The sequence below is a fragment of the Pseudoliparis swirei genome, chromosome 4, assembly GCF_029220125.1.
Source record: "Pseudoliparis swirei isolate HS2019 ecotype Mariana Trench chromosome 4, NWPU_hadal_v1, whole genome shotgun sequence".
In the NCBI taxonomy this organism is placed as follows: Eukaryota; Metazoa; Chordata; class Actinopteri; order Perciformes; family Liparidae; genus Pseudoliparis; species Pseudoliparis swirei.
This window is the reverse complement of record NC_079391.1, coordinates 26,365,987-26,432,516: the sequence shown is the minus strand read 5'-3', so window position 1 is coordinate 26,432,516 and position 66,530 is coordinate 26,365,987. Positions and strand designations below refer to the sequence as shown.

Sequence of the window (66,530 nt, the reverse complement as noted above, 5' to 3'; positions counted from 1 at the left end):
TAAACTTGGAAAACAATATTAATTCTAATAATTTTCTGGAGGTTTTAATTGCTGGCGTCAAATTGAACCCAAAGGGTAAAATATGTTAGTAAATATAAAGGTAACAGGAGGGTGAAACATTGAATCGGGTCAAAATGACCCAAAGGCGGGGGGAGGGTGTAATATTGATTCGGGTCAAAATGACCCTAAGGCAACACAAGGGTTAAGAAGAACATCCTCTGCTGAGCCTTCTTAGTGATGGAGCGGATGTTCAGCTCCCATTTGAGATCCTGGGTTATGGTGGAACCCAGGAAGAGGAAGGACTCCACAGCGTTGACGGTGAGTCACACAAGGTGATAGTTGCGGGTGGGGCTGCATTCTTCCAGAAATCCACAACCATCTCCACTGTTTTAAAAGCATTGAGAGGCATAAGAGGCATTCAGAGGTTTAATAGATTATTGAAAGTATTTCTAAGTTATGGCAAGGGTTATAAGATCTGCGTTTGTCGGTCATGATCAATTGTTCTTGTGAACGGCTGTAGGGTGAAACACTTGAGAATTGTTGGGTGGATTCACCTTTTCGTAGAATAAGGTCCAGTGTTTCCTATGCTAAATTAGCTAATTTAGGGATTGAAGCTCCTTTACTTTGCATTTAAAGATTTCGAACAGCTCTTATCAGGGTGGCCACTTAGATTTCCGTCCAGTTCAATAAATTAAAAAATCCATAAGCAAAAAGAACTACTATAGGACAACCTCAGCCCAGGTGTTGGTGTCAACCTCTGACAGACGGCTTTCCTGACCAATGAGAATGTAGGGATTTCTCGGTAGTACCAGTGTCCTGTAAAGAGAGTCACATTAACGGTAGTTCAAAATGCTGGATTATCATGATTCATGTAGACTTCAGAAAGTTCCTGGAAGTACTTGGTGGCCAATTTGCACATGTAGAAATCAGCACAATTGGTGAGACAGAACTGGGATTTTTGGAAATTAGTTGTGAATAAATCTGTCATGGTTGGTCAGGGCTGGACCCAAGAGTAAGAAAAACCAAGCAGGAGTAGTTTAGTTCACAGCGATCTTTATTTTAACCAAACCAGAGGTGGTAAGGGATCGGGGATAGACATTCTATGCAGGCAGGACAGGAAGAATCTGTGATGGGGTCGGCAAGGCCTGGTCTCAACCAGGGAGTTCCGAGGGGAGTACTGAAACTAAGGCTGGGGAAAGCACATGTTAACTAAGTCGCAAACAAGGTATTGCTGGGAATCAAAGTAGGCCGTAACAGTAGTTCCATGTGTGTGAACTGACGATCTGACAAGAGGTGGAGGGAGAACCGGGGTAGATAAATTGTGGGACTTGATGAGTGAATAGGTTGCATATGTGCAGGTTAATTGGAAGCAGGAAGAGAAGGGAAGGCCACGGTCAGGCACACACACACACACACACACACACACACACACACACACACACACACACACACACACACACACACACACACACACAGGGCAAACGGGGGACCAATGGAAACACAATATAGGGAAAACCGGCAGGATAGGAGGGGGCAGAGGCCATGACAGAATCGATTAACAATATTAATTTAGCATTATGTCATATGTTTATATTTACATCAATGTGTTGTTCTTTTTCAGTAAAATGTGCTTATATTTGAATAAGTGAGCAGCAACATATTACATAATTTAGTTCAACGTTGCCTTCTTTCAAGAGCTGCTGTTAATCACTTTTAATTATTTTAAAATGATTAAACGTGTGTGGTATTCAAGAGCATTCACCTTCTAAATACTATATTTCAAAGGATGGAAAAAAACATGAGACAAATTCGGTCCCATTTATTCATGGTGGTTTCAGCAAACCCTTGGTAACTGAAGACCAAAGTAATCTTGATGACTAATATCATTTTTATAACTTTCATAGGACAGAAGGAGATCGACAAGTCAGGGATTGTCAACTCACAGCACAATGGCTCAATGAACTGAATCAATCAAGTTTGGTTTTAAATGTTTATGGAACCCTTCACCTATTAATATGGATATTGATATTCCATTATCCATATCGCTTATCCTCATTAGGGTTGCTGGGCGCTGGAGCCGATCCCAGCTGACACTGGGCGAAGGCAGGGATGCCAGTCAATCTGGGATTTACAGCACCTGATATTCCCAGGCGGCCTCCCATCCAAGTGCTAACCAGGCCCGACTCTGCTTAGCTTCCGAGATCTGATGAGATTGGGCGTCACCAGACTGGTGTGGCCGATATTGATATATAATTTTTAAATTCAAAACAACTACACAGCCCACTTTTTGTTTTTTAAAGGCAGAAATGTCTCTTGGACTTGTCTGTGCAGTATTTCTGCTATTACAAGAGGTAAATTAAAACGCATCACATACAGACAGAACACATTCAAACATGTGTTTGTACATGTTTATGTCACCCTAACCCATGGTGTTGGAGTTCATTTCTATTTAATGTCTTTTTACTTTGCACTTATTTACCTCAATAGATTCATGAAATAAATCTCTGACTAATAAAGTCAGAACAATAAAGCCTTTCCTCCGTTTGTGACACACACTGCTGGTCAAAAGTTTGGGGTCACCTATGGTATGTTGATGTTTTTTCTTTCCTTCAATGATTCAATTTTGGAGACAAAAAGATTATAATTAAGACACTACATTTATTATTTAGATTTGTAATAGTTTTTGCCCCAGAAGAAGAAGACAAATTACTTGAATACAACTTGTTTCATCAAAGGTCCAAGAGTGCTACAGTGGTACAGACCCTTCAGTTTTGAACTGGCATAAATGACCAACGCTCATTCTAGAAACATAACGGTACATTTGGGCTCTAAATATTTTGGGCAGTCGACTTTGAATAGTTTTACATTGATTTGTTTGTCCATCTGATATTCATCGATCCAATTCCAGACGGAGGGACATTTTCAGAAATGTTACTGCTGCAATGGATGGCCAATTACATGTTCTGTGACATTTGTTTTCTTACCAATTTGGTAAATGTACATCTATTTACAAATGTCCTCTAAGTACATATTGGTCCCTTCAGCAGAGATATTCTGTGGAACTCAAGACGGGTGATTGTTTTGTTTTACATACAAATTATACTGCATTTTATTATGATCTTTTCAACTAGTCTTTTCTCAAAAGTATTTGTTTCTATTCCCTCACTATTCTATTTGTATTGTAATATGTTTTAAGAATGTCTGTTAATATACACACTTGTCAATATTCCATCTCTTTACAGGCATTGTTCGGTACTTGACACAGAAACAGGAACATTTTTCTTTTTATATGTTTAATGCTAAGCTTCCAATTCCTTTCCATTCAACTGTTGCAGAGAGGGATCTATTTCTCCTTCCAGTTGTCAGTCTGATCTGACCCTAGCGTTTTGTTCTCCATGTACAAAACACAAACTTTATTCTTGTTGTGCACCGACAGATATGCTAGAGAGGTTCATGTCATTTATGTTAGCTTTCTCTCATTCCAGGCTTCCTGATTCTCTCATTCCTGTCTTCCTGATTGTTTTCACCTGTCTCCTGGTGCTCATCAGCCCTGTCTCCTATGCTCATCCCGATTGTCAGCCCGCCACCTGATGTGTCTTTGTCCGTACCTGTGTCTTGTTACCATGTTAAATTCCCTGTCTCCCAGTGTTCCTTGTCAGTTCGTCTGGTCTTTGCCATGATCTGGTCTTCGGGTTATATTGGCGTTGACACTCTTGAAAAGTTTTTGATCCTCCTACGTTGAAGCGCGCTTTCATTTTGTTCACTGCAGAACCGAAAATAAAAGTACTTACAAATACTTTATCTCTGCCTCCCAGATTGTGCAATTGGGTCCTACTTCTAAGTGTCTGAGATCATAACAGAACAGACAGCCATTATGGACCCAGCCGACCCAAACATTCACCTTCGCTCTCTCGGCTGGGAAACGTGTGATTTTCATCACGAGGAAAAACTGGACAAAGTCAGCCGGAAATACAAGAGCTGAGAGCCAGGGCCGGTTTGGAAATTATCTACACAGATGCAGTAACTGGTTGCCCAAATGAATAATTTTTCACTCATCAATGAACTCCTCCGGTGATGTCATCCACAGCTGAGGTACTGTCAATACTCCAGCTAACCTGACCCAGGTCAGGCTGTTTCCTCCCGTTACGACTGGCTCTTCCGGAGAGATTTGCGAGACTCTTCGGTGCAGAGCCTTTCTGGTGCAGTGTGATCTGCATTTTCAACACAACCCAGCAGCTTTTTTTATCTGAGCATGGTCTGCAGGCGGCAGCATGTATGAATGGTCTAGAGACAGGAAACCCATTAGAATTTTGGCAGATTTCATAGAGACTATGAGGCGATTTTTTGTAACCATACCGAACACCAGAGACTATTTCTTTAGAGACACCACTGAGCGCTACCGAGATGAGGCACATTGTTTTTTACTCATCGCACAGCACCCAGCAGCAGCCCGCCAGCGCTGAACGTTCGCCACGGAGCAGACAGCCCAGCGGATCAGCAGTTGCGGACAGTTCCAGCGCGACACGACTTCGTGATTCGACCTCTGATCTGAACCGATCGCGGACGGATAACACACCTGGGATCTGAATCCCACAATCGCACCGATGTCCCGGATCGATAACAGAGAATCCAGCGAGGAGAGAGCGATCGCGAGGAGACCGTCGATTGGAGCTTTGGAGGGGAAAGAGGCGGGGGAGGCCGCCCCGCCAGGATTTCCAGCCCATCTCGGGAAACCATTTCACCAGGAGAGGACTTCCAGAGGGGGAACGATGCAGCAGCTGGAACCTACTGCTTGCTCTGGAGGCAGCTTGGCATCCGAAGACTTCATGCTGTTTGGAGGGAAAGTCCCGCTACGGAGGGTTGCCGCCCGGACAAGGTCTCCCTCCAGCAGTGCTCGAGGCGCTCAGACAGCAAGTGTCCTAACAGGACCCTCCTCGACCTGTTACTCAGGTTCCTTGTTTGTATTAACAATCAGACCTTTTTAACCAGTAGAACTTGACCAGGCCAGAAACTTTATAAGCAGGGGCCGATCAAAAGCTCAAAACCAAAAACCCATTGCGCTATCTCATCTGTTTCCATCCCACATTGCCCAGCCTTGCTTTGCCATCTACTGTTGTTCGACAGCACCCCCATTATTATTTACTATACATCATAACTGAATAATATATAACAGTTTCATATTTCATAGAGCACATTCGAGGATTTTAGTTTGGCTTGCAGGAATTGTTTTGGGGACAGGATGAAGATCCACAATCCTTAGGAAATTCAAGGAATGGTTAAGGATTGTGTAGATTTGTGTAAATCAAGGAATGTTAACACACACCTGATAGTAGGATCATTTAGTAGGATCATTATATCATACAAGCATACACAAATCCTGTTACCTTATACCCACCTCACCCTGACTTTTAAAAAGAAGTTGATCCCTCCCTACTCTAGCCTTTGAGCCCATTTGACCCGAGGAGCCCTCTATCCTCCCAGAGACCTCCTACATCTCCTCTGAGAAAGGGGAGACTTTAATAGATGAATATCCCCCTCAACATCATTGGATCTCGACATTCTCTTCTTCGAGGGGGACGATCATGGGTCTATCTGTGCTTCCCTCAAATGAGGATTATACTAACTATTAAAGTCTAAATGATCCTACGGTGAAGAGAACCGCTTATCCTCTGCCACTCATGTCATCTGCTTTTGAACTGCTTCAAACGTTGTAAGATATTCACTGCTGATCAGAAATGCACATCACTTGTTAGAATAAAACAAGGACAGAGTGGAAAATCGATTCAACATCAGAATGGTCACTATGAGTACTTGTAATGTTTTGGACTGTGCAATGCACCGGCTGTTTTTCAAGCTTTTTGTGAATGAGGTTTTATGTGGAATTTTGAATATTTCAGTGTTTGTGTATCTGATGACATACTGATTTTCTCCCCAGACGCTAAATCTCATGTTAACCATGTCCGCCAAGTTTTGCAGAAACTACTGATAATCAGCTATATGTCAAGGCAGAGAAGTAGTTCCATTACAGAAGAGGTGTCTTTCTTAGGATGATATAGTCTCACCTAATCATATCCAAATGGATCTCAAGTGTCAGTGCAGTATCCCAGTGGCCCACTCAGACTCCAGGAAAAAGGTTCAGCAGTTCCTAGGATTCGCTAACTTCTATAGGAAGTTTATTAGAATTTCAGTTCTGTTGCTGCTCTTCTGCATGTTCTGACTTCTCCTAAGGTTCCTCCTCAAGTGGACCCCAGGCGGATCTTGCTTTCAAACTTCTCAGAGATGATTCACCTCAGCTCCCATACTCACCATTCAGATCCCCAGCGCCAGTTTGTAATCGCCATTGGATGCTTCCAATGGAGGGAATTGGAGGAGTACTGTCTCAGCGTTCTGCAGAAGACAACAAGATGCATCCATGTGCTACTGTGGCGCGAAGTTGACAACGGCGGAATTATAGCGTGATCGAAACAAGGAATTGTTAGCTGTAAAAGCTGCCCTCGAGGAATGGAGACACTGGCTGGGGTGCAGAGCAACCGTTTTAGTCTGTTTTTAGTCTGGACAGATCACAAGAATCTAGAATATATAAGAAGAAGGCTAAAGCGTCTCAACTCCCGTCAGGCCAGGTGACTTTCTTTAAACAGATTCAACTTCACACTCTTTTTCGTCTCCGGGTCTGCCAGAATCAAAACCCGATGCTTTGTCTCAAATGCCTTTACGATCCCGAAGACTTATGGGTAGAGCCCAGACCATCCTTCCACTTAACTGGGTGATCGGACTTTCCTGTGAGCGGCGGAGGTGATTAAAGGCAAATGTCTTCATGAATCCAGCGCCTCAGCAGTGTCCCAATGTCCCAACAACTGCTGTTTGTTCCTGAGGCTCTTCCTCCAAGGTCATCCACTGGCTCACTCATCTGTGCTTTCGTTTCCATCCGGAGTACTTAAAAGAACAATATTCAGCATTCAACAACGTTTCTGGCGCCCATCCATGAAGAAACATGTGGCCGAGCATGGAGCCGCTTGGCCCGCGTGTGCGCGCAATATGACCTCATCTCAAGTTAAGATGGAAGCACTCATGGGCTGCCGGTCCGATTCATCGCCGACGTCCTTGGTCACACATTTCTGGATGGATTTTGTGACAGGATTTCCCTCATCCAGAACCAGAGGCAAGACTACGGTTCTAACAGTGGTTGATCGATTTTCAAAGATGGCTCACTTCATCCATTGAATTCAAGCTGCCTGCTGTAAAGTCACATGAGAGTGTGATGAATCACGTATTTAGGATCCATGGATTCCCTAATGACATTGTTTCCGACAGGTCTCACAATTCATTTTTCCTTCCTGAAAGAGTTTTGTATGCGACTCGACTCTAGGTGCCACCGCCAGCCTGTCATCAGCTCATATCACAGTCACCCCTCGTCAAATGGACAGTCGAGACGCCTGAACCAAGAACTAGAGACTACGCCACGTTGTCTCTCGCCCGAACCAGACCACCGGAGTGACCACACCTCCACATGGGTCGAGTTTGCCACAATACCCTTCCTACGGGCGTTACAGGTCTCTCTCCATTCCATTGTGTCCAATGGTTTTTCAGCCTCCACTTTTCCCTAACAATGAGGAAGAGGTGATGGTTCCATCGGCATACCATGATCAGACGTTGTCGAGAGTTTGGGCTGGTGCCAGTCTCTTCTCCAGTTCAGCTCGGATGAAGGCTGTTACGGACGCATCTGACTCGCCCTCCAGGGGTCCCTCCACAGTCATTCTCAGGCCAAAGACTTACCACTCCAAAGCATGGCCTCAAAGAAACTGGCTTTTTGGGTCCGCCCAGTGTCCAGAGTCATCAACCCCAGGCGTCAGTGTCGCCGGTATCGCATCCCCAGGACCTTGAGAGGACCAACGCTTCGTTAGTAGAATCAAGCCGGTGTGAGAGAGCACACTTGTCCCTGCTTTCCTCCAGCCCCTCCACCCAGTTCTTGAAGGGTGACGTTTGTAAGTCCGTAAGCTACTGGAGGTCGTAATAGGGAGGCCCTGGTAGATGAAGGGAAGGGTCCTGAGGCAGAAGCTGGATAGCTGCTTCATTTACCGTAGACAAGACTCATATCGACGTCTTTTACAATCAGCGTGGGCTAACAGGAGTTGGCCCTAGAGGGGGGGGGACTGTTGTGCAGGGACAGATATGCAGAGAGGTTCATGTCATTTATGTTAGCTTTCTCTCATTCCAGGCTTCCTGATTGTTTTCATGTCATCACACCTGTCTCTATGCTCATGCTCATCAGTGTCAAGCACGCCCCTGATTGGGCCCACCTGTGTCTTGTTACCATGTGCTTAAATTCCCCTGTCTCCCAGTGTTCCTTGTCAGTTCGTCTGGTCTTTTGCCATGATCAGGTCGGGTTATGTTGTGCTCTTGAAAGTTTTGATCCTCCTGAGCGCTTTCATTTTGTTCACTGCAGAACCGAAAAATAAAGTACTTACAAATACTTTATCTCTGCCTCCCGGGTCGTGCAATTGGGTCCTACTTCCTAAGTGTCTGAGATCGTAACAATTCTTTTACAAACCTTTCATGAAAAATAACATATATTTGTGAAGAAGACTTCTACAACCTATACAGAGCAGTCCTCTCAGCCATTCTGTAGTGTATATATGTGTGTGTGTGTCTATATATCATCATATTCAGACACTGCATTTGATCTTTTTCACCATGAGAGAAAATGCATTAATACACAATGTAATAGTCCAGTGTTTCTTGTGCTGACAAAGAGAGGGAGAAAAAGAGGAGAAATAATTGGACACACCCTAGAGGCTTTGACAGGAAATTGTCTTGGGAAATGAATTGAGGTCTTTGTTCCCAAATGTAAATTATGCCTTCATTAGTTGTGATCAACAATAGTTGTTGCTGTTGATGTTGAACACAGTAGATAGATGCTTTATTTATCCCCCAGGGAGAAATGTGGTTGTAGCAGCAGCAAGAAAGGTTACAGAGTAAACATAACATGATAAGTGGCATCAGTCACTGATAATATATGTGTCCACAGACTATGGGATATGTATGTTGGGTGAAAAAACTGACTTGTGTGTGGGAAGTTTGTCAAGAACTAACAGAGCAAGACAAGGGTGAGAGCAGATGCTATTCTTATTAGTATAGTTGCAACTTTTTCATCCTGCTACTCCTCTCATCACATGAATCATTTCTGTCAAATTCATCGTGTTGTAACTGTATAACACTGTTCATGTGCACAAATGACTTATATTGCTTTTGTCCATGTGGAGAGAGGGATCCTCCTGTTGTATTTCTGGAGTTGCACCCCATTTCTGGCAAACTGCATGGTGATATGACTTTACCAGGTCACACAGGACGTGTAGCTTCACACACACAAACACACGCACACACATGCACGCACACACACATGCACACACGCACACACACACACACACACACACACACACACACGCACACACACTTCACATTCCTTCCTCCAGGACTTTGTTCATCTGTTCCGAGGGATCCGAGGGCTCCGTGAGCCGCCACTGCTGGAAAACTAAAAAAAGCTCATTTGGAGTGAACGGAGATCCCGTGACTCTCTCTTTAAAGGGCTCTGGGTCGGAGGCGTGTCCTACTCTAGAAAGTTAGCCCAATCTGAATGCCGGATAGTTGTCGAACAGCAGAACAACTGCTCCGTCCTCCGGGGGCTTTGCGCGTCAGTCTCCTGTCCTTCACAGCAGCCCTTCCAGGCTTTCTACCTTGCTCTCAGTCATCATGCTCTGCAGCCACGTTGCTCACGTGCTCCTCTCTCTTCTTTGCATCAGACTGAGTGGTAAGTCGTGACTTCGAAAAGTGTAGTGTGTGTGTGTGTGTTTTTGTGTGTGTGTGTGTGTGTGTAGGCTCCGCCTGTCACTCCCAGACACAGGCCAGCGATCAGTTAGTTTCCTCAGCTACGCTCTGAAGGTGTTGGCCTGCTGAAGGTCCGCTCGGCGTCCTCCGGTAAGCTGCTACGGTCCCCGAGCCCCCCATCCAGTATGTGCGACCCGGTGCAGCTAGCTTACCGCAGACCGAGGTGTCGGCACACGGGTCAGTCTGTTCAAAGAGTTAGGACAGGAGGCTTTTTTTCTGACCATTGTGGCGGCTGTTTGATGGAAAGTGTTGTCCCCCCCCCCCTCTCCCCCCCACCCCCCCACAGCCCAATCTGAGCTGGAGATGGATGAAGTGGTTCCCAGGCTGCTGTCGGGTCAAGAAGCGCACTTGTCCTCTGGTCGCCATGTCCGCGGGCAGCGCTCCCTGAACGCCGCGGGGGGAGGACGCTCCGACACGGAAAGCATCCTTTTGTCACTGCCAGCGTTCGGAAGGAGCCTGTATTTAAATCTGACGTGGGACAGCAGGTTCGTCTCGGAGGACTTCGTGGTCGAAGAGAGGCTTGGGGACCAGCGCTTAGGGGTGAGCCGCTTATCCAACAAGCAGCTGTGCTTCTACTCCGGCTCGGTCATCAACCACACGGGCTCCGTGGCATCGCTGAGCACGTGCGGCGGCCTGGTAAGTCCATCTTGTTTGACTTGTTGATAGCTTTCATGTCCACCTTGAACCAAAAGGCCAAGTTGGCCTGGAAGATGCTTCATGTTAACAACACTATATTTCTTGTACAAACAAATGAAATGAGGGGGCATCAGCAGGGCCATGGCAGGAGGCAACTATTGTGGTGGCTATTGGTTAGTGACTTGGCTTTTTAAAAATGTCTCTGTGAGTCATGTGTGTCTGTTCCTAGAAATGTTAATAAGTGTATCAGATATAGCTAAACACATCTAAGTTTCCAAGTCAGAAAAAGTAAAGCTGGTAGCCACGCAAGCATGCTTACTGTGTTTTGATCTTCAGTCTGACTAGGAGTGTGATACGGCTGTCAATATTATATTATGATAATATAAAAACACAGAGTGTTCCAGATGTCTTTTATCTCAGTATGAATCTTTGATTGTCTCTTTAACCCCCATCGTTAACCTTCGGGCCTTTTTCTCATTTTACATACTTTCCTAAATTTTCTTTTTAAAAGGCACTTGCTTTTGTGTTGTACATAACAAATTGCAGAACAATCTCAGCTATCTATATTATGAAGCACCGAGTCTTTAGGCACTATGTAAAGAGGTAATTTAAATTCTTCAAATCTCTTATGAAAAGATTAATTTATTCATGTGGATGAACTGTTTTGGTGCTGGTAATTGGTTTACCAAAACCTTAGGTTAACAAAAGTGGTGGAATATATAAATACAATAGTAGATACATGTAATAAATGTCTAAAACTAAATTTTGTAATATCATTTTTTGAGTAAAAGTGTTGTCCGTCACTCTACTTTCACTAAATGTGAGAGAGACTGAGATAACATGGGACTGAGAAATGACTTCATGCTACAAATCAAGCACCATGGGATGTATGCAAATGAAAAATGTACATTTCAACCGTATCTGGTTTAACAAAAACCTAACAACCACCATGCCCCTAAGCGTTCATACAAAGCTGTTTATCAACTAGGTAAATCAACCACGGTTTCTCAATCTAGCTGTGAGACATTTACATAAACGAGGAGGGTTTACAACATATTGATAATATAACCTGAGCAACATAACGCAAGGCAATACATCCAGTCTGTGACTGTAAGACACAACATGTCACAATTCAACTCACTGCTCAGGAAGCTGACACACAGAAGGGGATATAGGATGAAGCAAAGTGTAGTTTTTATTTTTTAAAGCAATCCCAAATCTGTTTCTTAGCGCTTGGTCTACAGCTGAAAGAATGAAACATATTGTTATGTCTGGCATCTGCAACACATTTATTTACAGTAATAGAATACACACATGTATAGTCAGATCAAGGTCAGACAAGGAAGGAAGGAAGGATGGAATCCAGGCGGGCAAGAAAGGCAGGCAAGGAAGGAAGGCAGGCAGGTAGGGAAAGAACGCAGGCTGGCTGGCAGGCAGAGAAGGGAGGAAGGCAGGCAGACAGGCCAGGAAGGAAGGAAAGATTGAATCCAGGCAGGCAGAAAGGCCGGCAGGAAGGAAGGAAGGCAGGCTGGTAGGTAGGCAGGCAAGGAAGGCAAGGAATGAAGGAAGGTAGTGTGTGACTCTGTATTTTCTAGTAAACGATGCTGTCCTGCTAAGAAGGATCAGAGATAGCCAATATAGGTTGATGTAAATTCATTGAGAAACTCTAATGTAAAAGCCAGATGTGGTAATTACATTTAGTTTATATACACTACCGTTCAAAAGTTTGGGGTCACTTAGAAATGTCTTTATTTTTCAAAGAAAAGCACTGTTTTTTCAATAAAGATAACATTAAATTAATCAAAAATACACTCTATACATTTTTTATGTGGTAAATTAATATTCAAGGTGGAAGTGTCTGGTTTCTAATGAAATATCTCCATAGGTGTATAGAGGCCCATTTACAGCAACGATCACTCCAGTGTTCTAATGGTACATTGTGTTTGCTAATCACCTTAGATGACTAATGTCTGATTAGAAACCCTTGTGCAATTATGCTAGCACAGCTGAAAACAGTTATGCTGGTGATATAAGCTATAACTGGCCTTCCTTTGAGCTTGAAGTTTGTAGAACAAAATTAATACTTCAAATATTAATCATTATTTCTAACCTTGTCAATGTCTTGACTATATGTTCTATGAAATGTTCAATTCATTTGATAAATAAAAGTGTGAGTTTTCATGGAAGACACGAAATTGTCTGGGTGACTCCAAACTTTTGAACGGTAGTGTATATGTACACTGGGTAGCGCTGTTCTGGGGTCCTGTGCTCACCTCTATAGTCAATTAGATAATTATTGACATCAGGTGTTGGACCCCGGAAAGGGAAGGGGCGTTGACCGTTTTCGCTGAAAGATTGTTACCTGCTTCCATTGCTATGTTGAACCAAGGACCAAGATTATGTATACCACGGCACAAATGAATAAACCCGTATTCATACAACATTGAATTTGTCAGTGGATCATGTCTGCAATCGAGGTGAACGCGGAGAAAATTGAGGTTGAAAGAAGATCGTCAACCGGATTAATCCGGAGAAAACTACACCTCAGTAACCCAAGTAGTAGACTGGGTCCCTTTTAACACCTTCAATCATGCAAATGTTAAATGAGACCAATTACAATACCCAGCAACATATTTGTCACATTTAGGAGTTGCATTTTCCAGAGCTAAGCTGCTCCAAACTAGGTCAAATTTCATCTCTGTTGGTCGCTGCTGTGCAAACCTCACAAACATGTGCCAGGAGTGCAGAATGGTTGTTTGCACTTCGCTGTACTTTAACAACACAGTTGATCAGATTTGGTGAACAGAATTTTTTCATTCCGCTTTTGCTAATGAAATGCCTTTTAAATAACCTCTAGTCTAGATCTTGCTGCATGGTTCCATTACAAATCAACAAGAGTTGACTATCAATGACTGATAGAGCAGGATTGCCATGTCTGACACTCCAACAAACTTGTCTTAAACAAGAGGTTATTGATTGACCTTTAAGTTCAGTTAAATCCCCATATGCATGCAACTGTTTAATTAATTAGATGGTGACAGAGCAGGTTGATGAACAATTAGCATAACATAAAAGACCTCTGAATAGTCTTAGGAATGGTCCTAAGACAGGTAACACAAACGGAAAACTTTAAAGTGACAAAATACAGATAGAAAATTACAATACACAAGTAGAAAAGACAAAATACAATGTGCAACATAATATGTCATCCTATCCCTTATTGTAAGTGGTGAGCCATTACAATAATCACAATGTGGTCTCTGATGTGACCCCTCGAGTGGTGGCCCTGTAAATGGTTTACACACTGCACTACTATGTTCAAAACTGTAACAATACTGCTGACTTCATCATCACCGTCGTCACACACCCGGTCTGAGCTCCACCTCCAAGTGTTTTTTCAGTGATGCGCCTGGTGTACGCTTGCGTGGGCATGACCAGCTTTGAATTCAGGTGTGGCTGTCACGGTGAGGCTGCGTCCTGTGTGTTATGCGCCTGATGTTTCCTCGCCACATATGAGTCGTCTAATTCAGTGGTTCTCAAATGGGGTTACGTGAAGGCACTTCAGGGGGTACGTGAGATATGTAAAAAAAATATATAAAAAATGTCATCCATTCAAAGAATCCTTTAAAAATTGTTACTTAGTAAATATTCAATAAAATAAAAGTGTAAGTTAATAAATTGAATTGTATACATACTATATCACAGTAGTACATCTTTTTTTCAACCCAAAATGCTTTCCGCTGATTACGGGGTACTTTGCTGAAAACCATATTTCACCAAAAAGGTTGAGAACCACTCATCTAATGAACGAGGATCAGCAGGGAGTGGGAGGAGCCTCGCTTTTTGCAGTATACTTTTAACTATGTAACAGCTAATTAAACACTTTATATTCACCTAGTTATTAAAATTGTATTTTTTTAATTTATTTTTACTGTAAACCAGTCTCCTCATGGGAATAATCACAGTTTGATCTTCTACTTCTCTCTGTGTTGTGCTCAGACTGGGCTCATCCAGATCGGGGAGGACAGTCTATTCATTCAGCCAGTGGGTGAAAATGGCCCCTCCCAGTCGTTCTCGGGACTAAAACACCGCCTACTGCGACGCCGACGCTGTGCCCAGACTAGCTCTGCTCCAGATGCCAACTGCCGGGCTGTACAAGGTGAGTGACACGGCCGGTTAGACTGAATGGAACAGCATATTGGAATATGGTCACATCGACTGAAAGGTTTGCTGATATTAGGGGTGATGAGGAGCCTGTTTTGACAGCTGAAACGTCACAGTGGTAGAAAACTGGTAATGAATCAAAGGCTTCTGCCTACATCTGGCTGTTGAATGTCTGTTTGATTTTAGAACTGCTCAGTTTCTTCCAATAAATCATGAAATATAGTCTATTGTGGCTTTCAATATCGGAATTTTAATACTTTTTAAAATTATTTTAAAATTACTCATTCATACTTACATAAGCACTTTCAATTAATCTTCTTATTGTGTGTGAATAAATCCCCATGTAGATCTAGTTGCTCTTTCTAAATGTAAATGTGAGTAATTGCTACAACTCCTCAAGATCCGTGAAAAGACCCTTACTAAGTTGCCAGCTGATGTGCGTTGTTGGTACCACATTTTGTGAATATGGGAGCAACAATGTCTTAACTAACACCATCCACACATATGGGTGTGTGAGGCAAATCATTGAGCCTCTGCAAACGGCGCGTCAGCTCCAAGCATAAACGGACTCGTTTACACTCGCCGCACTGCATTATCTTTCGAAACACCAGAGGGCGTACAAACAAAATGAACTGTGAAGAATCAAAAAGACAACAAGTGTAAAGGTGCGTTCACACCAAAAGCGAAACTATTTTTCGCGTCGCCCAAAACGCGTGAGTCTACTCGCTCGATCATTCACCGTGTTCTCACTATAAGCGGCGAGACGATGCGCGAGGGGCGGGGCTTTTCTCCGTGTCTCGTCTTCGTAAAGACCATTATCATCTCCTTCATCCACCAGAATAACTAACAACTAGTTCTGCTTTATATTTGTTGTGGACATCCCACACACTAACGCCCTCGTGTTTGGGTTCATGACATCACCCGTAGGCTCACACAGCTCGGTCACCTTCACCGATGAAGTTACTGTTACGTCTGAAAGACTTCCGCTTCCAGCGCTACAAGAGCAGAACTCAAGAGCTGATTGGCCCGAGTTGCGAGATGACCGCCTCAAAGTTGAAATATTTCAACTCGGGGCGAAAATTGCGCCGCTGAAAACGCGCCGCTGTAAACACGCCGCTGTAAACACGTCGCCCACATCGCGTCGCCCCAAACGCCCCAAACGCGCCGCCCGGAAAAAAATCGCGTCTATCGCAGCCACACGCGTTTGCACGTTGACTTTTCATGGGATTTGGTCGCGCGAAAAAATAGTTTCGCTTTTGGTGTGAACGCACCTTTACACATAGATATGAACATAGACTGTAGGTGTAGATGGTATAAAACCATAAACCAACATCCACAAAGCTGAGGAGGGATTCTTGTTATCTGTAAACTCATATCTCATATTCATGGACTCCTTTTATTGGCTTTGTACAAGCCCTGTGAAGAACTATTATTTGCATTATAACGAAACAAAGGTTGAATATGATGTATTTGGCTGCAAATAATTTTCTTAACATTTTTAAAAGCTTGTTTCTAACACATCTCAAATTGAACAGTCCCTCTTTTTATAATCCCTAGTCACGTAAATACTGTTTTTATCAGGGAATATTTGCGAAAGTCACATTATCAAGCGTGCTAAATTACAAATGTTCAGAGGTGCACAACCAAGCATCACGATGGTATCAGATGTGATTATGTCATCTTTTGGCGCGCCTGCTTCACTATGGCGAGTATGAACTCAGCTTTCAGCACAGACACATTTTTAATTACTGAGATACAGTTACACACCCATATTCTCAGGTCTGGTCAATTCATTTTGCAGCGGGGCAGCTTGCTTGGCTCTACAACCCCAGTACCCCTCCATGCAAGGCTCTAATCTTGTCAGCTAACAGTTCGTGATCTGTTAATGATGGTCGACTATCGTTGAGAAAAGAAGAAAAAAAATACTCAAAATGAAGATCAGAAGTATGCACACTGTTTTCCCCTTTGCAGGGATGATTACAGAAATGTCAGTAATGGCACTGATCTTAATTTTGACCTCCAAATGAATTGGTTTCGATCATGTGGATGCACTGGTTTGTTCCCAACCAACTCGTAGTTCCCCAAATGTTGTAGTATCCAGATAGATCAGCATTTCCTAACTAGGGAGCGACTGTGGGCCAGTGGTAGAGCTGGTTGTCATTCAATCAAAGGATCGTCAGTTCGATTCCACGGTTTTGTTTGTCCATGTCGATGTGTCTTTGGGCAAAATTGCTCCCGGAGGTAGAGGTCTTTCAATGAGAACATTGGTGGTTGGACGACTAGAAAAGTGCTATAGAAGTCCATTTACCATTTACTTATGTTGGGATCGAAAATCGTATCCTACTGATCTGCTGCCCACTGTGTAATGCTCATGTATGAAAATACTGAGCTGCAGTGTTAATGTGCTTTTTTCTTCGTTAGTTTCCAACTGATCAGCCAGCTAAAGCTCCCCTGTACCTCTTTACAGCTGCAATGCTCTCCAAATAGTACTTTGTAGATACAAATGGGAATCTTTTTTGGCAGAGAATTTTCTTTATAGATACAGGTGAAATGACAGTGGATAGGATTGACATAATCCATCAGAATCTGGCGAATGTTCTTTCCACTTACCTCAAAAACTCTGACACATCTTCCAAATCCCTGTAGCGATGTGCTCACAGGGAGCTCCCAACCCCCCGAGCTGAAATGGGGCAGTTGAACATCACAGCGAAGCAGTGCTAATAAATGATCTGTTTCAGAGCAGCATTTACTGCTCTCTTGTATGCTTTGATGTTCATTCAGCTCCAGTGTGGAATACAGATGTTTTTAATTTGTGTACTTTCCGAACAGTTATTATAGGAACCTACAAGCTTTGCGAAGATTATAGATTTGTGTAGTAGAGGGAATCACCGGTGTGGATTTTCTTTTAAAGCAGAGCAAAGCTGGTCTCCACTCTTTCTGAACCATGGCAGCTGTTGTGGTGTGGAACCTGCCTGAACATGAGATCCAATCAAAATCACTAATGACCATCTCACTCCTCAAAAGCATTTAAGATGTCGCACTTCGTTATATATATATATGAAAATTAATGAGAATTTTCATGAGAAAGGAGCTTTATGCTAGTACTTATTACTTTCTTACCTCCACACACCTGGCCAATGTTTCAAAGTGTCTGAATGTTGGGTAGTTGTGCTTTTCAACAGTCAGCCAACTCTATGATCTCATCATATTTTAATATTGCCCGAGCTGTTTTCTAAAAAAATGCAAAAAGTTTGCATACCCATATTTTAATTATTTCAAAGTTATAATACACTTAATGTGTATATAGCACTATATGTGTTACTGGTTTATTTGTTGATGATAGAACACAGAAGAAAATCTTTTTTTATTGTTTAAAAGAAAGATTATGTGAATGTATATAAAATACACCCACGGGGGGAGGGACGGGCGGGCGCGCCCCTCTGTGCCCGTTCGTGCGGGCGCGGCTGCCGGTGGACTCGACCGTCTCCTGTGCTGCCCGCGTCCGAGTTCATGGGAGCGTCAGTGGGGGCCCTAGGTTGGTGATCGGGGGAGATCAGGGTGGGATTCGGCCGGGACCTTCCTCCGCCGCGGCCGGGTACCCGACGAACCAGATGCCGTGAGCCTATGTCCTCGGTGTCGCTCGGGGGCTTGAGTCCTTCTGATCGAGGCTCATCCTATGGACGGTGTGAGGCCACTTTTAATTAAACCAGATTACTCCATCAGACAACAATGTAAATATAGTTGTGCAAAAAATAACAAATATTTGGCAAATAGCTTGTTGTGGCTCCAATTATCATGTTTTGCACTGGATATATTTTCAAGATAATAGAAATAAGTGCAACCTGTGAAAAATTTAACAAAGTTAAAATATTAGGCAATAAAGAGTTTTACTGAGTTTTACACTGCATATCTTTTCAAAACAATAACGTGCAAAACAAAATTAGTGCAGATATGTGTGAGCCATCAAGTTGTATCGGTATTTGTTCAAATTCACTCAGATTCTCAAAGGAATCAATATTCCCTTCATCGAGTCGCCTGTCCCACATCTCCAGCCTCTGAGAAACCTGATCTGGTCTGCAGCTGAGGAAGGTGCTGCTCTCTGCCTTGAAGATGAAGATTGAATTCATTCAGCTTTCCAAATATGTCACTGAGATAGGCCCATTTCATCAGAAATTATTCATCAGAAAACTTAATAATTAAAATTGAATTAATAAATCTGACTCCAAAAAGTATTTCCTGGACATGTGTAACGTTACAAAGATAAAATAAATGATACACTGAGTCCACCTCCTCTTTTCAGAATAATATGTGCATGGATAATATGTGTACAATTTCAATTGTATTGTACAGTCCAGTCTAATATATGTCATGCATATGACCGATGTTTAATGTCGCTGAGCTCAATGAGGTGACAACGCGTTTCCTCCTGAGAGCCACCGAGCTTCATGTGAAACAGCTGAAGGCTCCGTCTCCACACAGAGTGAAAACAGTGGTGCTTTCAGGGACTTTGTTTTTATGAAATTTACCCGGCTGATAGCATCAAAACCTTGTGTAGTTCACGGTACATCTCGCGCTTCTCTCTGTATGACAGTGTGTCCACCGCACATTGGAGAGACACTCTTGATCAGCGCGTGCAAGCTCTTCCTTTTCCCCGCCATGGTCTGCGCACCATCTGTGACGTTGCGATCGTGCATGCGCAAGCGTAACCTGTTAACGCCGTGACCGCAACGTAAATATTTACACGTACTTTTGTAATATGCAAAGTTCTCCGCACTGCCCCCTGCGCCCCACCTGTAATACCTCGGCGCCCCACTTGAGGGTCGTGCCCCACAGTTTGAGAACCACTGCTTTAACCTCTGCCATAATGCTTATAATCTTGGACGTCTTGTATTTTTCTCTGCCTGTTTTTGGTAGGGAAGAAAAAGGAGATGATGCCAAAAATGGGGAAGGAGGGTCGCGGGAAGAGAAACCTCATTCGCCTGCACGAAGCATACTTTGTGGAGACAGTGGTGGTGGCAGACTCCGACATGGTGAAGTACCACGGTGCTGAGGCGGCACAGCGGTTCTTGCTGACAGTCATGAACATGGTAATACTATAAATTAATCCAGTCTTATTCTTCAAACACAAACATGATATGTTTTATTTGTATACAGTCAGTTCTCTGCAAAGCATCAAGAATAATGTTGTCTGTGCTCATTCCTGATGGGCTTTATGAATTGACACATGTAAACCAAATATATATATATATATGTATATATATATAATATACTGTATATATATATAATATATACTGTATATATAATATATACTGTATATATACACTACCGTTCAAAAGTTTGGGGTCACCCAGACAATTTCGTGTCTTCCATGAAAACTCACACTTTTATTTATCAAATGAATTGAACATTTCATAGAACATATAGTCAAGACATTGACAAGGTTAGAAATAATGATTAATATTTGAAGTATTAATTTTGTTCTACAAACTTCAAGCTCAAAGGAAGGCCAGTTATAGTTTATATCACCAGCATAACTGTTTTCAGCTGTGCTAGCATAATTGCACAAGGGTTTTCTAATCAGACATTAGTCTTCTAAGGTGATTAGCAAACACAATGTACCATTAGCACACTGGAGTAATAGTTGCTGGAAATGGGCCTCTATACACCTATGGAGATATTTCATTAGAAACCAGACACTTCCACCTTGAATATTAATTTACCACATAAAAAATGTATAGTGTATTTTTGATTAATTTAATGTTATCTTTATTGAAAAAACAGTGATTTTCTTTGAAAAATAAAGACATTTCTAAGTGACCCCCAAACTTTTGAACGGTAGTGTATATATATATATATACATATATAAATGTGTGTGTGTGTGTGTTGGTGTGTATATGTATGTGTGTGTTCCAACTTTGCTTCCCTGTTGGTGAAATCTGCAGTAGTGTTGCTCCTTCTCTTGCAGGTCTACAACATGTTCCACCACCAGAGTCTGGGAGTCAGGATAAACATTCGTGTCACCAAGCTGGTCTTGCTTCACAGTCGCCCAGTAAGACTTTTAATACCTTTTTGAGCCCTCTTCAACTCTATGTAGACCCTAAAAACACAACAGTGTTAACTTTGTATTAATACTTAGATCAGCAAGCATGTGAAAGTTTATGAGTTCCTCATAAGGTTTAAGAATAGTTCCGTCAGATGTGGGGGCTCGGCGAATTTCGATCCTTCGCCATAAACAAATTAACTGATATAATTTCACATATCTGATGAGACTCCAAGCCTGAAGACATCTACAGGACAATTTATAATAAAAGTCATACCGCCATCTACTGGTAAAAATATGTTCAATTCAATTCAGTTTATTTGTATAGCCCATTTTCACAAATTACAAATTTGTCTCGAGAGTGCTTTACAATCTGCATATAGACATCCCTGTCCCAAAACTTCACATCGGAGTTTAGTGTAAGTTACTGACATTATACTTTGGCTTTTTACTCTTTGTAAGGTTATCAACTTTAAATTAGTTCCACACTAATGTAAGATGAGCATAACGCCAGCGCATGAAGCTTTTGACATTTTGTGGCGACGCAAGTATTTACTCCTGCGCAGGAAGGAACAAGTCTGCAGGACGATGAACGTTCAACAGAGGAGTACAAATGCACATTAATTTTGAGTTCAGTTATATAATCTTCCTTCCAAGGGGTCGAGTAACACACAAAGATGCACAGTTAGAGAGTTTGTCAGGGCGGAGGGAGATGTGCCTTCAATGTATTGTGTCAATTAGGAAAAGAAAGAGAGTGCTGTTTTAGGGAGGGTATGAGTTTCCGGGTCTTCAACGGCCGATTCATGAGTTTAAGGTTATAGCCGACAGAAAAGAGAGAGATGTAAATTATAGTCAAGGAAACAGATGGGAGAGGAGGGGTTTAGACAAGAATGTGATAATAGGGGGATACCCACGTTTAATGAGTATGCTGAGGAGTTTCACATAGTAGGGGCCTCGAAAGGTTCTTGCCAGCCTAAGCACAACATGATTATATTGAATATAATATGATATGTAAGTGCAGAATTCTTTCTATTACACTCCTGTTTTCACGGCAAACACAGACTGCCCTTGTCTTCCTCATTGGCAGCGCCTTTTTACTGTTTACTTTGCTTATTACAATCATAAGCAAAGTGAACACATTGCACAACAGTGGCCTTATGCCACAGTTGTAGTTACAAATTCACCAATGCTACTCTTGACACTGGTTTTGTTGAGAGCAAAGTTAACAAAGTCGGCTGCCTAGCAGTTACCTATGAAAGACAAAGTGACAGTCCCTTCATTTCATTACATTAAATAGTAAAACAACTCTCAATGCAATTGTTTTTCTCTAAAAGAAATGTTTTTTTTAATGTTTGTTTAATATTGTGCACATATACAATTGTGTCATTTGGTTTGTTTGCATTCTCTTACTAAGTAGTATGTGTGTGTTCAAACTATGGGTTGTTAATAGGAGACACAGCGACAAAGTGAATCTGCTCTGTATCTGTTCTTCAGGAAAAGCTAAAGGTGGGCCATCATGGAGAAAGGTCTCTGGAGAGCTTCTGTCATTGGCAGTATCAAGAGTTTGTCAGGATGCGCCACCTTGGCACCAATCGTGTCCATTCTCGAAGAGAAAACATCCCACCAGTGGACACTGCTGTGCTGGTCACCAGGTATGTAGCTCAATCGGATGACTGCAAATGAATGGTAATAATGAATTAAATGCCAGCCCATTTGCTTGATTTTGTCTTAATTATAAAGAAAATATTGATTTGTTTATTATTAGCTGTTGCTCTGCTACTTCACTTCCGTGACAATCTTACAAAAGCTTGACAGTAAGGCAGTTTTAAAGTGGCTAAAACTGCAGAGCCTTAGTTTTATCTATGAATTTTCTATCTATGGTGGCTGATCCAAAATGCAAAGTAAATCCAGTCTCCAACTCAACTACTGCTGCTGGTTTTGTGGCAGCTTGTGAGATATTAAGGAGTCTGTTAGTAAAAATGTGTCCGTCTTCGGGAGCGTTTCATAACTCTGGCGTAGTGAGGACGTTCAGTATAAACGTAGCAAAAGATGCGTTTTAAAAATATGTGTTTGAAAATGATTAGATAGTGGACCTGGCCTATTTATTACAGAGTTATTTTATTTAAATGTTGACATGGCCTATTTTTTTCAGTTATTTTTTATTTATTTTCTACAAATATGGGAAAGACATGCATAGTTGTGTGGTTAACTTCTCCTCTTCATAAGAGTTTGATATTGTGATAACAGTTAAAATAACAATACAATGTCAAGAATTGTCTTTATTCTTATTCTATAATTTCATAAATATAACAAACTATCATTTTTGTATACATAATATGACTATATATAGAATGTTATAAGCTGTGAATATCAAATAGCTTTTGCGACTTTTTGGAGAGGAAAGGTTGCCGGACCCTGAAATAGTACAACAAATAAATGTTGTTTCTGTGCCAGTAGCCCTATTACAGAAGTCACTGAATTCAGAAAGATAATTTCTATGTTTTTTGGAAAGTGGTTTGAAGGGTGGTCAAATATATCATTTAAAATACACTGCATTGACTTGAAATAATTTGTAACAATAAGTCCAATTCAATTTGCAATGACGACTATTCTTGTATCATCCACATTTTCCAGCAAACGTCACGTGTAAAAAAAAAAAAATTAAAAATGGAGCACAGGATGGAAAAAATATTATTAATTAAATTAAGTGATTAACTGAAGTAATTACCTGAAGTAAGTTACATGTCTTGAACTTGAGAGGGAATGCTGATTGAATTCAAAGTCAGGTTGGGATCAAACAACAACCTATTGAAGAAAGATACAGATGCAAATTCTCAAAATGTCAGAATTAAAAAAATAGGATGAACTGCCATTTAGATAATATTCAAAACAAAAGATAACATAAATAAATAGGTAAAACTGATGCTGGTAGAATAACCTCTGCTCCTGTGATGCACAATGTCATCTGTGACTCATTTGACCTTCCCATGATAACACCAGCAGTTTCAAGACCAAACTGTCATAATACAAAATGCCGGCGCGTGCACAACGTGAGGCTCTGCTTCTCTCCAGACTTTGCAAGTTAGTAATTTATATGCCCATTAGTCTCAAGTCTGTTCACACAGTACAGTCTTGCATTAACTGTCTCTATCCAGCATCTTCCTCACCAATGTGTGGCCCCTGGCGAATTAAATGGACGAACTGCGGCTGCGGATCATCGCTCAGAGAACGATTATGGACTGCAACATCATGATTTCTACAGAAACATGGCTCAACAGCGTCGTTCCCGATAGCGCCATTGAGTTAACGGAACGCCACGTGCTCTGGGCAGATAGGACAGCAGACGACTCCGGTAAGACCAGAGGCGGGGCCTGTGCATTTATATAAGGAGGCGGGTTACTGTGCACTTATATAAAAAGCTAGGCTTGGTGCACAGATACTGCTCTAATCGAGAGCCACTGCTCTAATTGAGAGCTACTGCTCTGCTGACCTTGAATACCTCATGGTTAAGTGTAGACCTTTCTATCTGCCCAGAGAGTTTACATCAGCTGCAGCATATATCCCCGTGGATGCTAATGCTAAGCTTGCTATGAAAGAACTGCATGCTGCCATTAGCAAACAACAGACCAAACACCTTTATGGCAGCCTTTAATGTTGCAAATCCCACCAACATGTCTCCACCAAAGGAGACAAGACCCTGGACCATATTTACACAAACATGGCGTACACACAAAGCCTTACTGTTCTTACTTCCCAAATACATTCCACTCATTAACTGTGAGAAACCATCTATGAGAGCAGTCAAAATGTGGCCAGAGGCAGCAGACTCTACTACAGCACCAGTTTCTACACACAGACTGGAGTATGTTTACCACCCAGGCCACCTTGGACTCCCACACAGACATTGACTATTTTGCCTCCTCCATTCTTGACTACATCAGTACCAACATTGATAGTCAGCTCCTCCAGACACACTAAGACGTTCCCGAATCAGAAGCCATGGATGAGCAGTGAGGTCCGCCACACCGCTTTGAGATCAGGTGCAAAGCCCACAGCTCATCCAAAGCCAACCTGAAGAGGGGCATCAAGAGGGCCACGCACAGCCACAAGCTAAGGATTGAGGAGTACTCCTACAACTCCGACCTTCAACACATGTGGCCAAGCATCCAGGCCATTAGGGACTACAAACCCTCCAACACCACCCACCCAACCGGTGACACCTCCCTTCCTGATGAGCTGAACAACGTCTACGCTCGCTTTGACAGGGAGAACCAGGACGCGGTCATCATAACTATGTCCCCTGCAGACCACCAGCCCCTCATCCTCTCCCCCATAGATGTGTGCATTGCGCTGAGCAGGATCAATGCACCTAAGGCTGCAGACCCTGATGGAATCCTGGGCAGCTGACTGGGGTCCTGACTGACGTCATCAACCAGTCACTGGCCCAAGCAGCTATGCCAACATGCTTTAAAACCATCTCAATGGTGCCAGTGCCAAAACAATCCACTGCAGCGAGCCTTAACGACTTTCGCCCTGTTGCACTTACACCCATCATCATGAAGTGCTTCGAGAGGCTGGTCCGAGCTCTTCTCAAACCCTACCACCCACACTGGACCCTCTCCAATTCGCCTACCGCCAGAACAGGTGTACAGAACCGGTGTACAGAAGACGGCATCTTCATAGCGCTTCACTCCACCCTCTCCCACCTCATCAATACTTACTTATGAATGCTGCTCATCGATTTCAGTTCAGCATTCAACACAATGATCCCTGCCAAACTGAATGCAAAACTAGGTGACCTTGGCATCAACACCTCCTTATGCAGCTGGATACTTGATTTCTTAACCAACAGACCCCAGTATGTTAGGTTAGGTAATCACACCACCTCTACCCTCACCCTGAACACTGGCGTTCCACAGGGCTGTGTGCTGAGTCCTCTCCTCTACTCCCTGTTGACTCACGACTGCACACCTGAACATGGTTCCAACACCATCAAGTTTGCAGATGACACAACGGTGGTGGGCCTCATCAACAACAACAATTGTCCGACAGGGAAGAGGTCCGGCAAATGGTGCTGTGGTGCGCCAACAACAACCTTGCCCCAAACTCCGGAAAGACCAAAGAGATTATTGTGGACTTCAGAAAGACCAAACGCTGCACACACGCCCCCCTCCACATCAACGGAACAGTGTTGAGCCTGTCTCCAACTTTAGGTGTCTGGGTGTCCACATCTCCAAAGACCTCTGTTGGATTCTCAACACCTCAACCCACCAGGCAGGAGACATCGCGAAGGAGGCCAGACCACTGAGGCCAGGCATTTGAGGCAGGAGGTACAAGGAAGGAGGCAGGGCCATTGGGAAGGAGGCCAGGTCCGGGCCAGGGGCTGAAAGCAGGAAGCAGGGGCAAGGGGTCAGGACCCAGGACCTGCTTCAGACACAGCCATCGTCAGGAACCCCTCACAGCCCAGACACAGACTGTTTGCCCTTCTTCCCTCTGGGCCTCCCTTCCAGGACCAGCAGGCTCAGGAACAGTTTCTTCCTCTCAGTGGTCAACACCCTCAACTCTACACCAAGTTGACATCCCCTAACCCGCCCACCCCCCACCATCCCCTATCTTCATTGCCAACCTCTCTCCCCACATCATCGCCAATCACACTTCCACTTTAATGTCTCTATATAGACACATGCACCTTAACTTTAATGTTTACATATTTACTGTGTATACATATTGTTTATATTTATAGATATCCATGGTATATTATACCTGCATTGCACTTTTTTGTGTATATATACTGCTCTCTTTACACTGCTCTGGTCAGATGATAACCAACATTTCTTTGTCTCAGTACCTGTGCAATGACAATAAAGTTGAATCTGAATCTAAATGTAAGAGATGCACTGCATCTCCATTCTGAAAGATGTAGATCCAATCAAGTTGTTGATTATGTAAATGTTTTTCCTTGCTTTAAGATTAAAGCAGGTGCACAGCGTGTGTTTGACCAATCAGCGATGGTCAACCTGCAAACTCTTAGAATGTACTATTCCCCCGGAAGACGGTAACATCATTACCCTGAATGGCAGCCTAAAGCGGGAAAATAATTACGACGCCTCGATAAAGAATCAAATATTCAATTCAATTCAATTCAGTTTATTTGTATAGCCCAATTTCACAAATTACAAATTTGTCTCGGAGTGCTTTACAATCTGTACACATAGACATCCCTGCCCCAAAACCTCACATCGGACCAGGAAAAACTCCCAAATAACCCTTCAGGGGGAAAAAAAAGGGACGAAACCTTCAGGAGAGCAACAGAGGAGGATCCCTCTTCAGGATGGACAGATGCAATAGATGTAATGTGTACAGAAGGACAGATTTAGAGTTAAAATACATTCAATGAATATGACAGAGTGTATGAATAGTTTATAGTCGGCATATTCCACGATGGAGACCTCCACGATCCATCAGGCAAATGGCGGTGGGGAGGAGGAGTGGGCGGAGTCTCAACAGTGGGCGGAGTCTCAACAGGACAGTGGTGTAGTCGGTAGCAGGAATTCCACGACCCAGACCTCGATGATCCATCAGGCAGATAGGATCTATGTCGTCTCATAGGGTCCGATGACCCCATGAGACGTGAAGTCAAAAGGACTCCGGGGAGAAAGCAGAGTTAGTAACGTGATTGAGAGTTGAAAATTCATCACTAAGGAGAGAAAAAAGAGAAGATAGGTGCTCAGTGCATCCTAAAACGTCCCCCGGCAGCTATAAGCCTATAGCAGCATATCAAGGGGCTGGACCAGGTGAACCTGATTCAGCCCTAACTATAAGCTCTGTCAAAGAGGAAAGTCTTAAGTCTACTCTTAAATGAGGTGACTGTGTCTGCCTCCCGGACTGAAATTGGAAGCTGGTTCCATAAAAGAGGAGCTTGATAACTAAAGGCTCTGGCTCCCATTCTACTTTTTAAGACTCTAGGAACTACAAGTAGTCCCGCATTTAGTGAGCGCAGCTCTCTAGTGGGGCAATATGGTACTACAAGCTCCTTAAGATATGATGGTGCATCACCAATCAAGGCTTTGTACGTTAAGAGAAGAATTTTAAAAGTGATTCTTGATTTTACTGGGAGCCAGTGCAGAGCAGCTAGTGCAGGAGTGATGTGATCTATTTTCTTAGTTTTAGTGAGAATACGAGCTGCAGCATTCTGGATCAACTGGGGGGACCTAAGAGACTTTTTAGAGCAGCCTGATAATAAGGAGTTGCAGTAATCCAGTCTCGAAGTAACGAACGCGTGAACCAATTTGTCTGCATCTTTTTGAGACAAGATGTGCCTGATTTTTGAAATATTACGTGGATGAAAGAATGCAGTCCTTGAGATTTGCTTTACGTGGGAGTTAAAGGACAAGTCCCGATCAAAGATAACGCCAAGATTCTTTACAGTGGTGTTGGATGCCAGGGCAATGCCGTCTACAGAAACCACATCACCAGATAATTGATCTCTGAGGTGCTCAGGGCCGAGTCAAATTACTTCGGTTTTGTCTGAGTTTAACATCGTTTACAAATACAAACTGAGATCGATCTGATAAATAGGATTTAAACCAACTTAGTGCCGTGCCTGAAATGCCAATCGACTGCTCCAGTCTCTGTAATAGGATGTCATGGTCAATGGTGTCGAATGCAGCACTAAGGTCTAACAAGACCAGTACAGAGATGAGTCCTTTATCTGCTGCCATTAAGAGGTCATTTGTAATTTTCACCAGTGCCGTCTCGGTGCTGTGGTGTTTTCTAAATCCTGACTGAAACTCCTCAAATAAACAATTATGATGTAGAAAGTCACACAACTGATTTGCGACCACTTTCTCAAGGATCTTGGAGAGGAAGGGGAGGTTAGAGATCGGTCTGTAGTTAGCCAACACCTCTGGATCCAGAGTGGGCTTCTTCAGGAGCGGTTTAATGACAGCTACTTTGAAGGAATGTGGTACGTGGCCTGTTAGCAGAGACACATTGATAATATCTAATAGAGAGCTGCCAATTAAAGGCAAAACGTCTTACATTTAGCGAGAATAATCCGGCTGGTAAGTGGGGCAACAATGAGGACGCAAATTTAAAAAAGCACGATTTTAGAGACCGTGAATGAAAAAAACTAAAAGAACAGCTCCCCGGCACACGTACAAGATGGCAGAGCAAATGCCAACTCTCAGCCAGACAACACGGCAAGTTTAATGAAAGTTCGAGAAGAAATACGGTACCTTCGCAAAGACAGGTACCGTGGCAGAGACACAAATCCAAAGTGTGGAAGATAGAGTTAAAAACTTCTTGGAACACGTGCTTGGCAAGATGATACAGGTGATGATGGATCAACAGGATAACAAATTACTCAAGAAGGTAGAGCACGTTTGGAGAATTTAAGGATATTTTATTTTCCCGAAGGAGTGGAGGGGTCGTCTAAGGTGGAGTTTATGGAAAAGTTAATGCGGAACACCCTGGAGATCCCCTCAACTATGGACCTTGGTATTGAGTGGGCTCACCACGCACCGACCCCCAAACCGGTGACAGAGAAGACAAGCCATTGTTAATATTTCGTGTTATTATCTCAAGCAAACTCAATTTAAAAAAAAATTCAAATAGGAGACAAGGAAGGCAGATATATTTTGGTAAGGGGGAATATAGACGGGAATCCTGTTACTCTGTTTAATATATATGCACCCCCAGGAAGCGATCAAGGTTTTTTCCAGAAAATCCCCAATATCATGACAACAGAAATAGAAGGCCTCTTGATATGTGGGGGGGGGGGGAATTAAATATACACCAACAGTCAAGGTTAGACTCATCCAGTAGGAAGACTCATGAAAGGAAGTCCATATGTAAGAAAGTCAACACTCTTTTTCAGGAAGACCTTTTTCCTAACAGAAAGGATTACACTTATTGTTCATAAAGGTAGTTGGACACCTTAAATGCACTAAAGCTATGCACTTAGTCCATGTGATGTAGATTGTTTTAATAAGTACCATACTGTTGGGTCAGTCATGCAATACATTTTGGTACTTAGAAAAAGTGGCCAATGTCCTGTATATGCACAAATGTCCTCCTGTCTCACTGTTTCAATTCATTTTAATTAATGCAATTCACAACTATATTTCAGAACATCTGTTGTGAGCACAGATACATGTTTGACATTTTTTTAAGTGGGGATTGCACCTTAAATACTCATTATGCTACATAGGCTACGATTGAAATGATATGTGGACAATGTGGTTTCGCGTTTTCACTGTTGCTGTGTTACATTACACACTAGAGCCTAAAGAGTTATGAACAACAAGTGAACTCTAACACCCTCCGTAGTCGTTTTCCCTTGTCTGTTTTACTTCACGGACAGAAAATCCCATTGAAAATTAAATTGATGGAAAAACAAAATAAAGATGAATAAGTGTGTCTTACCAGTATCTGACAACCAGAACAGCTAGTAGCCTGTGCTCAAGGCTTCTTTATCCTGGGGACCAGACTGTTCTAAATGAAAAAAGAACTCATATCTATCTGCATTTCACACTTGGAAATTAGAATTCAATTATATTTAAATACATAATTAATATTTGTAAGGATATTGGGCAAAAAGTTGACACTCCCCCCCCCCCCACACCAGACCAAGTAGGAATATTACTTTTTATTTTAGCAATGTTAAACATGTATTGCTGTCCTTCTTATCTTTTTACTTGTATTTTTATCTAAAAGCAAAGGATGGTTCAATTTAGGCCTACTTAGTTTCAACTTAATTTGTTAAAGAGGTTATTAATACACTTGTTTTTGGATTATTAACAGCTCATTATCAATAGCAACGCTTTTCAACCTCTTTCAAAAATAATCCTAAAACTTCTAAACTTCTCTTTTTATCAAAGATTTTTTATTTTTTTTGTATGTGTCTTAATAAAGTTTTTGAAAAGTTTCAGTGAGGTTTTTGAGCTTTATTAAGCACAATTTTGATTCCTCCAATTTGTTCATTTAGATTAAATTATAACTATCATAACAATTCACGTTGACATAATGTACACTGCTGTTAAGTAGACATATGTCTAGTGTGGGTGTATTGTACATAAATAAATGCCTAATATCAATAGTATCGCTGTTGGTCTCAGTGCAGTTAATGAATGTTGATAGACTGAGTTAACTTGCTCTTGTTTCTCTTTCAGGACAGATTTTTGCGTGAATAAAGATGAACCCTGTGATACTGTAGGTGAGTACCACTATGTCACTCACTCACTCCCAAATCTACATTTGAGAAAATATTTTTCAGCCAAATGTTATTGTGTACAGGAATTTCAACCTTCGTTTAATTATAATGCATTTTATGTTTGACTTATTCTTTGACAGGGCTTGTATAAAGGCAATAAAGTTGTCAATGATACAAAGGAATATGTTATGCTCATCATAACAATAGGGATGGGGTAAAAAAGGGTATTTAAGAAAAACTGATGATGAGCTTGTTGTTCTTTTATCCAATGTAGGATCCCAGGGAACAGTGGGCTTAGAATAAAGGGAACGCAACAGTTGTGACTTTTGTTAATGTTAGTTAACAGCAGCCACACTTATTGTGTTCCCATGTTCTGATCTGATGTGTGTGTGCGTGTCTGTGTGTGTGTGTTATATTGGGCAGCAACATCTGCCTTGTGTCTCTCTCCTAGGAGTAATTTTATTTTGAGAGCTTTTTAAACTCTTCGAAATCTGAGATTCTGAGATCACAGACTTGAATTTGTCAAAATAAATGTTCATTATATAAATATTTCTGTAGCTGTTGTTTATCAAACTCACTGCCATGTCACTCACTGTGTTCCAGGTATTGCTTATCTGGGGGGTGTCTGCAGTGCCAAGAGGAAGTGTGTGTTAGCAGAGGACAATGGACTTAATTTGGCGTTCACCATTGCTCACGAGTTGGGGCACAAGTAGGTTTTATTGTGACAAGTGTATTTTGACAGTTTATTATTCTGCTGCTGATCTATTGTGGATGTTACGCTTGTGAGAATGCTGTAAATGTGTGCTCATGGTTTACAAGTCTAAAACAGTATGGAGGGAGAAATAACCACTATTTCTGCTTTATACTTGTTGTAGAACTACCACAAACGTCGGAAAATCAAACGCCCTCTGGGTTCATAACAATGTCATATCTATAGTTATACATAACATCACCCGTAGGCTCGCACAGCTCGGTAACTTTCACTGGCGACTACATCTGAATAACTGGATGAAACTCCTCTTTATTCTCATCCCTTCTCGTCTTTGCATTCATGAATATACTCTCAATGCGTTTGGTGTGAATGCAGCATAAGTGTTGGGAAAATGTATCAAATCGTTTTAAGTCCCTCATCACCCCGATCAATCCGATTATATTTCTTTAAATCGGTTTAATGGCTCAACTCTTCCAGAACAAGTAGATAATATATATGTGTATATACATGTATGTGGAGATGACTATATTGAATAGGAGTTTGAATATGTGTGTGTGAGTCATGTGTGCGGGCCAGGGAACGTAATGACCACACCCAGAAGTTTCTTCAGCGCTAAATAAACTTTATGAACAGCTCGGCATACAACGGCTTTGCTGATGTTCTGCATCGCCGACACTGTACAACAATGTACAACACCTTACAACAATGTACATCACTGTACAACAATGTACAACACTGTACAACAATGTACCACTCGCCAAAAGGCACGCGACTCTGCATACAGTCTATAAGACAAACCCGGCTGCGGCGTGTGGTGTTCAATGTGCTCCAGAAGGTCTGTAAATAAATGATTCCTTGTGGGCAGAATGAATAGCGCTCGAAAAGGATGTCATCGTGACGTGATAAGCTCTCTCCCTATAAAACTCTAATCTAACTAATATCGCTGCTTCATCAAAGAGGAAGTGAGCTCCATTTCCTTCAGGGGGCGAGACCAGATTATCCAGATAGACTTAATGAGCCTGCGCTGGATCAAGTTGACATTTTTTTATTTGTTGCTATGGTGGAACCGAAAAGCCTCGCTTGTGTAATTTCATCTTCGAAATTATCCCGCTAACTACGTTAGGCACGAGAAATAGGGCCCTGGACTTTGACTGATGTTTGCTGTGACAACAAGCACTGCCTCGGCAGGACCAGGGCCGAATCACGGTCCCATTTGGCCCTTGGGCACATCTTTTTTGGAGGCTGTGTTGCACTTTGACGGCAAAAACAAGGGGCTAGATCTGTGGAGAACTCAATGCTCTGTTGAGAAGGCACAGCAAGCACTTAGTTCACGGCCCCAAGAATCAGGGAGGTCCAGGCATTAGTGAGGTCCAGGCAGTGGGGGGGCTGTAAAGCTCACGGCTGGAGCTTTACATATATATATGAAAGTGTGAGGAGGTAGTTTCATATTTTTATGCCGTCTGAGCTATTTTCTGTACTGCTTTCTTTTTAGCAGTAGTCAGGTCCCTGTAACAAAGAAAGCTATACTATTATCAGGCTTTACTTAAGATTATGCCCATGTACATCGTTGTTCTGGAATTAGTGTTACATAAACACGAACATTCACAAACATGCTACGATGAATTATTGTCAAGAAGCTATTAAAGCATTACGCTGCTGTTGGGACTTCACCATTTGGGTGGAGCAAAAACTGTCACAGTTTCAGCTCCACACCCTCCTCACTCCCCGTCGTCAGTCTAACTCTCTTCACCTGTTTACACACCTGTTGTCACAGTTCAGCTCCTCAATCTGTGGTTCAGTCACTCCCACCTCGTCAGTCTGACTTCCTTCACCTGTTCACACACCTGTCTTTGATGACTAATCAAATCCCTATATAGTCTCCTGCCACACACATACACACATACACACACACACCTTGCCAGATTGTTCTTCCTTTTCTATGCCAGACTCTCCAGCACTTGTTTCTAGACGGATTTCCTGTTGCCGACCCTGCCTGTCCCTGGTTAACCCGCTAGTCCGATTCCCCGTGAACCTACCAGCCCTTCGTCCTGTTGATACTCTGCCTGCCGTTTCCAGAGTGTGGAATATAAGTTCGAAGGATCCCTGCAGTCGAGGGTGCATTTGGGTCTACACACGAGTCGTTACAAAAACAGAGGCCTACATGTAAAATTAAAAGCATAAACTGTCGACCCCCTCCATCAGGCGTTATGGGTGAGATGCCTGGTGCCTCATTGGTTGAAAGCCATGACGTCATCAAGGCTATATAGACTGACACATACCTTAATTCTGCAAGTTACTCACGTTGATAAAAAAGATGACACGGAATTGATGCCTTTTAAAGTAAAATCTCAAGAAGATAGTCTTAACTTCGCTGGTCAAACAATAGAATTTATTTTAATCCTGAAACATAAAGGTGGGGAAAAAGGTGAAAAAACCTTCAGGAGAGCAACAGAGGAGGATCCCTCTCCCCGGATAGACAGAAGCAATAGATGTCATGTGTACAGAATGAAGCGCTACAGAGTTACAATTGTATCTATGTCTTGTCTTCAGCATGGGTATGAGCCATGATGATGACCATGCCACCTGCCCTGGTCACTCCCACATCATGTCTGGTGAATGGGTTAAAGGAAGAAACCCGAGTGACCTGACCTGGTCCTCCTGCAGCCGCACCGACCTTGAGAACTTTCTACGGTAAGATTTAGCTCGATTGAAAGTGCTTGATCTTGTTGTCTTTTTTTAAAGATAAACAACTATCACTATTTGTATCTGCTTTCCCTCCTTGTTATGGGCACCACTGTGTAAAAATACATCCACAATACAGGATATTGTGATATTTTTGTATTGGTTTGCAGATGTGCAAACAATCCTACATGATGTTAAATTGTGCGTTCAGATATTTGCCACCTTACCATGATGGAGGAGTTTGAGTGGCTCCTGGGTGTCACAGATATGGTGGGGCAAGAGCTCAGGTGCAGAGGAACCATGACTCCAGGTAAAGGGAACAAAAACTCTCTTTACTTGAGAAAAAGGTTCAACATAAAAACTCTAGTACGCAACTTTACACTAGAAATCTTTGGCAGCTACAAAGACAGGAATTCACACAGGTAACGAAGACAGGGAATTAATAACGGTAACAAAGACTGGGATAAATGACACTAGTAAAGACAACAATCCAACAGGGGACAAGGAAAAGACTGAGAGGGTCGCCTCTCTGCTCCTACGGGTTGCGGGGAGTAAGACTCTGACTGTTGATTGTGCTTATACACCGAACAGCAGTTCAGAGTATCCGACCTTCTTGGAGTGGGAAGGGTCCTGGAAAGGGCGTCGCTTGCCGACTCCATAGTTCACCTGGGAGACTTCAACGATCATGTGGGCAATAATAGAGAAACCTAACGGGGAGTCATTCAGTGCGTTTACATGATGGTATAATTCGAATCTTGCTTTAGTCGGACTATGCTATCTTTTGGGGGCTCTGCTATTATCCCAATATACATGGCAGTGAGTAATTCGAATCATTGGCCGAAAGCATGTCATATCCGATACGATAGGTGGCGCTGTTTTCATTACAACTCGTGGTGATACAGCCATTTCCGCTTGACCTCTTCACCACTACCAACAACAACCAACAACATCAACATTTCGAGAAAGATGGCGAACAGAGAACAAGGTTAAGCATAAATTCTATCTGCTCTTCGGTCCAGAAATGTGTGGTGGCTCTTGTGTTCTCCATAGCGTTGTTTGTTTGTTTTCTGCCGGCCAGGCTCGCGGCAGTGACAACTTATCGTCTCTTTCGACTTCCGGGTCACGACATGGGAGGGAGGGGGGAGGAGGGCGGCGGGATCTCAAGCATGCGCAAAGACGCAAAGTCCAGTTCCTAATCCAATTCACCATTACATGCCGCGATAGTCGAATTATCAACCGGATCGGATCGAGTTATCCAGGGGTGTTAATCGGATCGTAGTCGGACCGCACATAGTCGAACAAAGGTGTTTACATGAAACGGATAATTCGATTTCAGTCCGACTAAGCCAGAATGCATGTAAACACGGTCAGTGGGAGGAATGACTTGCCTGATTTGACTTGTTCGAACATAAGTTGTGTGGGGCGGGGTGACACGTTATGACACCTCTCTTGTGTGTCCTTTGACCAGGTCAAAAGCCAGTGCCTGTCTACTGCACACAGACCCCAGGAGGCGTTACCAGATCCGCCTTCCTCCCAAGCTGCCAGGCATGCACTACAGTGTGGATGAACAGTGCCAGATACTGTTTGGAACCAATGGCAGTTTTTGCAGTGATATGGAGGTACAACACTCAATTTCTCCTCCCAACATCACATATGTATTGTATATCTAAACCAACCTGACAACTGGAGCACCATTGATGTTTAGAATGTAAACTAGTAGAATTACTCCAAAAAGAGTTGATAACAATATGGGAGTGACTTCTGGTTGATGACCTTTGACCTCTTCCCACTGGATTTTATGAGCGGTTTTGGTCTGGTGTCCGCTCATTCAGTCGTTTGTTCAGGATCCTGAAGTAGTGTTCTCCACAGCTGTGACGTTTTATCATGATGAGGTCATTCACCATGCCATTCTCCCTCTGAGGCTGGTTTTGCATTTACTCTGTTCTAGCAGGGATCTTAAGGTGTTGAATATTTTGTAATATGTGCCAACTGCTTGTGACCTGAATACCTTCATTCTTAAAAGATATATACCAACTCAAACCTTAAATCAAATTGCGTTGAAAGTGTTATCTGCTTTCCTCAGAGGAGAGGACTGGATTACCCACACTCGAGGTCAGCTGAGGAGCAGCTGATAAAATAATCTTATTACATATTACACATATTGCACATATTGCACATCGATATAAGACCTGATTTTTATGAAGCGAGACCCCTCAATACAAAGCTGTGTGTGCGTGTGTGTGTGTGTGTGTGTGTGTGTGTGTGTATCAGCACCTGATGTGCACAGGCCTGTGGTGTTTAGTGGAAGGAGATGCAGCCTGCAAGACCAAACTGGATCCTCCTCTGGATGGAACAGAGTGTGGCACAGATAAAGTAGGTCTCATCCACACACTGCTTCTATTTTTCATTTCTTTCTTCTTTGAGAAAAAAAAAGAAGAAGTTAAAACAAGGAAATAATTTCTTTTATTTTCAAATAGTGCATCATGAAACAACTACATGAACAAATACTCAGATGTTTACCTTTTTCCAGCAACAACTGTGTGTCTGTCTATGTATCAGTGGTGCAGGGCAGGCGAATGTGTGAGTAAGACTCCCATCCCTCAGCATGTGGACGGTGACTGGGGTTCATGGAGCCAGTGGAGCATGTGCAGCAGGACCTGCGGTACAGGAGTCCATTTCAGACAGAGGAAATGTGACAACCCTCCGTATGTCTGTCGGCCTGTGTTTTTGTGTGTGTTCAAATGACCACATTGCCTTACATATCCATCCATCCATTAGCTTTCTGTTTATCTGGGGCTGGGGCAGCAGTATTAGACGGTATTCCAGACGTCCTTCTTCTAGCAACGTTTTACAGCTTTTCCTGGGAATCTTGAGGCATACCCGGTGTTTTTTGGAGATAATAAACAAATCAGTTTTTCTTCTTTGTTACCTTACATCGTCTACACAGTAAAAAATTGGTAGAATGAAATTTGGAGTAGGATATCGGTTTACATTTTATAATACCTGACCAGTGGCGGCTGGTGGAATTTGGTGGAATTTGTTTTTGGTAGTTCCATCCAATCACTTTGGGCAAACATCCCAGTATGATTCAATGCAAAAAAAGTATCAAACATGCATTTCTACTTTGTAGTTAAATATGTAACATTTATTCCAACACTGACATAATAAAGACATCTTATTCATACAATGCGCAGCTTTTGGGCCAGATGACTTTGGTCCAAAGCTGAACCTATTTCATGACGCTGATTGGCTAAATTCTATATCACTCATTTATATCTTTAATCAATAATAGGCTAAACTGCTTCTTAGACCTGTCTCTTCTGGTCAGGAACGATCTGGCCCCAGCTCAGCTGATACTTGCAGACAGGCGAAGCTGGATCGAGAGGAAGTGCAGGAAAAGCATATATTTTTTTGTGCAGATATCCTATTTTATAAATATTACTGGGTATATTCCATATCTCCGAAACACATATATTGACAATTCAAAAATGTTATTAATATTCTTCTTATATTATGTTATACTTTTTCGGGGGGGGGGCTCAAGGCCAGCCGCCACTAACCGTGACATAATACCGTCACCACAACAAAAAAAACTGAATTATACATTTTAGGTAATCATCCACCCCTACTTTATAGCCTCGATCTCTTTTGTCCTAAGTGTTTATACTATATTGTGTGTGTGGGGGGGTGGGTGTGTGTCTGTGTGTGTGTGTGTGTGTGTGTGTAGGACTGCTCCTGGTGGGCGACACTGTCAGAAAGCCAATGTGGAGCACAAGGCCTGTGAATATCCTCCCTGTCCCAAGGGGTCAACCAGCTTCAGAGACCTGCAGTGTTTGTCCTACAACCGACACGTCAGCAAGAAGAAGGGCAGCTTGCTGACTGCCATTATTAATGACGGTGAGACACGCATACATACTCACCACTCTGAATGCTTACGAAGAAAGATACCACGATCAAAACATATAAATGACCACTTCATATTTTTAGTAGGGTTGGGCACGTTAACGCGTTATAAATACGTTAACGTATCAATCCATTAACTCTGACAATTCTTTTTTCATGTGTTTTTAGAATGGACATTTTAAATGCACATTTTAATTTCAAATCTCTACCAGACGGCGTAGTAGATAAAAGCAAAGCAAAGAATGATCACCGGAGTACCATGAGCATGAAGTACCACTTAGACTCGTTACACAGCATTATTACCATAAACTTTCGCAGACTACTTTGGATTTAAAGGGGTCGGTCGTCAACCCCCTCTCTCTAGCCAATCATGGGAAGTAAGTGTGCTTGCTGGTGGAGCTGCATGCCTGTGATTGGTGCAGCAGAGGGAAGGCGGGTTTGACCTGTTCTGGGGACGGGAGTGAGTTAAGCTAGTTAGGCGAGTACCGTGTTGATGAAACCGAGGGCACACCATGGGGGGCCCTCCCACCTTTTGTGCACTTCGTGGGTCCTGGCAGGATGCCGGCTTACGCGGCCAAGAATGTCTGTGACCGTCAGTCAACGCACCCAATGTGAGATGTTTCCCCCTGTTCCATTGCATCTAAAAAAGTTATGCTAGCCAGGACCTATTGCCATTGAAGACGTAACTACATCAACAAGAACTTGAGCAACATTTCAGTGGCAACTCGCTAAACAATGTAGCGGGCCATGCATGGCTGTTTTTTGCTTTATTTGCTTTTAGTGTGAACAAAGCAGAATTTGTCACTGCCTGTCAGTAAAAGCAGTCCTTCACCCATATTCTGGAACCTGTCTTGCGTGAGCAGAATGCAGCAGTATGTGGCCTGCTACTGTAGTCCCGCTGTGGGTCAGCCCGGACAACTTACCAAGCCACGAGGCTGCACGGGGCACGCAGCTGCTGGAAAAGAATGATAACATGAACCCATGGTGGGACTAAAGTGTTGCTGCACACTGCTAACCTGGGACTGGATGCCAATATAGGCGACAAACTGCTTCCGCCAATACGATGTGAATATTATTGATTGGCAACACATACTCCCTTGGGTTTGTTACATCTAAAATGGCATTGAATGGATATGAGTCTTGTTTGTTTTTGTGCTTTACATGGTTTTGTGTTGTGTGTGGGGCTGTGTGTGTGTGTGGGTGTGTGCATGAGCAGAGAAGCCGTGTGTGTTATTTTGCAGCCCAGTGGGTCGAGATGTCCCGGTACTGATGGCTGACAGAGTGATGGATGGGACACCCTGTGGACCATATGAGGCTGACCTGTGTGTTAACGGAAGGTGTCAGGTACACAGACATTCTCACACACATGTGAATACTCCTTCAATTTCAGATAAGATAAAATAAGATAATCCTTTATTAGTCCCACAGCGGGACTTACAGTAAATGAAGTCCCCAGAGCGAACTGATCCTGAGCCTGGCTGACCTTTCATAATCTGACATCACAAACCCAAGCCAACCTCAGATTAGGTACACTATACCTCAGAAGAATAGACCAACATGTAACAAAATAATCTGAAAATAATACATCACATTTGAAGTTTTTCAAAAACATTTCAAGCAGAACACTGGTTCTGACTTTCATATGAGAAGTAGAAGCTGTTGAAGTATGAGCTGTTGGGGGTTGAATAATGAAGACAAAGCAAAGTTGACCTATTCTGAGGTTACAGTGGGAGGAGAAAACCTAGCTGTTTTTCTAAGCTTTGCATGTAACCCTCAGGGATGCTATGAAAACACTGGCAAGAAAAGAGATAGAAAAAAGAGGACGCAAACAGGAAAAGGAGAGAGGAATATTTTAGTGAAGCTATGAAAATAGTATGGCTACAGGAGGCCCATGGAAGTCTGACTGAATTGAAGAAATGACCCTCCAATTCAACAAGCTTCTAAGATTTGCCATCGACTCAACACATTCCTTGGGGAGGAATATCCATCTATCCATCTATCTATCTATCAATCAAACCTTTCAGCAGTTTATTGTCTTTGCTGTTATTTGTCGTGTGTTGTATGTACTATTGTTCAATCAATGTATGGTGTGTAACGTTTCTTCAATTCAGTTTATTTTGTATCGCCCAAAATCACAAATTACAAATTAGCCTCCGAGGGCCTTACAATCTGTTCACATATAATATCCCTGTCCCAGGACCTCATAAATCCCAGGAAAAAAACAAAAAAACTTCTACAGGGAAAAAGGGGAAGAAACCTTCAGGAGAGCAACAGAGGAGGATCCGTCTCCGGGATGGACAGCAGCAATATATGTCATGTGTACAGATGAACAGTGCTACAGAATTAGCTACAGCACTGTCAGACATCTGGTGTATATATTTTTGACTATTGGTGTACAGTAATATAAACTCAAAAAGTTATGAGGTAGTGGTCTGACAGAAGAGGTTTCTGTGGGAAGACCACCACATGCTCAATGTCAATGCCACATGTAAGAACAGGTTTTATATGCACTCTGTGTTCCTTGGCCTGATCTTATAGTCCAGTATATATGCCTTTCACTCAGGGTAGTTCTTTCAGGATCTGAACTCTCCTTGACAGAGGGGACACAATTAACTAAAGGGTCAAAGGTCAAATGAGCCCCAATTTTGGAATTTCAACAACAGGAACTCTGTTTAAAATCTTTTATTTACTTTAATATACAATTTGATTATGGGCTGCACAGGTGCTTATAGAACAGTAGTTATATCAATGTTCCGCATCAGCAGGGCCATGGGAGGAGGCCGGCTCACTGGGCAGGAGGCATCAGACCCAGCCAGGTCCAATGCACCCTCTCAAAGACGTGAAGTCACAAAGACTCCGGGGAGGAAGCAGAGTTAGTAATCTGCGATGAAGAGATGTAAATTCATCCATAAGAAGAGAGAGAAGAGGAGATAGGTGCTCACTGTATCCTAGCAGCCAATAAGTCTATAGCAGCATATCAAGGGGCTGGACTAAGGCAAACCTGATTCAGCCCTAACTATAAGCCCTGTCAAAGAGGAAAGTCTTAAGTCTACTCTTAAATGAGGTGACTGTGTCCCCCGGACTAGAAGTGGAACCTGGTTCCATAAAAGAGGAGCTTGATAACTGAAGAAGATGGCATTTATCTTGCATACATACAGAATAAAATCCATACATAATACATTATACACAAAAGACACCCTTCAAAATACAAACACAGACACACTCGCAAGTCAGTAAACATTACAAAAGCAACTTATCAGTGTTTGATTTGCTGTGTTTTCTGTGTTCAGAGAATTGGCTGTGATGGCATCATCAGCTCTTCCGCCAAAGAGGACCGCTGTGGTGTATGTAACGGAGACGGTCACTCATGTAAGATAGTGAGAGGAGACTTCAACCACACCAAAGGAATGGGTAAGTTTGTGTGCACTGTTTATGTATCTAACTAATATGCATGTAGGTTCATTATTAGAGGAGGTTGAAGTTTATTTTTGGACTTTATGCACTCCAATCTATGTCCCTGGTGCATGTAGTATAGCAATAAAGTTGGTTGGAGCAACAACCCACATTTTTTCAACACACCTTGCCTCCATTTATGTAAGAGCAAAAACATGGGACTGGCAAAAATCTTTAAAGCCTAAACATTTGATCTGGAAATCAGGCTAATAATTTAGTTTGGCTGAACAACACTACTATAAAGTTATCAAAGCAAAATTTACTGAACTACAAAAATAAATCTTGATCATAAGCCTAGCTTCAAAAAGCTTAAACAAGAGAAGAGCAAAGACACATGATAACATCGAAACTGTGATAGCTATGAAAACATTTCCCACGGGCAAATAAATTCCAGCCTTTTGTTAACATTTTAAACTTTAAATCATTTCTCTACCTTAAAGTATGGCAAGTCACTTTGGGCACAAAGATTAGCGTTTCTTTTCCCGAAACCCGAATCTGACAATTTCTCGCCATTTTTTGGGGCTAAGCGCTGGTCAAATCTCGTAGAAGAGTCTTTCCACATAATTCCTGATCAGGCACCACGTTTTTATGTATATTTTACACATTTGCGAGGTACGCTGTGGAACAATTCGTGGTCCAAACAAAAGATCCGCACAATGTACACTGATTATTCCCAGCTAATGTAAATTCATCTGATTTTTGCCCTCAGTCCATTTTTTATCCATGACTGTAGACATTTCTTGGATGTGTGTGCCCCATATTATGTTTTCCTATGTATCGATTTTCACCCTGCATTTCTGTCTCCCTATCAGGCTACATCGAAGCTGTGGTTATTCCTGCGGGAGCGAGAAGGATCAAAGTTGTGGAGGACAAACCCTCACACAGCTTTCTAGGTAATTATGTGTGTTTTAAGGTCCTTGATAATGACGACTGCGATCTTCTACTTATATTTTTCTTTCAACCAATATCCATGCTAAGTATAACTCCCAAATATGCATTAATTATTTGTATGTCTTATTTTAACCCTTTAAAGGTCTGTCTGTTTACTGAATGTCGCTGTGTTTCTTTTAATGAAAATAAATACCCAAAAAGTAATGTTCTGCTTTTAAAGCTACTACAAGGAACTTTAACTGGGTGTTGATTGATTTTGGAGGACCCTGTTGACATAATTGGTCACTTTACTGCAGCAGGGTCTGACTGGTTCTCCCATGGGTTAGGTTTACTGGCCAGCAGGGGGCAATTCCTCTGGTTGCAAAAATAAGTCTATGAGAAACTTCACACTTTATTAGCTCAGGTAACCATTGTAAACATAAATGTTTATGGTTTCAATTGATAATGTAAAGTCTTCTTCAATAAAGCATAGACATATATTTAGTAATTTATGGTTTCATTTACAGTAAAATAGATGATATCAAATGCTTTGCTTTACACGTGTTTGACAGGTCGCTACCACAGCCGTGTACGTCCAGGGAGATATACCGGTACATGTTTTTGTCCCCTAAATTTTAACCCTTTCACAATGTGTTTTCAGTTCATGAAAGTTCGAACCGTATCAAAATAATCAATGTGACTGTCCACTTAAATACAGTCCAGGATCAAACGCTACTCTCTCTGTGTCCTACTTGTATTTAAGCAGGTAAGATAAGTATTTCATCTCTAGTTCTGAAAGCACAGGTGAAATCCTTTACAGGACTTTTGGGGGTAATTCTGTCTTCCAATCAATAGAACTCAATTTGCCAAATGAAAATTGGCATAAGAAAAGATGGCCAATAGTTAACATGCTTAGCATAATAGGTCGTCCCGTTGATTGATACCCAGCTCCTCCGGTTTATTTTGTATAGCCCAAAATCACAAATTATTAATTTTTCTCAGAGGGCTCTTTACACATACTACCTCCCTGTCCCAGGACCTCACATTGGATTTAAAAAACCCAGAAAACCCTTTTCACAGGGGAAAAAGGGAAGAAACCTTCAGGAGAGCAACAGAGGAAGATCCCTCTCCCCGGATGGACAGAAGCAATAGATGTCATGTGTACAGAAGGAACAGCGTTACAGTGAATATGACATAAATGTATGAATAATTAGTAGGCATGGACCATGATCCAGATTACCACAATCCAAGAGACAGAAGGAGGAAGAGAGGAGAGGGGGTCGGGGGGGCCTCAGCAAGGCCTCAGCAGGGCCATGGCAGGGGGCAGGGCCACAGAGGCAGGAGGCCGGCCCGCCAGGCAGGAGGCATCGCGAAAGAGGCCGGACCAATGAGGCCAGGCCTTTGAGGCAGGATGCAGGGCCATTGGGAAGGAGGCCAGGTCCAGGCCAGGGGCTGAATGCAGGAAGCAGGGGCAAGAAGTCAGGACTCAGGAGCAGCTATAGACACAGCCAGGTCCTATGAGGCGAGAAGGCACAAAGACGCCGGGGAAGTTAGTAATGTGCGATGGTGAGATGTAAAGGAGAGAGAGAAAAGACAAAGGGGGGGTCAGTGTATCCTAAAATGTCCCCCAGCAGTCTAAAGCATCATATCTAATGGCTGGGCCCTAACTATAAGAGCTGTTAAAGAGGAAAGTCTTAAATCTACTCTTAAATGTGTTGACTGTGTCTGCCCCCCGGACTGAAAGTAGAAGCTGTTTCCATAAAAGAGGAGCTTGATAACTGATGGCTGTGGCTCCCATTCTACTTTTTAAGACTCTAGGAACAACAAGTAGCCCCACATTTAGTGAGCACATCTCTTTTGGGGCAATATGGTACTACAAGATCCTTAAGATATGATGGTGCATCACCAATCAAGGCCTTTCAGATGAGGAGAAGAATTTTAAATGAGATTCTTGATTTTACGGGGAGCCAGTGCAGAGCAGCTAATACAGGAGTAATGTGATCTCTTTGCTTAGTTTTAGTGAGAACACAAGCTGCAGCATTCTGGATCAACTGGAGGGACTTAAGAGACTTATTATAGCAGCCTGATAATAAGGAACCTTGTGGAACTTCGTGATTAACGTTGGTGGTCATCGAGGCTTCATCGATCATTCATTGAGATCGATCTGATAAATAGGATTCAAACCAACTTAGTGCGGTGCCTGAAATGCCAATTGTGGCAGCTGTCTCTAATTTGGCCTCGGCTGCTGGTGATTGGCATTCAGTCAGCAGCCGAGGCCGCCCTCATAAAAGCTCCAAGTTGAGGGTGGAGCGGGGGAAGTGAGCAGACGCGTCGTGTTGCGGTCTGCTCGGTGTGTGTGTTGCAGAATAAGGATGTCATATAACGGAACCTCATCGGTGTTGTCTGGCTCTCGTCGGTGCTGGAGGGGGAAACCCACAGGTAACGGACGCGGTCCTGTTACACTGGAGCCCAACACACAGCAGAGGCGCAGGTTTGCGGTCTGCTCACTTCCCCCGCTCCACCCTCAACTTGGAGCTTTTATGAGGGCGGCCTCGGCTGCTGACTGATTGCCAATCACCAACAGCCGAGGCCAAATTAGAGACAGCTGCCACACCAATCGACTGCTCCAGTCTCTGTAATAGGATGTCATGGTCAATGGTGTTGAACGCAGCACTACGGTCTAACAAGACCAGTACAGAGATGTGTCCTTTATCTGATGCAATTAGGAGGTACATTTTAATTTTCACCAGTGCTGTCTCGGTGCTGTGGTATTTTCTAAATCCTGGCTGAAACTCCTCAAATAAACTATTATTATGTAGAAAGTCACACAACTGATTTGCGACTACTTTCTCAAGGATCTTAGAGAGGAAGGGGAGGTTAGAGATCGGTCTGTAGTTAGCCAACACCACTGGACCCAGAGGGCTTCTTCAGGAGAAGGAATGTGGTACATGGCCTGTTAGTAAAGACACATTGACAATATCCAACAGAGAGGTGCCAATAAAGCCATACATGCATACATAGCATACATCGTATATAAGCCAAGTAGTTTGAAGCTGAACTGCGTAAAGCCATTGCCTAGCCCTGTAGGCAGGCACGTGCACAGACATTTTGGGGGGCAGGTGCTCAAACCAAGAAAAAGGGCACCCAATGCCAAAAAAAAATTCTGACAGAGTTGAAGCATAAGCATCAATACACTGATGATGCTGTCCTCGACCTGCGTTTCCTCTGGGCAGCATCAGACCGCTAGCTTACATTTTCTTTATGAATAAAGATGAATTATTATATAGCAACAACAGTACAAGCGTTCTGATTGGCTAATGGGCGTCATGCCAGCCACGTATTGCCCTCCTTGCTGGTCTGATACGGATCTGTACTGCCCTCTTAGGTCATTTTCAAAATGAGCGATATTGATAGACATCAACAGCCAAGAGCAGTCCTCAAACTAAGGCCCGCGGGCCTCCACATTTGGCCCGGCCCCCTGAACAAGAGAGGCCTTATGATTTTTTTTTTTCAGTCTGGCCACGCAAATCCTAGACAAGCCCCTGTTAAATAGAACGGAATAAGAATTCTCTCTTCTCTCTCTCTCTTCTCTCTCTTCTCTCTCTCCTCTCTCTCCATTCTCTAAACATAACTAACGTCAGTAAACAGCTGGACGAGGCTTTGAAATCACGGAGTTTTTGTTTGTTTTAGTGCTGTGAAAAATAACGCGTTAACTCAGTTAATTCAATGACAGGTTTAACTAGTTTTGTTTTTTTTACGCATTTAACGCATGCGCAGAATGAGCTTCCAATCCGTCTGTTGTTGGTCGTCGGGACGAAAAAAAAGTCACTTGCAAAATGAGCTTCCAATACACCACTTCAATCTGAACTATGTCCGCTCTCATGCAGACGGTCTGTTCATCGGTAATGATCCTTCCGCAGGTTCACCTACGGAAACCTTGTTACGACTTTTACTTCCTGGAGATCAGGGTCTCAACACGTCGATCGCGACCTGCCAGTCGATCGCGGCGTAGTGTCGGTAGATCGCATGACATTAAAAAGATTGGCCCGCCCCCTGACATGTTCTCTATAGCACGTCTTTGTTCTTTTATTAAACTAAACGTCTGTTGTTGATCGTATCTCCACAGCAGCATGTCATTTCTGTCTCTTCGCGTTGCGTTAACACTTATCGATCTCCATCTCGCGCGCCGCAGAGCTCCGTGCGCGCGCATCGGGACCGAGCAAAAAAAAATTTAACTTGTCAATCTGTCCACCTGTCCGTGTCCGGGCCGGCGAGGTTTCAGCTTTGCAGCGGTGTCCCCGCCGTCCCTTTCATCACGGCCCAGTTCATGAAGAAAACCCACACAGTCAGTTTGCCTCAGCAGCTGCTAAAGGAAGACTAGAGGCCTTTAGATTGTATCATGGTGGAGTTAATGGTTGACAAACAAGAGAAAATTTTTCCGTTTAACCCTCCTGTTACCTTTACATTTACTAACATATTTTACCCTCGGGGTCAATTTGACCCCAGCAATTAAAACCTCCAGAAAATTATTAGAATTAATATTGCTTCCCAAGTTTAAGTGTGAGGTACTTTATGTTTGTTTGTTGACTACCTAAATAGCCCTTTAAATAAATAAAAAAGTTGATATTTCTTATATGTTTGACACAGTGAAAAACAGCCTGGGGTCAAATTGACCCCAAAGAACACCGACATTAAACATTGAATGGGGTCAAATTGACCCGAAAGGTAACAGGAGGGTTAAACATTCTGTTTAGGATGAAGATGTATTAATGTTCCATATGGAAGAAAACTGCTAAATAACTGCTGAGTTGCAGCACCATTGTATAGAAGAATGTATAAATGTATATATCCATCTTTTGTCATAAATCTCTGTTCTCACAAAATATACCGAGAATATCGGTAATATGTGATTAATCATGATTAATCCACAAAAACCTGTGATTAACCCGATTAAAAATTGTAATCGTTTCACAGCCCTAGTTTGTTTATTTTTTTAGGAAACGTCGGACCAGTTGTGACGTCATGTTTTCAGCAGCGCTAATGTTGTGGTTGATTTATCACAAAACAACGTCAGGGGACAAACACCGTCATGATCTGTTTGCAGGGCTCTCGAGTGTCACGCATTGAGCGTGACACTCACGCATTGAGCGTGACACTCACGCATTTCGGTCTTACGTCACGCACTCCCGCCACACATCGTATTTCTCACGCTGAAAAAAACTCTCGGCTATTTAATGTTTTTATGTGCCGCAACGCGCAAACATGAGCCGCGCTGCCCTCACCGTGGAGGAATCAAGCGCTCCCCTGGAGTTCTGCTGTGAGATGCAGTTTATCAGCCGATCCAAAAAAAAGAAATGGGCCAATCAGAAAAAAACGTATCTGTTGTATCTGGGTAAAATTTAATCCAGCAACCAATGAAAATAAAGCATCCTGGAATTGCGAGCGTCGCGGAGCATGTCGGGGCGAAATTCTCACAAGAACTCAAATAAATGCCCCGTCGGATATTAAAACACATTTGGGGGGACTTGATGACAGAGAGAGTAACTTTTATTCTTAAATACTGATGAATGAAAAAAGTGGGCTCCAGCAAAAAGGGCACTTTTCTCATCCAGGGCAAAGGGGCTGGTGCTTGAGCACCACTAGGGCTCTATCTGTGCACGTGCCTGCCTGTAGGTGTCAAAGACAAGCGGTAGCTGCACACTACATTACCTGGATCATCAATGAGCATAATCCACAAACCATTGTATTGTATTTGCAGGTATATCTCACCCAGAGGCCAACAGTCACCTACCCACCTTCTTCACCAGTACTGTATCATTCCAGCTTCTCTGATTTCCAGACCCTGAAAGAATTGTATGAACAGACAGGATTTGATTTTAGGGCAGGCCAGGCGTGGTAACCACAAAGCAGCTGTATTGCACTAATATGGCAGTGAACGGGCAGTTTTTTAGCTGAGGACAGTGCAAACAATGGCACAGAGCGATGAGCAGGGTTGACAATTATGACTGACAACTGCTCCCTGCCTCATTCTCTCCAACAGGGGAGGGATGGGATAGAGCAGCGGAAAGGCTGGCAAACTACCTCTGCAAGCACTGCATGTGTAGGAACATCACATTACCACTGGATGGGCAGCTGTCAAAACCCCCAGCCCCTGCATGATGCCATGACGATGATGTTTCCGAGATAAAAGATTCTTACCTTGATTTTGCACCAGCTAATATGACCTGTCCACACATCTGCTGAAGGAGTCTTGTTTCTCGGATGCTATCCACTGGAAGATGAAATGCAAGAACAGCCTGTGTTTCAAAGCGTCCTCAACCTGAAAGTATGCACCTTCAAGTCAATGAACATGTTCCAGAAACCGCTTTATGTTTTGGGGGCAATGCACAGGTTTCAGATGCAAAAATCCATCACGGGTTTGAAATCTCCGACCTTCTTGGGAATCAGGAACCAGGAGGCAGCGGCAGAACATTGGTGTCTGGAGCGGGGACTTCAATGGCATCAATCACAAGCCTTGGCTTGCTCTTATTCAAGCTGCTGAACATTGCTCTCTGCATGGTCCATGTTGAGGCACTCGAACCATCAACACATGTTGGGTTAGGCATCCAGTTTGGCCAGCTGTGTTTATGCACATTTTCAGTGAATGCTCATGATTTAATTTTTTTTTTTTTTTTTTACATATAGAGTCCAGCATAGGGCAGATTCTGTGTGCGTTACCACTTCTGCTAAACCAGAAACTTGTTTAAAAATACATTTGCTAAAATGTCCCGAAGTAGTTGCCATATTGATTCCAGTTTTTATGAACTGAAGTTTCCCAAATGTAATTGAAAATGTAGTGTACACACATTACTGACTGGTGGACAAGGACCCTCAGGTATTAATCTGTGACATATATTGAGTAAGAATTGGTCATACATGGTCAGAATGGTTGTTTTTTGGGAAACCTTATATCTCCTCACAGCTCTGAAAGACACCAGCGAGGGATCCATCAATAGCGACTGGAAGATCGAGCTTCCAGGAGAGTTTGAGCTGGCCGGAACCACAGTACGCTATGTTAGAAGGGGACTGTGGGAGAAGATGTCTGCCAAGGGACCCACGAAGGCACCCTTACACCTGATGGTAAGTACAAGTTTCTCTGTTGTATCACAATACAACCTGGATACAATGTCAGTGGGTGTGCTGATTATCCGGTCCTTTGACAAACACTAAGAATGTGCGGTTAGGAACAATGATACCACAGGAGAGTCCACTTCAACTGTGATTCATTGTAGACAGGTGCAGGGCAGATGAGTATGGCACAATCTATCCTTGTTTTATCTCAAAGTATTATCTATCACCATACACAAATGTAATCAAAATGAATCAAATATATGTTGACTTTAACAGACAATAATGAACACAACATTCATCCTTTTAACATCACACATTCCTGAAGGTCCTCAAGCCAGGCCCCTCACACTTCTTGTTCCTTCTCAGACAGCTCTGTCTCCAGACCTGCTCTTCACAACAGTCGCCCCTTAAATATGATATTCATACTTAAATCTTGTGAGGAGTGTCAAGGAGTGACATAGAGTCCTCCTTTTGTATGGCAGGTAAGGCAACCAGCTTAAAAACAGGCCACTTATAGGTCCTCCTTCTGCCACCCGATCTCACCCTTCCGGACCAAGTAGGCGAGGTTGGACCCTTCCTATGGGGCCAAAGGGATCATGGCAGCTGTGGACCATTATCGTGACAAAGGTGGATATAGGAAGGTTGGGGGTGTCAGTAAATAATGTTTGCCTTAAGCTTGAACGAGCTACAGTGTTGGGAATGGCACCCGGTTTTGCGCTCAAACAAGCAGTGATAGAAGTCGCACGCCAGGGGATGGATGCTCCTCACGCTCAAAGCATGGGTTTCTCTCTCACTGCCTCTTCCTCTCCTTGCAGTTTGAATGTTTATTGCAACTTCAGCAACATCTGTTGCCTTTCATTCGACATTCAGCTCCAGTTGCTCACCAGAGCACCTCTTTGTTTGTCTGTCGCACAGTAGACTTTATTGAAAGGTCACTACTCCTGATGTATAACATTGATTAGAGCCCAAATTATACAGGATTGTAGAGGTTAGCACCCAATAACATATCCTACAAATTTGATGAGAATCCTACCCAACTTGATCAGATCTTCAATGTCGGCCAGCCCGGCAGACCTTATTGATGAAGCCACAGTGTATGCACAGGTTCTCCGAGAGGCCCTCCCTCAGATGCTTGAGGCAAGACAAGAGTGGCACAGGTCTGACAGCTGGGAGAGTTGAACTTACCTTATTGAGGTAGTTACAACTCAAATCAATTAGTGGAGAGATGCATAGCTGTTAAGAAGATGGAAGCTGTGATCAGCTGTGATCAGCCGTCAGTCGGCTTTAACAGCTGGATTGACTTATAAAAGAATTTGTCTCTGAACACATGATCAGTGTAACGGAATTGTTTCCTGGTTCCTGGTTTTTCGCGAATATTATAATAAAAATCCACTCAAAATATTGATACAAATGATCGTATCATGTTTTCAGTTACTACGCTTAACTGCAAACTTGTCACCTTTTGGTGAAATTCACCGTTTTGAAATCAAAATAGGTCATCCACGTGAAAGATCCGAAAAGTTTTTGTTTGGGGGGGGGGGGGGGTCACCTGGCCAGCCGGCTGGCGTTTATGAGATAGATGTGGGACACGGAGAAAATGTGATGTGGTGATCTTCGCAATAAAACATCTTTGATGGGACGTGTCGAGTCTTGGCCAATCAGCGTTCAGATGTCGACAGCGTTTGAGGGGATCGGGTTAGCACAGGGGTGGGCAAACTTTTTGACTTGCGGGCCACAATCAGTTCTAAAATCTGACAGAGGGGCCGGGCCAGGAACATTTGGACACGCAATGTAATTTATTAAACCTGGAGATTGCGTCTGTTTTTTATACATTTCAATTGAAGGTGCAAAGTTAAAGAAATCAACATTTACTGGAAAAATATCAATGGAATCACTTTCAACATTCAAAACATATTATTACCCAACGAAATAATCAAGCTCAATAATTTCTAATTGTTTTAAACCCCGCAAAATAATGGATGGATTGACTCAGCTCTCTATATAATGAGGCACAATTGTCCTCAGGTACAAGTGGAAAGAGAAAATATGGCCCTAAAGCTGAAATTGAAGTTCGATTAAAAAAAAATCTTCATATCTCTTCTGAAAACACACCTTTACTCATGTGGACGAACTGTTTTGGTGTTTGAAATTGATTTACCAAAGGTCATAGGTCCACAAAAGCAGTGAAATATCTGAATTCAATGCTAAATGCATGTAAATAAATGTGGAAAACTACATTTTGTATTATCGTTTGAGTAAAAATGATGTGGTCTGTCACACATTAACCAAAATGATAAAGATGTGACTGAGAAATTACTTCATATTGCAGATAAAGCTTCATGAGGTGTGTGCAAATAAAAAATGACCATTACATTTTTTTTTTCAAATAAATATGTATTGTACATAAATAAATAAAACAATTTACATTATATACATGTTGAGAAATAGAAAACAGAACACAACTATTGACACAGACTATTTACAATATGGCTTCACTATAATAACATCATGTCATGCTGGTGGTCCTCCGGGCACGAGACCTCTTTGCTGGCCGGGCAGGTGGAGCTCTGTAAAATACAAAACTAGTCATTACCGCGCACATGTACCGGACACCGTGACGGACACCGTGACACGCAACGTTTAGTAAAGACTCTTACCCGGTCCAAGTGGACCTCTTCTGGCTGCGGGTTCCTCCTCGTGGCTCTGCAGCCCCTCCAGGCTCCGCGCTGCTCGCCAAAATCACTGCGGCTGTTTCTAAATGAGCCTAACCTGTGTGGTGGGCGGGTCCTTTGTGATTTACTGAGTGTTCATTGGTTGTTTTTTCGCAAAATGTTGACAAATCATGGTGACGGTTTCGTGTGACGACTTCTTTCCGCGCCAACGCACACCGGAAGTAAACAAAGTTGCGATTTGGACAAGTTCGGCGGGCCGGATTAAGAAACACAACGGGCCGGATGTGGCCCGCGGGCCGTAGTTTGCCCATGTCTGGGTTAGCATCTACTGCTGTAATGTAGCATGGTGTATCGATACTAACAAGTTATCTGTACGTTAAAAACATATATATATCGAGAGAGAGAGATATTATATGTGTTTCAAAGCCACACAGACCAAGGGGGTTTCACCTCAAACACACATCGGTAAAGTTATGTAACTCTATAATTGCTCACTGAAGGAACTATGTATCATCTGGTCAGATACTGACAAAAAGTCACATAGCCGTGTATAATCAATGCTATCATGGCTATCAAGTGTTGAAAAAGTTGGTAAAAAAGGAACCAAATAGAAGTTTTATTCATTACTATTATAGATAAATATACCAAGTATCGTATTTATGGTATCATACATATTTATGGTATTGTATTGAATTGTAGTATCGTGGTAGTACTATGATATTTATGGCAGGTATTGTATCAAAGATCGTGACAACCAGGTAGAGGCAGAACAGACTCAAGGAACAGACTCATGGCTAAGCAGAGCACACAAGACTTGAAGACTTGACCATATTATATATAATGACAATTTATATTTATTACTATTATTATAGGGCCCGATCACTGACTTAGTCAGAATGGTGGACCTATTGTTCTTAAAATGTCTATTTGTATGTAGATTTGTGGTCAGAACAATCAAATGACCGTAGTTCATACAACGTGGATGTGGTGTGGCGACAAAAAAAAGTCGCCAGCCTGCTTAACAATTCACTGTGTCTGTCGTACTGCTTCTGGGTCCTGACCACAACCGGTACATAATGCTGGAGTTGCTGGATACACAGCCACAGAGTCAACAAGGTATTGATTGAAAGACGTACCTATTTGAACTGTTTCTCTTTGTACCGTTCCTCTATACAATATTCTAAACTGATTTGCTGACCAAATAGAGCAGAATATGTCGATATTAAACTGGTTGTAACTTGATATGCAGACAGCTATCAGTAACCATTAAAATAGGGGTGATATCTTAAAGTAAAAATAGGAACACAAATCACAAAGATTGAGGAATAACTGAGAGGACCACAGTAGCGTGGTTATCCCTTGCTGTGAGTTAGTAGTGGAAACCAATCATTGCAGCTTGGCTTGGTACGGCACAGACCAACCTGGGCCTCTGGTAAAGATGCTAGTTGTGTTGATATGCTGTTTAATAGAAATAATCTACTGTAAACTTGTCCATGTTTGCTTACAATTTCCTACCGCTTACCTTTGAAATATTGTTCTGCAAATAAAAATGAAAGGCAGATTAACAGAGTGAAGATTGGTAACCTTTACGCAAGGCTTCACTTTTCTTTAACCATTACGTCGTGTCCCTAGGTGCTGCTCTTTCATGACCAGAGCTATGGGATCCACTATGAGTACACAATGTCTCTTAATACAACTCAAGGCAGTGATGAGGATCTCTACATCTGGACACACAGCAGCTGGCAGCACTGTAGTGTACAATGTGGAGGAGGTAAGATACACGCACACAACAGTAACATTATGTACGGTTACAGCAATAACAATCAATCTTTTTGTAAATTCGGGTTACTAGCCCTGAGAGTCAAGATGATGGAAATGCTTATCTTCGCCTCCATACAGCATGAAACATGGCTAATACTATTAAACTTGCTCAATTGAATCAAATTGCTGAGGACCTCTCTAAATTTTTCTTTAAGATGGGTAAGATACAAGGAGACTTTTTATGTTTCTCAACTCTGCAACTCTGTAAACTGTAAACTCTGTTTACTAACGGATTATAACAATGCAAGCCTGTAGTGCCAACTTCTGACCAAACTAAGCCGGAGCCAAGTTCATTCATTCCAAACCATGGAAACATCGTTACTTCGTATTTATTTTTATGGAACATTTCAAATATTTGCTCTAAACTTCACTTGAAAATGTAATGAAAACATGGCTACCTTTGTATTGATGTTGGATTTTAAAAATACTGTACAACTCTGTGGGTAGCCCTTTTTTTTATGTGACCTTATTTCAAATGAAATGTTGTTTTCGGTTGTGTTGTGTTTCAAAAAACTTCGAGTGCAGGACTGAGGAAGAATGTCTGGACAGTGGCAAATTATTATAAAAAGTGTTTAATTGAAAATATTACCAATAGTCAAACGGTTACGATACAGAGTATAAATCAGCTGAGGGAGCATGAATCACTGCGTCCACAGACCGCCAAGCAGTTAACTGTCTAACAGTAAGTCACGCTCACTAAATCTAATCCTCAGCTGAGGGCTTCTCAAAGGAGAAGGTCAAAAGCCTTGTCTCTCTGGTCAACATCTGTTTTATACCTCCCGGGCATCCCGGCCCCAGGGCAGATATTCACTTCTCATTGGTTAAACTGTCTAGATAAAACATTAGTCCTAATTCGCTGATTGGCTGAGCCTCTGTCCGTCGGTGTATTCACATATCCACATGATGTCATCACTCCATCTTCCTCTGCGTCGTTCTGTCCCCTGCTCTGAATGCAGGGGTCCTCAGGATGCCCCTTCGTCTGCTACCCCCTTCTCTCAGAGCCAGGTGTGAACTTCCGAAGAGACACATGCATCTGTGTGTCTGTGGCTAATACACAATCAAACCTCACACAAAGAGTTTCCTTCCTCTTAAATATCCCAATCCAAAGACATTCTTTAATAATACAGTATATTATCAAACAATCTACACAGAGATATCCTTAAATAATATAGGAAATCACTAAAAAATAATCCATAGAAGATATTCTTCATTAACTAGTGTGAAGTTATAGCAGATCATCAAATTCTAATGTTCTCACAGCTATAGTAATTTATCTCATTCCACAGTTGCTATATGTTAACACACAACATTCAAAGTTATCTCTGCGTTTGACTCGTTATTACAATACAAGGTTAAAACTACGTTTCTAGCAGAGAAGGAGAGACCAGAGTAACCAGAAAGATAACCAGCTGATGGCTGAGTTGAGACAATGCACAGCTAACTGAGTTCGCCGCGAACCTGGACTCATCACTACGAGATGGATTTGGTTGGTCAGTGGAAGATAAGAGGCATGCCAGACGAGACTCCTCTTTGAAAATGATCTCCCTTTTGCTATTGTTTTTGAGATCACTCTTAACATTGAGACTGCCAACGGACATGCACGTCAGTTCAGAGAGATGGAAAGTGAATTGCTAAGTGCAGTGGAACAACTCCCCAGCCAAATGAATGCCATTTCAAAGAGACTAAATGCCATAACTGTGGCAAGACTGTGCATATTAAAAAAGTGTTGGTCCAAAGCAAAGTTGAAACAAAAAGGCATTTACAGGGCAGAGGACAGCCAAAGAAACACAATATGTGGGGAAACACTGAGTTGGGTGTGTTCATTATTTTGACACAAGTGTCACAACTTTATCTGATGCTAGTTTCTGTGCATGTCATTGCTCTGGCATCCAACACCACCGTAAGGAATCCAAACGTTATCTTTGATCAAGACTTGTCCTTTAACTCCCCCTCCTTCTGTACACATGACATCTATTGCTTCCTTCTATACGGGGAGAGGGATCCTCCTCTGTTGCTCTCCTAAAGGTTTTGGTTTCTTCCCTTTTTTTCCTTTGAAAGGGTTATTTTCTATCTCTTGGGAGTTTTTCCTGATCCGATGTGAGGTCCTGGGACAGGGATGTCGTATGTGGAGAGACTGTAAAGCCCTTTGAGGCAAATTTGTAATTTGTGATATCGGGCCATACAAAATAAACTGAAATGAATTGAATACAAGGTGTTTGGCTAGGAGAATGGTGCATAGTCGATTATCATGGTGATTTAACCAATTCCTCAATGTAAATAGGATGCGGCTGGGATTGCAGCCCTGATTCACCCCTCTACTTTGGGGGACAAAATATGTTTCCATATTGCCAATTAGAGATTTTTAGATATATATATATATATATATATATATGGTCTGTAGTTCGATGCTGTGGTGTAAATTCAATTTCACTCTTGTTTAGGATATTATGTTCACTGCAGAAGACTTGCAGTCAAGTGATGAGGATGATGCCGAATAACTTCACCACGTTGCTGCTGACGTGTCCCTCTGTAATTGTTTGGGTGAAATGTGTTTCTAATTTCAGAGATTGATCAGTTACTCATTATGATGTGGGCTCTGAATTTGTTCGCAGGTGAGAGGAGGACAGTGGTTTCCTGTACGAAGATAGCCAATAAAACCATGGAGGTGTTCAACGATAGCTACTGTCATCCTGAAAACCGACCTTTTCCCCAAGTACGACTCTGCAACACTCACCGCTGCCAGTCCCGGTGAGACCTAAACACACACAGCATTTTGTAACAATTTTATTATTATTTTATGATCTAATTTTTAAAACACCCATTCCTCATACTTGTGTTGCCTCGTATGATCTTATTTAATTCCCTGACATCATCGTAAAGAGTTTTTTTGAGTGTTGTAAAGTTCTAAAGACATGACTGAGTGAACATCTCTCCTAGATATATCGAAATAAAATAAAAACATGACCTTTTGTCCTTGCTGGACATTTGTGCAAAATGATTATGTTCACAAGAAGGGGATGAACATGAGGTCACAGGGACCTTAACATTTAACCTAGAAGTTTGAATCAGTTCATACTTGGAAAGAAAGTTCCTCAAGGTGTTCCTGAAATATCACGTTCACAAGAATAATTGTCCCATATATAATTATTTTCAGATTAAGTAGCGTAAAATGGAGTCAAACATTCAGACCAATGGCAAATAGACTGTAGGTATGAACTGCCTGTAAACACTTAGCACTTTTCACAGGTGGTTGACGAGAGAGTGGGGATCCTGCTCTGTGACATGTAATAAAGGCCTTCAACACAGGGAGGTGGTTTGTGTTTACCATCAACAAAATGGCTCTCTTATCCACACAAGGGACCTGCATTGCCAAGAAGAAAAACCTCCTGTGCTGCAAGGCTGCGAGGGCCACCTCTGCCTCACTGTGTGGGAGGCTTCAGAGTGGTCCAAGGTAGGGACCTTGGGCCTTGTTTCCCATTAACAATTGAGTTTACAATCTAATTGAGTCTACATGGATGGTCTTAAATTCTTGTTGCACACGTCCCTTTAAGGCAGAGCTTAGAAGAGACTTCACATGCCCATCATAAACGTCTGAAAAATGTTGCATTACATTTTCCATTTGGTTGAGATCAATGACTTTAGAGGCATTCACTTTCCATTTGACCTTGAACACACATCATACAAGATAATAACATCATATACCATAAGATGCAATGAAAACTTGAAAGATGTAGTATTTGGTTCCTCGTGCAGGTTCCAGATCTTTTTAAGATGCTCTCAGTCCTCTGTGAGAGGGGAGCAGGTTCATTTTCAATTATTTCTAAGAGGGATTGTGATGATTTTTGGAAACCCCTTTTTCATTTTGAGAATGTTTTTTATGATGTGCGTACTTTTTGGGGATGCAGAAATTGTTTTCGATTATTTACTTGTCAGATTCCACAAGGTGATATATTCCTTCGCTGTATTAAACACAGCAAGTGTTGTTTATTTTAAGTAGCAAAACATTATTAATACACAAGGATGCTCAGTAATGTTTGCCCAACAAGTTGAACAACATTGTAAATCGCAGTTAAGTCAAAGCTAGTAAAAGTAAATGTAAAATAATGTCAATCAAGGTATGGGGCAGAAGAATAAGCTCTAACAGCCTTGTGATCTTCCTTTTCTTGTTCCTGTATGCTACTGTTGCACTCATATTTGTGTTTCATCACTTCCTCCAGTGTTCTTCAGACTGTGGTCAAGGTGTTCACAAACGGACGGTGTCGTGTACAAACCCTCAAGGTGTATGTGACCCTCTTTCCGAGCCCACTCAAGAAGAGCCCTGTGAGAACCATTCCAAATGTTATGAATGGAAGACTGGAGACTGGTCCAAGGTAGGACTATCTCTAAATTCCATGATTCATTTATTTAAGTTTAGGCAACTCAAAAACATAGATGAATATTTCCCATATTCCCTCTCAGCTACTTACTCAACATTCACTCACCAAGAAAAAGTAAACAAATGCTAACTTGAAAGAAGAGAAATGTTGTGTTCTTGCTTAATTTATTAGGGCAGGATATGATCTTCCTATTAAAGAAGTTTATACTTTGGCAACGTAGAGAAAATAATTTGCTGAAATCTAGACCACAAAAAAGTCCCAACGGTTCCAGAAACATGAGCAGACGGTTTGGAGAAAAAACATCAGTTCATTCAAATAAACTAAACCATAAATGGTAAATGGAACAGAAATTTAAAAATGACTCACGTTATTTACAGATATCAACAAATTTGAAATGAAAACTATCTGTGTTGACTACAATGGACAACTTCTAGGGAGTCACAGTATGAGCAGTGAGAACTGACACTTTTAATTTACTGTTTCAGTGCTCATCATCCTGTGGGAAGGGCCTGCAGTCGCGAGTGGTCCAGTGTATGCACAAACTGACTGGTCGGCATGGTAATGACTGCTCAGTGACTCTTAGACCACCCACCTACCGACCCTGTCACCGTGGTACCTGCAATGAAAAAATCAATGTGAACACCATCACCTCCCCCAGGCTAGGTGAGACATTTGGCACAACTCTGTTCTACTGTGAGGTCCAAAGGTCAAGGTTACCGTAATCATTTGCAAGAGTACAGTTCATACTTCAATACCCCAGACCAAAATGCATAAGTAAAAAAAATGAACAGCTTGTCATATAACGAAGTTCTGAAAATATTAGGAAATTATTATGTTGCTATTGTTATCATACGTTTTTTAAAGGTGCTTTGAATGCTAACAAAACTGCTGTTTCACAATGGTTAACATTTTATCTTTACTATATCTAAAAGTAATAGGCCTCATGCAAGAACAACTTGCAAGAACTGATGTGCAATTTAAAATATTTCTCAAAATTGTCTCGGCTAGGAGATTACCACAACAGTTGTGCATTTAATGAGAAAAGCAGAGGACTTCACCTCTGAGGACCGTGATACATCAAATTGAACATGGCCAGCACACCTGTGGGTATAATGTGTTTAATTTTGGAACCAAACAATGACGAAAACCATATAATATCAATTAAAATATGTATGACATTCAGCTGCAAACACTTATGAGATCGCCAGAACCCAAGATGTTCATTCAGGTCAAATCAAATTACGTAAAAAACTAGTTTTGTGGAGAAAAAAAATATTTTTCTTTTATTTGTTATCAGTATGAAAGAGACTATAAACATTTTGTGGATTTTCAATTATATATACAGTATATATATATATATAGTGCATTCCCAAGGATTCTGTCTTAGATCTGCTGTTACTTTCGCTCTACATTAATAGTTAGGGTGAAAACGGGAATCGTGCCGACCTTCATTTGTATGCAGATACTGCAGTGCTAGATAGATAGATAGATAGATAGATAGATAGATAGGTAGGTAGGTAGGCAGGCAGGCAAACAGACAGACAGACAGACTATACAAAAATGCACAATATATACAACAAATAGAATAGAATAATTAAATAAATTAACTAACAAAACTAAACGGTACTGCAAAGATGTAACTAAAACAAACAACGGTGTTACAGTTGAGTGAATGATTTGGCTTGAGGTGAGTTCATGTAGTCTTATTGCAGTGAGCAGGAATGTTCTCCTGTATCTGTCCTTGTGATCGCGGAGCTGGATGAGTCTGTGAGAAAAAGTTCTCCGCTGTCCCTGCAGTAGGTGGTGGAGAGGGTGGTCCGGGTTATCCAATATGGATAATCATTTAGTAAGAACAACAGGCAGAGGTAACCGGATCGAGGGGTGAACAGAAACTGGTCCAAGCACGGAAAGACACACTGGGGGAATCGCTGGTAAGCTCATAGATAAGAACCGAGACGAACTGCCACCGAACAAAGGTTTGACACAGACTAAATACACGGGGTAAAAGACAGGCATCAAGGCGCGGGTTGAAAGCCAGCACCTGACTCTAGGAAAGGGGAAGTCCCGTGTGGACAATCACACCCTCTGGCCGAACCGATAGGGCCCGGGATCTGTCGTCGATCTACCTCCCTTTCCATCGCGGGCAACCACAACAGCTGCTGACTGATGAACATCGGGAGGAGTGAGCCCACTGCCCACCCTGAGGCTGAAAAGCGGCTCGTAATGGTTTGGGGTCCGCTAAGTCCATCTGTGGCCAGGTCGTACTGTTGGGGACCACAGGGAGCAGGACTCAAAGCAGTCACCAAGTAATTACGGTTGGATTTTATCAGAATCCTGTCGGTTGCAATTTCATGCTGCGGTGGATAATAGACCATAGCTTTATGTTTAATAGACAGTTATGAGAGGGGTGTCAATCTTACTCTCGGCAAGAAAGTAAAATAAGCATAAAAGGTCAAACTACTCCTTTTATCATAATAATCTCAACCGAAAGATTCTCAGTCATCCCCTTTAAACTTACATCTTTAAGCCAGACACCCAGGTTACCAACTGCAGTTACTCTCTTGGCACAGATATAGTCAGGTGCAAAAACAAGGTTTTACTGAAGCAAGGTTTGGTACACGGGGAATCGGTCAGGCAGAGGTATCCGGATCACCATCTCTGTGTCTTGGCCACATTCAGAAGCACGTGATTTCTACCCGCCCAGTCCACACAGTCATCCACTACCGCCCCGTACTCCACTTCCTGTCTATCCTTAATACAACTGACCACTGCAGAGTCATCAGAGAACTTCTGCAGACGGCATGACCCCGAGTTGTACTGGAAGTCAGTGATGTACAGGGTGAACAGGAAGGAAGACAACAGTTCCCTGTGGAGCTCCAGTATTACTGACCACTGTCGCAGGCAGCTCATGGCCCAGTTGGACAAACTGTGATCTTCCAGTCAGGTAGTCAGTGATCAAGTAGACGGTGGACACTTCTACACCCACCGCCTGCAGCTTCTCCCGCAGCAGCAGTGGTTGGATGGTGTGGCAACCAGTCGGTAGGCGTTGAGGCCAGATGGAGTCGTCTTCTTGGGGACAGGAACCAGTCACGGCGTCTTCCACAACACCGGGACTTCCTCACATAGTGCACAGTGTACTGGGAGAAGTTACACATGTATTACAGTGCTGATTGGCCTTCGATGACCCCTTTGTAGGATTAGTCATTGGTACCTTTTTCATTTATAATAGCATTCTGGGTAAACTACCACTTTAAATGCAACACTGGTATTTTGTTGATTAGTTTGGGAGATTTTTAAATTCCTATGCAGCACATTGACTCACTGCCTTCCCACCTTTTTCTCCCCAGCTGCTCTGACCTACAAATGCATGGGGGACCAGTGGACAGTGTACTGTTGTGTGATTCGAGAGAAGAACCTCTGTCAGGACATGAGGTGGTACCAGCGCTGCTGTGAAACCTGTAGAGACTTTTATGCCAATAAATTGCTGAACAAGAGCTAATGACCAAATGCACTGACGTTTCCTCCACACAACGTTCCTTTGTGTGAATGTTTTGAATATTGTTGGAAATTAAGTGAAAACAATTGTAGGAAAACAATTTATTGAAGGACCTTTTGTATTTTATAAAGGAAAATGGCAAATACAGGCAAATGTACATGTGAAATAGAGCTATACGCTTCTAGATTTGATGAAGACGTCTGCTGTACACCAAATGAAAAGAGAAAACAAAGATGGGGCCTTTAAAATGCCAATCCAGACGGTTTAATTGCACATTATGATCGAATAAGTGTTTGACTTTGAGGTAGACTGTGACAGGTCCATCAGATAACGTTGCAATATGAGTTAGCCAGAGCTTGACCCTCTTTCTTAAAGATGCTCTGCAATGTATATTTCACTGTGTTATTGCTAATTGTTGCAATTTTAAATAAATAGTGAATAGCTTCAAATATTAGTAATATTATTATAAGTAAGTATTACAGTTTTAAAAAATGCCTTTTCTCTGTTTTTTTAAAAACAATCTTAACATTATCTAAACTGTATGTGTAATTATCAATATGCACATTTTAATAGTACATTTATTTGTGCCAATGTCAGATATTTATGGAATATAAAAAATAAACATTTTGATAATTCAATGGATACTTTTGCATGTGATGGCTCAAATGATGAAAGACTGTTTAGAAGTTGTGAAGAGTATGACAATTTGGCTGAAAAACAACTCATCATTTTAAATCATGGTGGTTATTGGGAAAATTAAAGACGATTGTACTTGTTTTTACACGTGCCAAACCACACGCCATTTGCATATATGAATGAGAAATTCAAATATGTTGTGAACAAAAAGTTGTTGCACCTGCAGTTTAGCAGTTTTGGTACATACAAAATGGGATATAGACATTTGCATTTACGTGAAATTCCGTGAGATTATTAATAAAATATATTGTTTATTATTTAATTCGAAGTCAAATTTACAATTGCTATGCACAGTGTCCAGATATATTTTCTTATACTTGTACACATGTCCTAGCGAGCCAAATCTAAAGACACGGTTATCTTAATAATGAATTAGTGTAAGAGCCACAGTAAACAATGTTGGTATTTTTGTGTAATTAAAGAATAAAGCGATGTATGTGCTATCCATGTTATTGCCAGGTTATACATATTTTTAAATGATTAAACATTGAAAACTTTATTTTCAAACAGCTGCTGTTCAAAACTATGTTAACCCTGCCAACCCTTTTCATATAGCCATGGTGCTCAGATGCATCTCTTGAGTCTTTTCCAAGGGGTTAAATGGTGCAATCTTATGACCTTGTTTCACTATTGTGGAATTTGGCTTATTCTCAGTGATGGTCCTTTTGCCAATGTCATCCATTTTATGTTTAAGTATGTTGTAAGATTGTTTGATAACATTGCCTTTTCTTAATAAAACATTAGTTATTTTGTTTCCAATGCAAAGCAAATATTCTCAATTATTCCTGTTTTGTACTATTTTCAGTTGCACATATAAAGTATGTTTGGTGCATGAACTGAAACTTTATGTATTTTATGTTGCTGATACGGAACTAAGTAAATAATCGTTTGTATGGCAATTTCCCCATTTTTGTATTCACACTATATTTGTACTGTCATCCAAATACAACTCTTTTACTTTTTGTTACGTAATAAATTATGAGATTTTGTTATGGAAAAACCAACCTGCATGTCACACTTATGGTTTTACCTTTAAACCAGAGTGCATAGTGCTCTCTTCCTCCTCCGATCATCACAGCACAATACCATACACGCAATATCAATACATCAGTATAACATCAATTAAATCCCAAACAAATCAACAATTGTGAGATTTTTTTTTAATAGTTTAAAAAAAAAATTATAACGATATACATTGTGTTACAGAAGCATCCGTAACACGTAATGTTTTATATGAGGATGAAGTACGAAGAGTAGTTTATTTAAAAGTATAGTTTCAGTTTTTTTGTTAGTTTATTTAGTTATAAATATGGGTTCTTGACTCTTCATGACAATTTAGAAATGTATTAGATGAAATTAGCTGACAAAAGCCATGAGATGCAACCATAGACCAGGAAGAAATCCAGTGACTGGACCTCGAGTTACAGTTTTTTTTTTTGGTCAAACTGGAAGGCTTCTCAAAAGGTCAAGGAAAAACCAAACACATCAATACAGTTTTGAACGCAGATGTTTTAGCCACTCCTGTGAATGGTTTGTACAGGGGCATAAACAGTGTACAAATGCTTATATCCTATGACAGTACATTTATGATTCGGAACTGCAGTGGATTATTAGGCGACATCTTTTTCTATCTTGCCGATGTTCTCTGTGGAGCAGCTTCAAAATCTGCTGTTCTTCCTGCAATCAATGATGTGACAGCGCAATTGTTGAAAGAAGTATGTAATGCCCTTTAAGTCAATATTAAATATGTATTGAAATTAATCAATCCTTAAATGAATAAATGAGTTATCCTTTTTCTTATTTGATCACTTGTCAGTAATTCCTGTCTTGTTTTGTTCCCACTTATCTCTCCTTTGTTTCCGATCACTTCACTTCCTACCTGGGTTTTCTGCCAATGTGATGATTTGCCCTCCTGATTGATACCACCTGTGTCAACTCATCTCCACCTCTCCAGTATATTTAAACCCTGTGTTTCAGTTTACCTTTGTCCTCTCTTTTAACAAGTCCGGCAATTTTCCATGTTATAATTCTGGTTTCTTTGATATTTGCCGACTTTTTGTCAACACATTTTTTTTCCTGATCTCTGTATCTTCTTGTTTACCAAAACCTCTGATTAGTAAATAGATTTGTTGCTACAGTCGCCCTCAGTAAGTAAAGAATGTTTTTCCTACAACTCAACCTGTGGCCTTTTGCTGCTAAATCTCTTTTAGCAGATTAGGGAAGGGTCTTGGAGGGTCTTTGGCAGAACGGATCGGGCAGCTATAGATCGGGCATTGACCAAAACAAGATATTGGGAGTCACTGCTGTCACTAGATTCAGACCAGTCATTTGGAATTTAAGCAATGGAAATTTAAAAAAAGCTGTGAAATGAATGTGACTTTATTAAATAAAACTCTAATCACGTATCTTGCACGCCACCCTACTAGTCCTGTGAATTATGTGATCCAAACAGAGTCCCCTACACCTTCAAGTAAAACATTTTTTTAAAGGAAATATATATATATATATATATATACATATATATATATATATACTTGTGGCAGCGGGGTGTGTCTAAGCTCGGCTGCAGAGTGGGTGGAGGGGGGGGTGTGGTTCAGGGAACGGTGTCTGATTGTCATCAGCTGGTCTGAGGACAATCAGACCAGCTGATGACAATCTAGGCTTGTGTATCTGCGAGGCTCTGTCCCCATAAAGGAGCTGGACAGGAGGAAGAGGGGAGGGATGAGCAGAGACACAGTCGGCGGTCAGAACGCTCCAATAAAGAAGTTACCAACATTTCCTCTGGTTGCTCATTCCTTGGTGCTTAGGGGGCGGAAACCTACTGGTGACGGCCACAACCTTGTCACACTGGAGCCAAACGTGGGACCCCTTTAAAAATGGAGAGCATCGAACAGGACCCAGATCTGCCAACCCAGCACGCGATGGTGCTGGGGCAGATGCTGTGTCAGATGGCAGCAACGCTGAAGGACCGGGCGGAGGCAGACCGGCAGATACGGTGGAGGCTCCTGGTCCAGGCAGAGGAGCAGACTCGGGCCTTGGAACTGCTCGCCGCCCAGACCGCTGCGGCTACACCTATCCCTTCCCCCTGGGCGGGGGTGGAGCTTAAAAAAATGACGGCGGGGGACGACGTGCAGTCATTTTTGGAGACTTTCGAGACGGTGGCGGAGGCATGCGGCTGGCCAGCGGGGGAGTGGGCGTTTCGACTCCTGGCCCTGCTCACCGGGGAGGCGCAGACTGCGGCCCTGGGGCTTCCCCCAGCTACACGCCACAGTTACGCGGCCGTGCGGAAGGTGGTGATAGATCGGCTGGGGCTGACTCCTGAGGATCACCGCCGGCGGTTCCGCGAGACGACGATGGGGCCCGATGACCGGCCATTTGCTTTTGCGCAACGGCTGAGGGACGCCGCGACGAGGTGGCTGCAGCCCGGGAGCACAAGAGAGGCGCAGGCGGTGGCAGAACGGGCGATCCTGGAGCAGTTTGTTGGAGGGTTGCCGGCTGAAACATCGACGTGGGTCTGCTGCCACCACCCAACATCGCTGGTGGCCGCCGTCACTCTGGCAGAGGATCACCTGGCAGTTTATCCCGGCGGCCAGGTGGACAGCGGCGGTGCATTGGCTCCAGCCAGGCCGACGCAGCTCCCGACGCGACCCACACCGGCCCCAGCAAACACCGGCACCCTTCCCAACCCACAGGTAGTCCCTCAAACGCCAGGGCAGGTGTGTTGGAGGTGCGGGCAGCCCGGACACGTCCGGTGGGAGTGCCCGCTGATGGAGGTGGGCCAGGTGATCCGGGTTGCCGGCTCTC

At 42.4% G+C, this 66,530-nt stretch overlaps 1 protein-coding gene and 1 pseudogene across 4 annotated transcripts; one reads left to right on the top strand and one right to left on the bottom strand.

The window, feature by feature from the left end:
• Window positions 1-2,125: 2,125 nt before the first annotated feature.
• On the bottom strand, window positions 2,126-2,244 carry LOC130193366 (5S ribosomal RNA; annotated as a pseudogene).
• Window positions 2,245-9,643: 7,399 nt separating this feature from the next.
• Window positions 9,644-63,730, top strand: adamts17 (ADAM metallopeptidase with thrombospondin type 1 motif, 17). Of its 4 annotated transcripts, none has more exons than XM_056412103.1 (23): window positions 9,646-9,805; window positions 10,169-10,518; window positions 14,518-14,677; window positions 19,597-19,769; window positions 20,648-20,731; window positions 22,217-22,374; window positions 30,895-30,938; window positions 31,539-31,644; window positions 34,198-34,338; window positions 35,798-35,948; window positions 36,601-36,702; window positions 36,934-37,034; window positions 38,057-38,226; window positions 39,449-39,576; window positions 41,523-41,643; window positions 42,498-42,578; window positions 49,517-49,674; window positions 53,970-54,108; window positions 56,771-56,906; window positions 57,405-57,609; window positions 58,376-58,528; window positions 59,020-59,197; window positions 61,882-63,730. In XM_056412103.1, exons 1-23 carry the CDS (start codon window positions 9,748-9,750, stop codon window positions 62,031-62,033), a joined length of 3,249 nt encoding a protein of 1,082 aa, XP_056268078.1. In that variant the 5' UTR covers window positions 9,646-9,747; the 3' UTR covers window positions 62,034-63,730. The 4 variants fall into 4 exon arrangements, with proteins under 4 accessions (XP_056268079.1, XP_056268078.1, XP_056268076.1 ...); XM_056412101.1 differs by having other exon boundaries at window positions 36,889-37,034; XM_056412102.1 differs by having other exon boundaries at window positions 9,720-10,059; window positions 36,889-37,034.
• The last annotated feature ends 2,800 nt before the right edge of the window (window positions 63,731-66,530 follow it).

Coding starts and splice junctions, on each gene's coding strand:
- adamts17 (XM_056412101.1), top strand. CDS start 9,748: ATGCTCTGCAGCCACGTTGCTCACGTGCTCCTCTCTCTTCTTTGCATC. Junction 31,645..34,197: donor GCTCACGAGTTGGGGCACAA/GTAGGTTTTATT, acceptor TCTTGTCTTCAG/CATGGGTATGAGCCATGATG. Junction 36,703..36,888: donor CAGAGTGTGGCACAGATAAA/GTAGGTCTCATC, acceptor TCTATGTATCAG/TGGTGCAGGGCAGGCGAATG.